We start from the raw sequence: 72,089 nt of genomic DNA, 5'->3' as shown, positions 1-72,089 counted from the left end.
AGACCTATATAGTCATTCCCCGTGACACCCCTCATTATTTTTCTCTAGAACTCCTGGAATAGGCCGACCCTACCCCCATTTTTTTTACATTTTTTTCGAAATTTGAGCTCTAGTTTCAGATTTTTGAACATAGCGCCCTTCGAAACCTAGTGCAAAAGAAGCGCCTGTTTCTCTTCTACAAGACCTATATAGTCATACCCCGTGACACCCCTCATTATTTTTCTCTAGAACTCCTGGAATAGGCCGACCCTACCCCCATTTTGTGGACATTTTTTTTCGAATTTTGAGCTTTAGTTTCAGATTTTTGAACATAGCGCTCTTCGGTACCTAGTGCAATAGAAGCGCCTGTTTCTCCTCTACAAGACCTATATAGTCATACCCCGTGACACCCCTCATTATTTTTCTCTAGAAGTCCTAGAATAGGCCCACCCTCCTAATTTTTTGACATTTTTTTCGAATTTTGAGCTCTAGTTTCAGATTTTTGAACATAGCGCCCTTCGGTACCTAGTGCATAGAAGCGCCTGTTTCTCCTCTACAAGACCTATATAGTCATACCCCGTGACACCCCTCATTATTTTTCTCTAGAACTCCTGGAATAGGCCGACCCTACCCCCATTTTGTGGACATTTTTTTCGAATTTTGAGCTTTAGTTTCAGATTTTTGAACATAGCGCCCTTCGGTACGTAGTGCAATAGAAGCGCCTGTTTCTCCTCTACAAGACCTATATAGTCATACCCCGTGACACCCCTCATTATTTTTCTCTAGAAGTCCTAGAATAGGCCCACCCTCCTAATTTTTTGACATTTTTTTCGAATTTTGAGCTCTAGTTTCTGATTTTTGAACATAGCGCCCTTCGGTACCTAGTGCAATAGAAGCGCCTGTTTCTCCTCTACAAGACCTATATAGTCATTCCCCGTGACACCACTCATTATTTTCCTCTAGAAGTCCTAAAATAGGCCCACCCTCCTAATTTTTTGACATTTTTTTCGAATTTTGAGCTCTAGTTTCAGATTTTTGAACATAGCGCCCTTCGATACCTAGCGCAAAAGAAGCGCCTGTTTCTCCTCTACAAGACCTATATAGTCATTCCCCGTGACACCCCTCATTATTTTTCTCTAGAAGCCCTGGAATAGGCCGACCCCCCTAATTTTTTGACATTTTTTTTCAAATTTTGAGCTCTAGATTACACAATGACATAAAAGGTGCTATATTTTACAGAGTAGGACTACTTTTACATACGTTCTAAATTGAAGAGGGTGCATAGGTGGCCCTACACCTACAAATAATCCGTTGATAGATGCATAGTTATTGTGGTACTGAATATTATCCTAAAAAGTTATGCGACTTGTTAAATCAATAGATTGGATAAAAAACATTTCAAAATTTAGTTAAAATTGCTATATTTTAACTGATTTTCTGCCTTTTTGAATATTTTTTTATTTAACGGCCGTTGTTGTCTTATTCTGTTTTTTGGTTTCTCGATATATCGCCTTATTGTTCGCTGGCTTATTGTTCGCTAGCTATTGTTCGCTAGCTTCTGCCTGGTGTTGATGTAACTCTTTTTTAATTGGGGTTTTAACATTTGTTAAATACTGTTGATAGTAGATTATTAATTTCGAGATATAAGCCACAGGCACCCTTTTCTTTGAAAAAAATATGAAAAAATAACAAGGATATTATAGCAATTTCAAATATAGCTTTTTAAACTATGTTATAAATCTTTAAAAAGAACAGTGAGGGTTAGTCAGAGGATTTTTTTAATGGTACTACATTGATAAAACCTGAGCATTCCGAATATCTGAAAATTCAAAAATATAAGAGGCGCGAACAACCTTAAAATACGGTAACTATCAGAAAGCGGTCGATCTAATTTTTGAATATGAAATGAATCTTAAAATCCTGATTTAAAATCAAGTTACTAAATTGCAAGGTTTCGATTTCGGTTATAACAGACGAACGTGCACGTACATGTTCAGCATACTTCAAGTATTTTGATTCGCCTATCTAAAATTGGTTTTGACTATTATGTTTTAAGAAATACGATTATTCAATAAAATTTCGAATATTTCATTTTCAACTGCTATAGAAAATAAGATTTAGCAAATGTTTCAATGAGAGCAGAGAGTCATAACTCAATTTAAAGTATTGTTAACTTCCTCGAAAGTCATTTTAAATTACAAAGTAATATTAAATACTCAACCGAGCCTTCACAAAAATTGCTTTGCCTTAAATCAAATTCTATCAAATCAGTTTATATAAAGAATATGAAATGATAATTATAAATCAACTTTTCTTTTCTGTTTCTAATGATTTATGTTCAGATGTCAGCTACAATGAATCATACTATTGATTTTTCGGGTAATCACTTTAAAGATACTTTTCCAGAACTTTGCTGTTTATGAAACTTCGTAAGCAGATGGAAACTAGCTTTAACGATACCATCAAGTCCTCATCTCTCCGTTTGATATTTCTGTAAATCTCGTTAAGTCTCGCATGAGGAATGAAAATACGTTTCATTGCAAGTGCAACTTTTCTCTGCTTATTTTGCATTGTCGTAAGCAAGCATATGTAAGAACTCAATTGCAGATGTCCCTGGTGTCGAAGAAGAGTGTGGCTTGTTTGCTTTGTCTCTTTTTCTAATTAACTTTGAGAAAAATTGGTTTATGCAAGAAAGATTTTTTCCATCAGTCTCGAGAAATATTATACATCTCTTTAGCAAAACCAAACATCTGAATAAACATCGTATTTCGAAGGATAAATGAGGAATGAAAAACAAAATAAACGAAAAGTAGACAGTCAGGCTGCAAATATTTAAATGCGGGTTATATTTTCGCTGTTATACTAAGTTTAAAATTAAAACCAATTTTGAATATAACTCAAAATATATATTTAGGTCCATTTTAGACCTACATATTTTATTTATATCTATATATATATATTATACCCGGTCTCAACCAAGTTACGTCTAAATATATGACAACTTTACTTATTTTATTCATATAATCTTCCTATTTATTCTCTAAAATATGCATAAAACTTTTTCATCTGTGCTTTAAGCATACAACAATCAATCAACCCCAAATGTCTTTTGCATTGACAAGTTCGATCTCATCTTATACAAACCATTTGTTGTCACGGGGCTAATAAGCTGCATTTACTTTCAAAATTGTACTTTTTATTGTATGTTATTTTTTACAAATAGTGTTATAATTTGATTGACAGATATATACAACATTCCTTTTTTATACTGAGAAGATGAAAGTACTTTTATATTGTCATGTAAATAGTAAAATAAAAAAGATACTGAATTCCGATCAAAATTAAAAACGGGAAATCCCTTATCAAATAGGTTGTAACGCGAATGAGCAGATACTTTGACCATCACTAGAAAAATGAGAAGATGTTGGTCAGACCCATTCTAGTCGTTTTGTCTTGGATTTTTTTTTATTATCTACTGTGTTACACTACAATTTCTACATCTCGATGTGTATACACGTGTCCATTAGACGGTTTTAATTTCCTTTCTTATATGATTTAGATTTGTCTTCCTTCTATATGCATTACAGTGCATTCAATTATTTTCGACATCTTTGTTATTTTCTATTATTATGCACAATATTGAATTGGAACAAATATTGTCCAAATTACTTTTGGAAAGCATTAATAAAGGTCCATTTTCTGAATTTGATTCGGCTTTCGAAACTCGTAGAGGTTTTGTGACACACTTGTATAGTATCTATACACATCGAATACTATGATGATGAGACGGCTGTATCATCCTCTAGTATCAACGTAGATCATCACGACGAGAGCCATATAATATTTTGCCAGTTATAGTATAAATTCAGTGCCAGTACGATTTACTTTTGGATTTTTTTTTGTGTTTTTTTTTGTTCGTTAATATTTAACAATGTGACAATGTTAAATTCAAAAGATTGGATGAAACCAAATAAGAGAACATACTTCGGGTGCAATGTTCGATTATCATAAAGCTCAAATGTTGACGTACACTGATAATTTATTTCAAATATTAAAAACAGAGCTGATATATATGGGGACAAAACATAAAATAAAAAAACACATGGCTTATACTTTCTAAATTACTCTTCATTCTAAAGATGATGATGCTCTTGAAATATACAAAAATATTAATCAGATTTGTATTAGGTTTATTAGGTCTTTAATGATGTTAAAGATATTTGAAATTGTATCCCCCCTATGTACCCCAATACTCGTCGTGCGTTATCTCCCCATAACATCACTGTGGGAGACAGAACTAAGAAGGAAGACTTCACTACCCTGGTTTCAAATAATGACATTTGATAAGTTATTGCTTATAAAATATTCGACATACTTACTTTTTTATTATCTTATTAAATACGTGTACTTATTGTTACTTTTTTGGTTTCTCGAAAAATATCGTTGAAGTTGTGTCCCTTTGATTAAAAATTACCATCAAATCCAAACGTTTACCTTTTTTTTATTTCAATGTATTTTTTTCTAAAAAAAAATGTTATGAAAGTGGGAACATATACTCGGCACAAAAAAAAATCGAGAATTAATCTTCAGCTGTATATTTGGGATAATTTTTTTTTTAGCCCATATGAATGAAATATGCAAATAATATTGCTCTGTCTTTTATTCAAACCGCACAACATCAAAAATGACTTAATGTTAATGTTTAAATGCACATACATAGCATGCAGACTATTTTTTGAAAGATAATCTTAATAAAAAGTTGACAGGCATTTCAGAGAACCATAGATAAATATAATAGCCATTATATCTATGAGTGAACTAAATCTATATCCATACTACATTTATAGTAGGTATCCAGCGATTTTCCCATGGTCTTCTTCACTACATTTCAGACCTTAGAAATGAAATTATGCGCAGAGCAAATAAATCAGTTTAAATGCATGTTCCTACGTTGTACAATGTATGCACCGTTTGGTACCACTGCTGTGTGAAATGACTAAACATTTTATACTGCAGATAAAACTAGATTTATACTCCCTCGGATTTCCTTTGAGGTGCGAAATCAGTTTAGATTTTTAGGTATGTAAAATAATTTAAGATCACAAGTGCTGTCAAAATCATAGCTATATATTGGAATAAAATCGTAGTATTGGTTTTATGTAAACAAATTGTGTCGGTTATTCACGGAGATAATAAAGTCTCTGTTGCCAAATTCCACACCTGTTTTACACCTGTGCTAAATTAATTACTAAACTTTTTTGTTTATTACTCTGGGAGCGTGCCAAATCTCCGGTTAGCAGATTACTTGACACATTCTAATGAAACATTTATGAATTCAAATACTTTAGATGTGTTAAAATATTTAATAACAACTGCGTTCTTCGGCAACAGACCCGAATAGTCTATACTTCCGCGAACGAAAGTGAACCAAAGGGTGTTTTAGTACTATGGGAGCAATCGTATCAATTTAAGCGAATAAATTTTCACTCTGGGACCAAAGTCAAATTATTTCAAAGGGGACTGGCGAATTTGTTGATACCTTGATATGCATTAAATCAAAAGAACAAATAATAGACAGGCAAAAGATACCAAAAGGGATATGTAATCTCATAAATCTAAACAAAAATTAGCTGACAATGCCATGGCAAAAATACGAAAAACTACGAAAAGATAACAGTACACAAAACACAACATGAATAAAACTGAAGAATTAGCAACACAAAACCCACAAAAAAAACTGATCTAGATGATATCAGGTGCACAGGAAGGGTTAGTAGATCCTGCTCCAAATGTGGCACCCGTGTCAAGGTTTGTTTGTTTTTACGTCGACCTGACACTTTTACCCCTGTAGTCCTCTTTTGGTTTGATTTTGGACGAAAGCCACTCCCTTTGTACCTTATTAAATATAACATTCATCCATTTGTAGAACGTCAAAAAATCAACCAACTTATTAAATTCGTTGCTTATCTACATAAATATAACAGTATTTAATATTGAAACTATTTCATTCAATATTCCCAAAGTTTACATTGGTATTGAACAGACTGAAATAAAATATCGTCCTGGTTATATGGTTTTGTTTTGGAAAACAAATATTTGAGAAAGGTATAAAGTGCCTATTGAAATAAAATACAACTTTTATTTTCTTTATGGCTTTATTTGAACTGCACACATCATAAATTGATCGGCATTTTTGTCTTTTATCTCAATTTTATTTGCGTTATATGGAACTTATTTTGTTAGTCTAAGTCAACAGTGAACTGAGAAAAATCGAACATATTGGCTGCGGATTGATAATAACTTTTCACACTTGTTATAATAAGCCTTTGTGAAAGAATTGGCACTTATTTGTCCGTGCTCAATAGCAATATATGGAATTATTAACCGTTGTATTATCTTCTCTTAAACACCTGTATAAATATTAACTAAACCTAGGGCAGGTACTTCAGAATAAGGTGTTATATTATTTAATTGGGGGCACTAATGGGTAGTAATTTTAAAATGTGTGGATAATGTCTGGAAAGGGTAATTAAATTAATTAATTGGTACTAAATAGTAATAACTAATAATTATTTGCAGAGCTCTAAATTGTTTGTGTCTGGATTGGGAATGAAGATAACGGTTGTTCGATATTCAGTGCCTTTTCAGTACGATCATATCTAAGGATGTATCTACATAAAAACTCGAAAATCACAGACAAGAATAATGAACGTTTCAAGATATTAGAACTATTTGAAAGCAATATCAGTTTGTAGAAGATGAAACAGGTACAAACGCCATCAGAAAGAAACAAGCAATAAAATTAAAAACTTTGTTTTTCTATTTTGTTTTTACAGTTAGCTTTCTTCATTTAACCTCATGTTCAGGTTCGTAATACGGAAAAGACAATATGGAGGTTTCGGATACCATATCATACTTTGTGATTATCACACAAATGAAGGACAGATCAAAAGTTGTGACAGGATAGTAGTCACAATTCAATTTTGAGAAAAATTTATGTTTAGTAAATGCAGGTAATGCAGTAACTGTAAAATGATTAATCTCGAAAATAAGAAAGGCATATTTTAGTATAAAATTGAGAAAGGAAATGGCGACAACCACCCGACCATAGAGCAGACAACAACCGAAGGCCATCAATGTAGCGAGAATTCCCGCACCCGTAGGTGTCCTTCAGCTGGCCCCTAAAAAATATGCATACTAGTACAGTTAAAGCTTCTTTAACTTTTTGTCATATCAATTTTGTGACCTTTTCTGTCCGTTTACCACACACACACACAACTGTATCCAGAAGCTGGAATACTTAAATACATAGATATGATTGGAGTTCGATATTTGCCATGATAAGTTTTTTTTATCAAGTTCTAATTGTATGATAATTTGGGGATGTAAAGACATGTTTGAAAAGTGACTTTCAGATTGTAGGTTGAGTACAGTAACAAATATATATACATATTTCATATACATAGTTTTATACAGATTTTCAGATGTGTAGCTTGAGTACAGTAACACATATATATATATATATATTTCATATACATAGTTTTATACCAATACATCTCTTGTATAACACGTTTGCAAAAGCTTGTCATTTACTTTCATTTTTTTTTATTATATAAAGAAATTGTATTGTTGCCATAAATTATTTTCTATTGCTCGTGTAGCACCCTTAAACTAGACATTGAGTGTTCTGTTGGCACTGGTTTGTCTGAAATAAAGGTCAAGATGACTATATATATATATATATATGTAAACTGCAGTGGATTTACGTAGAAGATCCTTATTTTATGGAAACAATGTATATTTGTACATAGTAAAACACCTGCACATATTTAGGATATTTAGAAGGGATTTGAATGTTTTCTATAGTGATTTTCTCCAATTATACGATTAAAATATTTTTTACGTAAGAAAATGGCAAAAAGAACACATGTTGCTTACTAAATTTCAATATTTTCTTTGGCAGATTTATTTTCCTTTTGTCACATTTAAAGATCCGATTATGGGATTTAGTAAAATTTAAACCCTCCTTTTGTTTTGGGCTTAAGGAGTGAATTACGAAGGTGTTAAAATATGCTAATTAAGCTCTATAAAATTTTCACCCATACACGCTTTTAAAATTGAATTACAACACATGTTTCCTTTGAAAAATATGAACATCTAAATGTAACAAAACATACATTAAATTGGTACAAAAAAGATTTTTTTTCTCTATTGTATACATTTTTAAGCACAGATGTTTGAACACTGGCCACCTGCGTAAGGGTGTGACGAGGTATATATTATATATCTATTATTCAGTAAACAAAAGACACGCAACCTTTAAGATTCTTATTTCTAAAGACACATGACAAATCATAAAATTAACACATTTTTGTGTCCATATTTTGCGTGTATATATACATATTTTTACACATTATTTCTTATGATACATCATTCTTCGTTCCAACGTGGTGTTGTAATACCGTACTCGCATTCACAGGTCAGACCCAACACTTAAGTCATGAACTTTTTATGCATGTCAGCAGAGTATTCACTGGGAATTAAGAGTAAGAGATAAGGCTGATTAGCTCGGAGTCAGAAATATGTTTTCAAGTAGGATGACATGTCGTTCTGTGGTCTGTTGGAAACAAGCAAGTTGAAAAAAACCGACTCAATGTCAATAAGGAGACATACTATATAAGTAACACTCGGCTATGAAAGCAAAATTTTTATTTTTTAAACATATTTATTAATAGTGGATTGGGAAACAGGTTTTTGCAACTTATATTAATCCCTTTCCACTTTGCGGGTTCGAGTGCTGCCTTGTAGCGGCATTAGCCTACTCTTTTTCGAAATCTACAAGGATGTCTTTAACGTGCAAGAGACATGGCTCTCTCTTAACACGGGTCAGCCATTTATCGTCCCCTTCCGACGGACTTTCATCGTTTCCTCAAGACCATACTCGCAAATGGTGTCAAGGGAGAGCCGAAAATTGAGCTCCTGAAATTTTCATCCCGAACGGGAATCGAACCAGGAGCCTTTGTGCTAGTAGTCCGATGCACTAACCACTATACCACGGCTCTCAATTTTGAATTTAAGTCTAGGAGGTTTGAGTGGTATAGAGCGCTAGACACAGTGCAGGCGATGTTGTCTCGAGGAAGAACAAAAAATTTGCTTTCGCAAATTAGCAGATTTAACGTGGGTTTGCTCAATGATCAAAACCAATACCTTAAAGGTATACCTTATACTGGTGAACAGAACAACAAAAATAGCGAGACTGGTGAACAAAACAACAAATCGAGCGAGACTTGTGAACAGCACAACAAAAATAGCGAGACTGGTGAACAGAACAACAAAAATAGCGAGACTGGGGAACAGAACAACTAAAATAGCGAGACTGGTGAACAAAACAACAAAAATAGCGAGACTGGTGAACAGAACAACAAAAAGAGCGAGAATTGTGAACAAAACAACAAAAAGAGCGAGACTAGTGAACGGAACAACAAAAATTGCGAGATTTATGAACAGGCAAAACAAAAACCAGTTAAACTGGGGAAGAGTAACACAATCAGTATAACTATTAAAATACAAACAAAATCAGCGAAACTGGCGAGCTGACCAACAAAAATGTGAAACTGGCAAAGCAAATAAGAATTAAAAACGTGCCAGACTGTTAAATAGACCAATAATAATGCGCAAGACTTGTGAATAGACCAGCATATTAGCAAGACAAGTTTAAAAAACAAAAAACAAACAGGGCGACTGATGTACAGAACAACTATATCAGTGCTATTGGTAAACTTACCGACAAAACAAGCGAACAAAGATTAAAACACTTCCCAGAAGTGCAGAAACTATTTCAGCGTAAAACCGTCTTTTAGTAGATTTTATTACCCATCAATTAAAAGTCTCAACAAAGTCAAAATTGTTTATAAAATTTAAGAAAATTTTAGCTTTTTGTCCCATTTATGACACTAATGGATGTACTCTAATTTATGTGATCATTTTATATTTATTTGTTGTAATTAACGTTTCATATTCATAAACGATATCAGTTGTATAATATTTTGAATAACATCATGACTGCGTTTTTCTAATGTATGTGTTTAACACGGGTATGTCAATAATTTTCATCGTAAAATTTGCATATTCACAAAATAACGCTGAAAATAACAACAAGAGTCTTTTTATTTATTAGACGATAAAATTGCTTTTTAATTCATATCAATGTTTTGGTCTAGTATTTCAAATTGTACACGCCTGGCCTGTATAATATAACAAAATTAGACACTTAACCTGATACTTAAGATGCCGTAGTATTATATAGCTGTCCTAACCAACTATGTCAAAAGGGGGCTAAGAAAACCGAAATTTCAACGAATACGAGAAATCAAATACTACTTGACAGACAAACATAAAAGAGAAAGATACTGACGAGTTAACCAACAAATACAGAGAGTCTGCTGAATGGACAAAAAAGAAGTGAGACTGCATTGTACTGAAACAAAAAAAGCAAGACTGGTGAACACACTCCTTAAATCAGTAAGACTAGCGAACTGAAAAACAAAAAAGCAAGACTGTTCAATACACCTAGCGAAATTCATGAACAGCGGAAAGAACCAAGAAAATGGTGAAAATGGTGAACAGCCAACAAAATCTGCGAAAATGGTAAACTGACAAAGAAAATAGTCAGATTTGTAAACAGACAAAAAAATGAGAGAGTGCAAACTTTTCAACAAAAAACAACGAGACCAGTGAACAGACTTATACACACACAGCATCGATGGTGAACTGTCCAACAGAAACTGCGAGACTGGTTAGCAAACTAACAAATGCAGAGAGAACAGACCTACAAAATTGCGAGATTTATGAACAGGCAAAACAAAAACCAGTTAAACTGGGGAAGAGTAACAAAATCAGTATAACTATTAAAATACAAACAAAATCAGCGAAACTGGCGAGAAAAAAAAGAAGAAGAAGTGCCAATGAGACGAATCTTCACAAGAGACAAAATGACACAGAAATTAACAGCTATAGGTCACCGTATATACGGCCTTCAACTAAGCATGTTTAACTTGGTAGTCATTTTTCTTATAATTATAGGTAAAACCGTTGAACATTCCTTTCACTTTTAATACGTATCGGTATATACCAGTTAGGTACTAGCTTCAAGTTATCACACACAACAACGTGGACAGTATGTTCAAAGAAGGCCATACCTTTGATTGATTCTAGTTCAAATAATGGGAAACTCACTGCATATTGGACGTCCAGTCTGGATCATCAGATCCATGGCAACATCGTTTTTGTAAAATAATACTTATAACGAATTTTACTTAAATTGCGATCGTTATAACTAATAACATCCTACTACTATTGTGAAAACTAGATATTCTTGGTTGCAGTTTATACTCGTGCATGTGTTTATAATGCGCAAGTATTTTCTTTTTGTTATTTTTTATGGATTAAGATTGAGGCTGTAGGATTTGTCCAGTCTTGCACTGTTTTATTGTTTTTATTTCTTTATAGCAGGTTTTTTTTCGGAAGTATTTCATCTGAGCTTATGATTTTGTTTCTGCACGTACACTTCAAGTAACGTTGTTTGATAAAAAATAAAATCTAGCGATTCATGTTGTTAAGATAACCAACAAATTCTAAGACATATATGCAGTCTGTGTTGTACAAGGTCGTTTTTAACAAGAAACTGATTCGAAGACTCGGAAAAGGAACATGAATACAAAAATTACATTGTGTACCAATTTGACCCCCGAATGACACATTAGTTCCATAACAGAACGGAACTTGGACGATAGAATAGAACTGTACGCAACATTGGAGAATTATGAAACATATGACGTGAGCTTTGAAATAAAAATAGCTAAATATGAGCCGTTTATGATAGTTACAATACATATACATAATAAATATTAATAATACAAGCCATGGTAATCCCGTAAAGATAATGGAATTACTATATTTCATTTTTGATTGATAAGCGATACAAAGTAAAGTAACATATTTGCTACATGAAATTGATTTTTTTAAATGTTGTATGACACATGTTATTGGGGAACAATTTATATGTGATAAAATAAATATTGCCCTTTGGAAGGCTTAATGTCCCATTGGTTTACAAAAAATCCTTTGTGATAATTGACCAAAAAGAGAAAATTAATCATTCTTAATAAGTTTGACAGTTAAGTAATAATGTACTAAACTATCAATATTACATTAGATTGTTGTGCAATGTTAGGATATTTTCTGTAACTGAACTTGAATGTGTGGAAAAATAAAGAGCGGGACTAATTCTTTACGTCAGAATAATCGAATTCACAGTAAATTTTATGGAATCAAACAAGATTAAGCAAGAGTTTTAATGACAAATGAACAATATTAATGGAAATTAAAATGATAGCTTGTTATTAAATTATCAATTCTTCAATTATTTTTTTCAAGCACTGAAATGGTAAAATATCAGGTTATTTAATTTGTGCTCACAGAATGCGTTAAGTTAATACAGGACAAGCATTTGTTATATCCTTACCATGGAAACGTATATTCGCCTGTATTACAAACCTTATATGTATTTGGCATAACTTTTTGGAATTTTGGGTGCTCAATGCTCTTCAACTTTGTACTTGTTTGGCTTTATTTAACTATTTTGATCTGAGCGTCACTGATGAGTCTTATGTAGACGAAACGCGCGTCTGGCGTATAAAAATATAATCCTGGTACCTTTGATAACTACTTATAGCTCATATGTTAGCTTAGAAGATACACGATTTTCTTAAGCATACAGTCGGTTGCTTTATAAGCTATCATGAAACCTAGATTTAAGCAAACTATCCAATAGAGTATCAGACAAAAAGTATCGCGTGTATCGTTCTGCTCAGTTGTGACAAGCGACAGGCAGAAAATACCTGTGCGGTCACCCTTCAAAATGGTGTCCAGCATCATTGTACGATTTACCCGTTTTACGCGCAACACAAGTCTGGTTCTTTTCTTAGATGCGTGCGAAAACATAAAATATTCCATTTAAAAGATTAACATGTCATTGTTTGCTTTTCATAGACACAAAATATGTCTTTTATATGATTTTAAAACAGTAGTCATGGTCAATGGAGATATGTATATGTGTACATAAGTGTTGTCAGGTTCAATAGTCTTTACCTTTTTTTTTAAACAACCTTAGATTTCGGTATTTGTGTTAACACGTTGTTTTTTTATATATCAAATTGAAAATCAATGGATTTCATCAAAATGATGTTTTTTGTCATATATATTTCTCCTTATGTATATATATATATATATATACATAAGGAGAAATATTTGAAAATAAAACTTCTAGGATTAACAAGCATTTGCTGTTACTGAAATTTAAAAAAGTAGGACAACCCCTTGTCAAGGAAAAATACAAAATAACAGGACGGGAAACTGTCCCGAGAGAGTGGAACTCAGTAAACAAGATCAGTATCGCCAGTGCTTTTAAAATTTGTGTATTTTTAATTTTCTTCTTTATAACTATACAATTAGTAATTGTACCCTTTTGACGCCCATCTTTGTTACAATTATGAAGAATTTCTCTTCAAATAAAGTTTTATTGGTTTTTGATTTACTCTTGTTTGAAAATGAAATGAAGATAAACATAGTGTTGGTACAGGGTATAATTAGGACTTGGTTTTCTATTCATTTCATCACGAAAGTGTCTACTACCACGATGGAAACCATAGAAAAGTTCATTGAGAGAGCACAACCGATTTAAATTGATGAAAACTTCAATAAAATTCACAGCTGGAGAAGGCTTTACCTGATTCAAATTCGTCTTTTTTAAACGAGTTAAAGAAATCACTTGTCGCACCGTATAGTCATAATCATGACAAAGGAGCATTTCCACGTAGAGATTAAACGCGTTCTCATATGATGAATTTTTCTAATGTAATTGTCGGAATGCTCAACAACGCGGGTAGACGGAGTGCGATGAAATGATTATTTAACTATTCAGCTTGTCACGTTGACAAACCCCTGCTGGAGTAATCCATTTTTGGGATTCTCTAAGTTAGGATGGAGAATGTAAGTCTGCGAATGTTTTCATTTTTTCAAACACAGATATTTATTAAACGTTGGATGTGCAAAACCTATCTTCATATATTCTTACGTTGGAATCATTCAACATTCTTTTGAGTACTCTTCGCTGTCACTGTTTATGTCATTTTTTAAGGTCTGTTCTAAACATATTTCATTTTTTCCTTCATCACAGATATTTATTAAATGTTGTATGCACACACAAATGTATAATTATTTTTTACTTTGGAATCATTCAACATTCATTTTAGTGCTCACCGCTGCCTCTTTTAAGTTTATATTCATTTTTTAGGGCCGTCCAAATACACCAACCATTATTAGAACGCCATGCTGTTTCTTGCATTCACATTTTTTCACTCGTCTTACTAGTCTGTTTGGTCTGTTTGGTCTGTTTGGTTTGCTATGATGTGCTGTACTGTGCTAGGCTATCTTATCCTATTATTTTAAGACCTGTATTACACCACCATATACTGTAATTCATATGGTCTACTTTGCGACTTTATAGTATATGTAATGCAAAAAAAAAACCAAAAAAAAAACCACAAAAATACTGAACTCCGAGGAAAATTCAATTGGAAAGTCCCTAATTACATGGCAAAATTAAATGCCAAAACACATCATTTTGATGAAATCCATTGATTTTCATTTTGATATATAAAAAAACAACGTGTTAACACAAATACCGAAATCTAAGGTTGTTTAAAAAAAGAGAAAGACTATTGAACCTGACAAAACCAAGTGCTCGACTATATTAACCAGTGAAACGAACGGTCGTCTCGTAAAATTCCAACTTGGTACAGCCATTTATAGAAGAGAAATTAAATGTTTGGTGAAACATGATTTAATAACTGCTAAACCTACCACTTGTATGACCGTTATTTATAGTTTTAGTGAGCAAAAAAAGTATAACACAAATACTGAATTCCAAGGCAAATTCAAAAAATGGAGGTCCTTTATAGAAGAGAGACGAAAGATATCAAAGGGACAGTCAAACTCATAAATCTAAAACAAACTGACAACGCCATGGCTAAAAATGACAAAGACAAAAAGACAAACAATAGTACACGTGACACAACATAGAAAACTAAAGAATAAACAACACGAACCCCACCAAAAACTAGGGGTGATCTCAGGTGGTCCGGAAGTGTAAGCAGATCCTGCACCACATGTGACACCCGTCGTGTTGCTTATGTGATAACAAATCCGGTAAATAGTCTAATTCGGTAGCTGATAAAATTAAACACAATAGCAATTAACGGAACAAGAGAAAAATTACTGTCATATTCCTCACTTGACATAACCATTTTTTTTAAAAGAAAATGATAGATTTAACCGGGTTTTTAAGCTAGCTTAACATCCCGCTTGTACGAATGTTGTTTATGGTTCTGTCATTTCACAAAACTGTACGAGCAACTTAATAAAGGCAATAGTAGTATACCACTGTTCGAAATTCATAAATCGATTAAGAAAAAAAACAAATCCGGGTTACAAATTAAAACTGAGGGAAACACAACTAATATCACAGGAGAACTACGACACAACAGAAACACGACACTAAAATGTAACACACACAGAAACGAAATATAACAATGGTCATTTTCCTGACTTTAAACCTAAAACAGGTATGATTGGATGACGTAACAAAAATTAGGATCCACAAGCCAAAAGTGTATAAACATACATTTTGTACGTTGTTGTATTGTTGTGAACTGTCATGAATTGATATTTTTCTGAATTGTAAAACGCATTATTCTATATATTTTTTTGGTATTTTTTTTTTTAAATAACTATAGTTAATCAAACGTTCGATAAAAGAATAAAAACACCAAACGAAAGGAAAACAACAAGTAAAAATAAATATGGAAAATATTAATTTTATATTATGAAAGGAAAAACATATAAATTCAAAACAACAGACCAATTGCACACCTCCAAAGAAAAGGTTGAATCTCCAGAAGTCTATTGAAGTTATGTATATTTTGATAACATATGAATAAAATGTTAAGGTAAAACAAACACACAATTTTATTCATCCTTGCTGTATATTACCCGTCGATGCACACACACAGCAATTTAACAGAAATGACTTTATTTTTTAATAAACAAAATGTTTAAAGATTGTTTTATAAAATATCGACGGAAGTTACCAAAGTGAAAATAAAAAATCATAAGACTAACAACAGTATACAAAACAATACACAGAAAACTAGACTGAATAACACGACCCACCAAAAACCTGTGTTTTACCTTAGGTGCTTCTGAAGGGTTATCAGATCATGCTTTTCATGTGACACCCGTCGTGTTAAATCCTGTAAAATATGTTTAAATCAAGTGATAGGGAATTTCAAAATAGCGGATTTGTAATTGACTCTTATCTTGCTATACTTGGAAACACAATGGTTTGTTGTCTTAAAAGCTTGTGTTAGAAACATACAAATTATCAAAGATTATATATTATTAAGCAACGTCCTTAATTATTCCTTATTGAACGAATGTGTCATATAATGATAGGAAATGTCACAATAAAAAATTGACAATAGCTGAAATATTCAATGATGAGATAAAATCACACTTTCTATTCTTTATGCGTAACCTTCGCTTAAGTGCAATTCTCGTGTCCTTTGATAGCAAAAACAATGCAATTTTCGTAAATAAAACAAAGTTTCCCCTATTCTTCATTGGATTTTCCATTCTTTAAAATCAGTTGCATCAGATTACCTTCAGTAGTTCGTACTTTTGTTTCAATAGTTATCTCCAAAATGCATGCTGTAATTTATTATTTTTGACACCTTCTAGGTTACTTTTAGGTCGAACAAACTGGAATCTTTTCTATTGATATGAGTCATATCGATATGGACCCCTATTGTACGATACAACATCCCGAAACCGATCCCCTTAGGAACCCTCTATTACACAACAGATCGTCCTTTCAAGAACCTCTCAAATAAAACAAGTCTCTAAACATTAGGAAAAATCAATTTGACGCATTAGGCTTTAGTTTTACACCCCTGTTAACCATCTAGACTCAACATGGTAAACAAAACTTATACTTTGTTCGGCGACTAAGTAATCTATTCTGTCATTCAGTCAATGATAAATTAGATAATATTTACAAAAATATGTAAAATTAAGCTGTTAAACCTGTATTATGTGTAATACTATTTCATTTAATGAATCCCTTCATATGGTGATAGAGGAATGTCACGAACGAGTTCATCATGAAAAATCCATCCGATCACTAAAATATTGATCTGTCTGAAAACCATCCAATTGTCTTTCATCACCAAAATTTACGACAATGTTTTCCTTATTGATGTGTAGTTACTAATGTACCAAGGACTTATTGGTTCGACCCTTTCAAGAATATCTTAGATACTTTCAATTCTTATCCTGTATTCTTAAATGTGTCTATCCAAAATTAAATATTTATATTTTCAAGTTGATATTGGATATTTTCCCTTTTGAGTATCAGTGTTTATGTTACTTGCAAAATCTGATCGGAAAAGCAGCACATATGTCACAAATTTTGTTATCAAGGAGACGAAATTTCGAAACACAAAGAGGTATCTCTAAAGAAAATGTGTTCCAAAATTTGTACTCACAAACCTGATATTTACCTATGATATCCTTATTATTCATTGGATACCAATTTTCGTGTGTTTCGTGGGAACAGTTGAACCACGAATTCAAATGTTAAACGAATGACAAATTTACTATAGGCTTTGCATGCAGAGATTGTCAAAACCACGAAATCAAATATCTACGAAAATGAAAGTTTTTCTCAATCCACGAAAATTGATACCCACGAAAAAAAATCCACAATATGTAATATAGGACTAAAAATGCTTGCCATCTCATTTTGAAGTCTCATTTTGAAGTCTCATTTTGATATCTCGTATCAACAATCTTGTTTTAAAACTAAGTTTTTGCTTGAATGCCTTTATTTGAGTTATATAATGGTTCGTCTTATAATAACACGTAGAAGCCCTTATTGTGTTTCGTACTTTATTAGAATGTACACAAACAATGGTAATGTCTACAGGATTGTGTAAACTGAAACTCTATAGACCAAGTCAGGAAAATGACAGTTGTTGTTCATTCGCTTGATACGTTTTATCATTTGATTTTGACATTTGATTAGGAACATTCTGTTTTAATTTTTCCTCGAAGTTCAGTATTTTTGTGATTTTACTTTTTATATTGAGTTTATGTGAAGAACTTTTTATCTTTAACATGCATTGTATCTTTTTCCTTGATTAATACTTTCACTGCCACACCAATTTAATACTTTGCCAAAGTAGATTTGGGGTGCTAAAGAATCAAATAATCTGCATATGACGTCACTGTACAATGAAAGAACGTCACGGAGAGAAGATTTTCACATCGGTAAACTACTCTTGACCTAAAAATATGCCGCTACTTTTGAATGTCCAATGAGGAGATGAACTACATGTTAACAAGTATTTAGTTTTTATAAGATATGGTATGTATTTATTTCTATGCATGCACCCTCGTTATCCGAATTAACTTGATCAATAATTCACAATCGGAAATATGGCATAATCTGTAAATCAACAGATGACCTCATAAAATGTTAAGAAAAATCGCGTTTTGTTTACATGAGATCAATGGAACTCGAAATAAAATAGCCGAAAGGCAAAATAATTATGAAGTTGCAAAACCTTTAAAACAGAAAAATGCGAAAACTCCGAAAATTTGGCCAATCTTTATCTGGCATAGAAAAAAAAATTGTGTTACGAAAAATTGAATATGTTATATACTGTTAATAAACAAACAAAAAATGAACATAACACGTTGCAATTGTTGTACCTGTTCTAAGTCATGAAGCTGATGTTCAGTAGGTGGTCCAAGTTCACAGTTATTTCGTAATGCATTTCTTTAAGAGAATAAATGGAAATAAAAAAAAATCTCACCTGCGCTTTTTCAATTATATTTTTAAAGTGTGTAGTACTACTTTTTGGACAAATAATATTAAAATTATAGAAAACTTCATCGGCTTTAGCTCAAAATACGGACAATTTCATGTTTAGGGGTCTTGGAATCCTTTGACATCTTCCAAAGTGCTAGTTTTTAACCTTTTTCAGCTTGACCAAATCAACACTTTACTATATAATTCATGACACACATTTTTTACAGTGTCATTTCATCCCCTACTTGATATTTGAGGCATACAACATGTAGAAATACATTTGGAAGAGATATCAAAAAATATTGACAAGTAGCACACTATCCACACTAGGGACAACGAAAATCAAAGGACGATAACTGTGAACTCGGACCAGTTGTCGTTTGTTGATGTGGTTCATAAGTTTTACTCGTATTTCATATAAATAAGACAATTAGTTTTCTCGTTTGAATGTTTTTTGGAAGGCCAAACCATGTAAGAGTTACAAAATCCAAAACATTATGCCAAATATCACTAAGGCACTCTTTACTATAGTAGAAGTACAAAACTCTTAGCGTTTCGAATACCTAAACAGTTTAACCACAGTTAATATTATCACCGAATTTGTACGAACATACTAAAAAGTAAGCAACACAACAGGTGCCACATGTGGAGCAGAATCTGTTTACCCTTCATGTGCACCTGAGATCACCTCCGTTCTATAACGAATATAATAATTATAGTTCATGTCAACACGAAAGTTCTTAGCTTCGATACATTCATGGAAGACTATTTGGCATGAAACCTTAAAATCTGAGACACGACAACATGTCGCTATCGGTCATCCAATTCGTGATAGTGACCGTAAAACTTATGGTATGTCGAATTTAGTCGTTTTTCCTCATAACTCTGTCGACGCAACTTTTGTGCATGTACAACATGTTGATCGGAGTTCGTATAGTGTGACACTACGATTTCAATATTCTCATTTCAAAACAAATTGTTTTCCACTTTGAATCACAATCCTTTTTGATATATTTTTTATAATTTCATTTGAAATCATGCATTTGATTAAATACATATTATTTCAAAATTTCGTAAACAATTTTATCTATTGGTTTTGTCTTTTATAAATGTTTTATCAATCAATCAACTATTAAGAATTTCGAACATAGGATATGTTTAGGACGTCCTAACATAAGATGTGTCTGAGATAGCTTCGAGACACAACTTAAGAGTGTCCTAAGTCGATCGTAAGTCCATCCTAAAATTGTTCTTATCTATGACTTAGGAGGAATCTTACGATACTTTCAAAACACCACCCCAGGCCTCACAACTTTTTGGAACTTTTGATCCACGGCGATCTTCAACTTGGTAGTTGTTATGGTATGCAACAAAACCAGGTTCAACCCACCATTTCTTCATAAAATGACCTGTAACAAGTCTGAAAAATGGCCATTGTTACATTATAGTTCGTTTCTGTGTGTGTTACGTTTCGGTGTTGTGTTTCTGTTGTGTCGCAGTTCTGTTATATTTGATACGTTTCCCTCAGTTTTAGCTTGTAACCCGGATTTGGTTTTTTTTTCTATCTATTTATGAATTTTGAACAGCGTTATACTACTGTTGTCTTTATAGTGAACATATACGAGCAAAACGTTTCGAGATATATAAACGATATACGATGGAATAGGGGTTAAGATACTGATCATAAGATGATATTATCATTTGCCCAATGTTCAAATGAGCTTACTATTATGTTTGAAGTATATATGTTCATTGATTACCTTAAGTATATCTACTGGCTAGTTTACTAGTGTTTTCACTTTGAACACCGGTATAATACTCTTGCCTTTATTTATTGTTTATCCTTAAATGTTATCTACCAGACTTATCATACGAATTACTACAAGGTAAAGAGAATGTGAAGGAATCAAAAGCATGTTACAAATCTAAATTACAAAGATAAAACAAATGTTAAGAATTCAGAAGAGCAACAAAGCACATGTTCACAAATGGACGGACCAATACGATGATAAGAAAGCCCTGATATTCACAGACTTTGAAAATATTAGTAAATCATAAATTCATAGACATATGAGAACAACTAACAACACTGAACAATAAAGAGAACAAACTATAAAACTATAGTGAAGCAAGTAAATAAACAACAATATCTAAGGACAACGAGATATATCAACATACGGACTACAATGAAGAGGAACTGAAATAGTGATGAAAATATTAACTACACATCCTATTGAAAAGACAAGGTGAGGAAGGGTATATATACCCAGCAATGATGAATACTAGTAGATAGTAAAGAAAATCATCGCGGAAAAATTGACACAAACACACTGAAAAGAATACTCGCCAGAAAGGTATATGAACAGCAGACTTAAATGAAAGCAGATAGGGCAAACTAGCAAGAAATACAAACAATTGCAATTTAAGGGAAAACAAAAAACGAATCATCTATTATCAACAAAACGTTCACAGCGAACTAAAACGAAAGATGTCTTGTTTAGAACACGACCTTTTTCTCACTTTTATAGTTCTAATCAGTAAATCACCAAGATTGTATGACAAAAAGAGCAATTCTGGCATGTCAACTTGTAAAATAATACATAACAGTGTTTGATAACTTTCCAATGCAATAGTTCCTTTTTGTATCTATCTTGGAATGTAAATAAACAACTCATCTGCGATGCATCACATAGAGATTGTCTGAATTTCAAGTATACAGGGTTACATGTTATGGAATGATTTAAAGTGCAATGCTATGCTTCTATTATGCATAATGAGTCTCTTTCTTTATAAAAGTTTGATTATCGAATATTTAGGAGCTGTTCATTCAATGCCACACACTAATAAAGCATAAAAATAAAATGCCGTTTACTTTGGTACAAAGAACAAGGTAAACATTTAATGCCTTTACATGCATAAAACAATCTTCGTGCTTACACACTGTGACAATTTAATACATAGGTCATGGGGCACGGATCAGTGGAAACATTCGTCTTAAGGTAACACACCAGGTGGTTAATTAGTTTGAATTCCTTTGAAGTATACCTGTAGAAATACGTTAAGCTCGATGATATAGTTGATCAATGTTTGGGTAGCATGCAATCAAAGATGATCTTTAGTTTTATAAATGTAGATAAGCCATACAAAGTTTATCATAATGTAGAATTATTTGAAAAAAGTACAAAGGTGACAAAAACAACGCATAATGAAAATGAACAAATTATTAATTTTTTTCGAAGGTACTTATGCATTAACCAAAGAAATCGTTTTTCATTTACAGTTTTAAAAACTGACATTCGCCAATAAATTCCCTCAGACCATTGTTTCGATTTTTGAAATTCACGTATTACAATTGTTCAACTGAGAAATGAGCATTAGAGTTGTTAACAACATAGTGTAAGGAGTGTAAGAAACATAATAAAGAAAAAGGAAAATGGGAATGAAAATTTTAAGAAAAAATCACTAAGTTAAATTACTAGAAAACAAATATTTTCTGTCAAAGAATTCGATCCAGCGCTGGATTGAATGTTTAACTCCCTGACAGCATAAACTAGCAGTTGATTTTCGCTGAACATGAACAGGGTGATATAAAATGAACAAATTTTTACTACAATCAAATTAATAGGATCAGTAAACTAAGCATCGATCCCCTAACAATAACTAATGGAGAATGTGAAACATTTCAAAGAAACCGTTGACGCCATTTTCTGGTTTGTAGAATGGAGTCCGGTAACCCTGAAATCAAAAAGGTTTCCAATTTCGGATTGGATCCTCCTAGTTGCAGGCATTATAAATCAAATCGTACAATATCTGCTTCATTTTAAACTAGGTAATTAGATGCAACTAGAAATATATGAATATCCCTGTTAGATACCGCGTACTTAAAATGATAGCAATAAAGAATTTTCTGGAAGATAACAAGGGATTTGTGAATATCATATAAAAAGAATTTGTGTTATACAAATCATGATGAATTGTTTTAGATTACCTTCGCCGTATTTGGCCCAACATTTTGGAATTTTGGATCCTCAATGTTCTTCAACTTTGTTCTTGTTTGGATTTATAAATATTTTGATATGAGCGTCACTGATGAGTCTTATGTAGACGAAACGCGCGTCTGGCGTACTAAGTTAATATCCTGGTACCTTTGATAACTATTATGTTTATCAAGGACCCTTAATTGGTATAAAAAATATTATTTTTCTTATTCTTATTCTTATGGAATATAATTACATAATAATAATTGTATTTGCAAAATACACCCATATGGGTCAATCAAACACAAATAACAAAAAATACAACTAAAATACCAAACTCCAAGAGCAATTCAACACGGAATGTCATTTATCCAATGGCAAAAAAAGAAGTTCAAACACATCAAACGAATGGCAAACAACTGTAATATTCCTGACTTGGTATGAGTGTGTACTGAATAAATAGGAATTATAAGTGGCAATCAACCGTATTTTCCCACGAAAATAAGAAACAGTGCAATGAAAATAAATGAAACTGTCTAATTCAACAATATATAAAAGGTATAATTATATAAAAACAACGTAAAACTTAAATTTATTTGAAACTCAATGTTTATTTAATATTTTGTGCCTAAATTTCAATTGAAACGAATATTATTTTCACTTTTTTTCAGAATGATGTTCTTTCATGAAATTTTGGATAGAGAAAATTAAGTTTTTAAAAATCATTATCCCCATAAAAGATGAATGGTGGGTGCCAAATTATTATTATGTTAATATTTTTACTAGCTAGTTCACTAAATTAGTCTCCGAATGATGATATGTTCGATCTTATAAGGATCAGCTTTCCCCGTACAGCATTAAGAGCAGTTTACTTTCCGTGTTCAAACTTTTGTAGCATTATTTGCAATTTATAACTCGCATATCCATCATTCAAGCCTGTCTTTGCTACAAGCTATCATATTATACAAAGAAGAATTCTTCATTTTTTCTTTAATTATTTCTGCAAACAACATAAGATCATGCACCTGTGTTTGGCACGAAGAGAAATAGACTATAACAGCTGTTAGGAGTTATATCATGGATAAATTTTGAACATTTCATCCCAAAAAACACATGATTGTCAGTACTTTCGATATAAGATCGCTAGAACGAATGTCGAAGATCACACATTTAAAGTAAAGCCATATGTCCCGACTCCATATTCTATATAATATGAAACAATATGAAACCATAAAACTGATTAGTTCTTGGTGATTTTGAAATGTATACTGTTATGAAATATACGACAGATGTTTCAGTTGGAAACTATGCGTCGGCAAAGCATAGAAAACTTATGTAAACGGTTTAGTACTTCACGATTCGGTGAAAAAGCCATAAAAACTTCTGATTAGATGCATGATAATGTGCATCATAGTCTGATGCATTGCATCTTATCGGCCAAATTATGAGCGAAATTTTTTAGAAGGTTGCACAGATGTGTGTACTCTGATGATTTATTTTATTTATTTAAGAGGGAACATTTAATTGTTTCAATTACTATTCTATCATAACAAATTGTGAAAACATTGGTTTAATATGAAAATATGTTTCATAAGATCATGACGAATCATCCTTATAATGTTCTAGAAATTTTATATTATTTTTTCTTAAGAGAGACCTTAACTAAGTACAGTATTGATTCCAATATGTATTTAAGATTTCAGTGCAAATCTCGAACAAGAAAAACTTAATTTCCATAACCTTTTTTATTTAAGAGTTTCTCAGAGCCAGACATGACCTTTGCTATTCTGCTTATGTGGGAGTTTGTCAACACAAATTATTCGACAGTTTCCATTGAATTGGTTGGAACGAATAACTTCGTAGCATTATTTGTTTTTGGTCCCTTTCCTTTTTTTCTTCGGTTGTCCTTTGTAACTATATGACGAGTTAGTGTCAGAAACAAATAGTTATTAAAGGTACCAGGATTATAATTTAGTACGCCAGACGCGCGTTTCGTCTACATAAGACTTATCAGTGACGTTCATATCAAAATATTTATAAGGAAAAAGTTGAAGAGCATTGAGGATCCAAAAGTCCAAATACAAACAATGTTTATGTATGTCACTTGATTCTTACTGATATGCTTGTGCTGTTTCGTTTTTCAAGTTTCAAACTCTTTTCTCTATTACATTTTTTTCTAATAGGACTGCAGTTTTAAATATATTAAGCGTTGTTACATCATATCTGCATTATATAGAAAAAGACCATTTATTTGATTTCCGGACGCTCAACACGTGTATCAGGATAAGCCGACACCTCTTTCCTGATTTGCGATTTTTCAGAACCCTATACCATTTTGATTTACTGTTAATTTGTTCCAGGCCGAATTTGCATGAAATATTTACCACTGGACGTTGATCATATACTATCATAAATCATTATCATAATCAAATATCACTGTTTTGTTCCTTTGAGATATGTTAAACATATTGTCGATATGTTATGGATAACAAATGTACAAAATTTTAAGGTTTATTTCCAAAAAATTATATAGTATCTAATTGTTGTAAAATTAATTTTTATTGTTGAGTGATTAACTGTCATATAACGGCGGGGTCAGGTATACTAATTACTTTACAAATGGAAGTAGTATGCTGAACTAGATATTACGACGCCAAAACTCCGACAAGTGTTAGTCCAGGGCAGATCCTATGTTTTCTAATAGTTACTGTTATACAATAAAAGAGAACAGCATAATACAATAGTAGATTCACTCGTTCAGTAAGAGTATCGTTAGCGCTGTTTTTCGGGACAAACAACGATAAACTATTTCTAAAGAAATGTTCACTTCGAGGTTCATGTAGCTATAAAACCAGGACTAATTCGCCATTTTCTACATAAGAAAATGACCGTACCAAGTCTGGAATATGACAGTCTTGTGTAAATGAAACGCGCGTCTGACGTATTAAATTATAAGCCTTGATCCTTTGATAACTATTAGCATGTCAAAATGTATTGATGGATTGTTTATATGTGTATTTCTCTGTCCTGAATGTTCTTGCATTTATGTGTACTGTAGTCCTGTCATGTAGTGTTGTCCTTTTAGTGTTATATTGTCATAAAATCGTGAGGTTTGGCTAGCAACATAACTAGGTTCAATCCAACATTTTTTTCTTAAAATGTCCTGTACCAAGTCAGGAAATATGAGTTGTCTTCTTAGTTCGTTTTTGTGTGTGGTACATTGTCGTTTGGTTGTTTGTTGTTTCGTTGTTTTTCCTCTTACAGTTGATGTGTTCCCCGTGGTTTTAGTGTGTAACCGGATTTGTTTTCTCTCAATAGATTTATGACTTTCGAACAGCGGTATACTATTGTTGCCTTTAGTTATGTATCGTTTGACTTTGGATTTTGTCATTTGATCAGGGACTGTCCGTTTTGAATTTTTTTGGTATTTTTGTTATTCTACTTTGAATGAAACAATGTATTAAAAAAACACCCATGCCAACCATTATGCCCCCGAAACACACACGTACACAAAAGAAATGGCGGATGCTTAAGTCCGTGCACTAGCTGTACCAATAGATAGATTTTGCATGTTTACAGAACTGATATGTTTATACTTCAAGTACAACTGCATTACAGTTTGATGGCGTTGTAATCTTTTTACCTTGTTCCATGAAAGGTATGTTACTTATAGGCTTTTGATATTTTTTGTTTGTGGTTACTCATGATAATAAACATTTTAGGTTTATCAAAATAACTCACGCCTCCTTATCTATGTATTTGCTGGTGTGTATCTCAGTTAAGAATATGGCATGCAGTTGTTATGAAATAGTCCGTTTCTATATTCATATATGTTGGCGTTTGTTTTTGTTGCACTTAAGTGTTTCTGTTGTTCCGTTGTTTTCATTTTATAGCTGATGTGTTTCTCTCGGTTTATGTTTGCAACCCATATTGTTTTCTCTAAACCGATTTATTACTTTTGAACAGCGGTACACTTCTGTTGCTTTTATATTTCAGGACGTCACAACTTTAAAACAAGTATCAAATGCACTCCTTCATTTGTTATAAGTTAGTAACTATAGCTTTATCTAGTAACTCCTCCATTAACAATAACTTGACTACAGTTGAATTCTTTGACAAAAAATTGTATCCACTTATTATGAAACAGCTATAAGGATCTAAATGAAACAATACATTTGTTAATTTGTCCGAAATCTCGAGTTTTCACGACTCGGTGTGATTTCGTGAAACTTGAATATACAGGTTGTGAATGCGAAACACATTTTAGTTCAGTTACTTGTTTTTATCTTGCTGTTAAACTGCTGCCATTATTCTTGGATATCATGTGCACTCGTTTTGATGAACTTCTATCACCTGTTTTAATCTGGCTGTAGTACCGCTACCATTATCTTTAATACCATTGGTACTCGTTCTGTTACTTGGTTTTATTTTGGTAAAGTACCTCTCCCATTATTCTTCGATATCATGTGCACTCGTTTTGTTGAACTTCTATTATTGTTTTTATCTTGTGGCGTTTGACTGTGTAGGGTAAATATATACAGGACATAAAATTACGTTAGAACAAAAAATCATTAATAAGTGAGATTTTTCAAATATGTCCTTTTTATGAAATATATTAGAAAACTGATCATATTCCTTGGTAAATGAATACCATGAAGCCATTTTTAAGTATCAAAACACTTTGACTAACTGTTTTCTTGATTATTATTTAATCATTATTTGGTTTGTTTTTTAATAAACAGTGTTGCTTTCGATTCAAAAATTTAGAAGAAGAAAAAAATGTTTTTATAAACAAGTTATTTCTTATTCAAAGAAAAAAGTCTCAAAACTGAGTTGTGACTTGTTGTCCTGTGACTTTTGGTCCGTGACGTTTTGTCTGTGACTTTCTGTGATACATTGAGAGAAATACAAGCCAAGATATTTAAGTTCAATCCGATGCAAGTTGTCTTAAGAGTTGTTGCGTTAAAATAGCCTGTTCCCTGTATCCCGGTTTAATTTTACAGAATTTGTGTTTAGCTCTTTCATCATAAATGAACTATTTACTACTGAACACTAATATAAGCAAATCATTCCCTGTGGTTTAAAACATACAGATGCAGATTTATTAAATGCTATAGGAGTGTGAACCTTATTTGGAGAATTTCAGCCAGTATTTTTGACTACATTTGTGTAAAACTTAAGTAATTTTTACAAGATTGAAGTTGTTGTGCAGATGAAATAAGATATTTATAATACAGACTGACGTTGACGTATGACATACATCTTTAGGTGTAAAACATTTCACCTTGTGACATATTATAACTGATCGATGGTAAAGAAAAGTTGTTCCTCATTAAAAGTACAGGTACCCGGACAAAAACTCAAATCCTAATAAAGATGACGGAATCGTTGCTGGGTTTTTTTTCAGAGCTGGGACGGAACAAGCTGGTTCGTAGGCTAGCTCTTTATTTGTTTAATGCCTTTTTTACAAATATTAAAAAGCTGTCGTCCATGTGCTCGATACACACATTCAGCTATAAGAGGGCCCGAAATGTAAAACAATTCAAACAAGAAAACTAACGGCATAATTAATGTACAAAATAATGAACGAAAGACAAACGTGTAACGCAGCAACAAACGTCTTTCCAGTGAATTAATACAGGCTCCAAATCGGACCAATGTCGAATTAAGACAGTCGTAACACTAACGAATCAACATTATTAGTTTTACAAATATGAAAAATTAGGAAATGTGGATATTGCATATGAGACAACTCAGTTTCCACCAAAAGACCAAATGAAAGGGGTGTAAAGAACTATATATATATATATACAACTCGTCTAAACATCAACCCAACAATGTTAGATCTGTAAATTTGCTTTCGCAAATTTTTGGTTCTTCCCTCGCCGGGATTCGAACCCATGCTGCTGTGATATCGTGACACCAAATCGCCTGCACTGCAGCCGTCCCGCTAGACCACACGACCACCTGGGCTCTCAATAAAGAGCTTTTGGTGGGCATGTGTTACCTTTCCACGTCAGTTTTAATCTAGCGGCGTACTACAGTACATGATATATAAGGCATGAAGATGTTATTGTTACAGATCAGCTAAATTATCTATAGTAAAGGATCCTACAAATTCATGTAAGATACAGTCACAGAAAATAATTATATTCATAAGTACGTCTGAGTCAGTGACAACCCTACAACAGATGTATCCATCGGATCGCCATCAATGATGGTGATACATGGCTGTGTACATAATGTATATACAACTCGTCTAAACATCAACCCAACAATGTTAGATATATATATACAACTCGTCTAAACATCAACCCAACAATGTTAGATCTGTAAATTTGCTTTCGCAAATTTTTGGTTCTTCCCTCGCCGGGATTCGAACCCATGCTACTGTGATATCGTGACACCGAATCGCCTGCACTGCAGCCGTCCCGCTAGACCACACGACCACCTGGGCTCTCAATAAAAGAGCTTTCGGTGGCCATACGTTACCTTTCCACGTCAGTTTTAATCTAGCGGCGTACTACAGTACATGATATATAAGGCATGAAGATGTTATTGTTACAGATCAGCTAAATTATCTATAGTAAAGGATCCTACAAATTAATGTAAGATACAGTCACAGAAAATAATTATATTCATAAGTACGTCTGAGTATATATATGTAGTATTTTGAATATACAATAAATTTAACAATAAGCGAAACCCATGAACAAACGCTTACTAGGGCGGGTCTAGGGAAAGTGATCAGGTACTTGAGGCCGATGTCCCCCCCCCCCCCCCCCCCATAAGTATCAACTGTTACTACTGCTTACTTCCATGCATCTTATAATCAAAGTATGCAGAGACGTGAATTGCAGTCCAATCAATATATTGTATAGAAATAATTCTTTATTTGCAAAACATACAAAAACCAATTTTGGTTATGGCAAATATATATACATTGACAAAACAAACATAATCAAACATAATGAAAACTCGACAATATTATATATATATATGTATGTTTGTTTATCGGTTTCTGCTTGCTTATATTCATTTATGTACACAGTGACTATTCTCTTTTGCAGTGTTTTTTTATATATATAAAATTTCGCTGTGTAATATAAAGCTTTTATATTACGTTTTTTTTTTTTGCGTTCAGTGTATGTTACAAAGATAGGGTTATAATTCTGGTTTATTCCCTCAAACACAGTATAAATTAACTATAATGATAAAAATCGCCGGATTGATTTTTAATGATACGTTGTTTTATCTCAAATTTGAAGCTTTTTAAATTGGACGGCGTTTGATATCATTATGTGGTTCAGATTGCAACGAACAATGGATCAACGTTTGAAATGTACCCTTTCCACTTATAAAATCTTGCGTGTGTTAAGTCGTGCTGAAAACTATAAAGTTTTATGTTCTAGCTTCTCGGGTCGCTGGTTTTCAACCTAAGCACCTAAGAGTCAGCTTTTTAAATGGTTTTTGTCAAATCCACGATGGGGATACTATTTTAAAAAGCCCAAAGAACTTCATTGTTCAAAATCATTTCTCAAATGTTTATTTTGAAATAAAGTATTAAAAGAACAGAGGGGTGTACGGCTTGTGAACATGATGAAATTGTATATTTTAATTGTTCTGATATAAGTTAATTTAAATGGAACATTTTATGTTTTACAATAACCTTATGTGCACAAAATGCATTAATCTGGGAAAATGAGAAGTTTACACTCTGTTGCGAAAACTATTATTTTCGTCTTGTACCACTTGTTTACAAATAAAAGCCTTTTCGTTAAACAACTTGAGGTGTGAGGAAGACGACGTCATGAAACTATAGAATGTTAAAAGCCTTTTTAAATTCTAGTTTAAATCGAGAAATTGTTAGAATTGAATATCAAATTCGCACAGTAAATATATCAAGATTGTCATATGTCCTTTAAAGCGCCACAGTGTCGGATAGGAGGTACTAACGTTTGTAGAAAGTTGAAGTAAATAAATATGGAATCGTACCCTTATAAAACTGTGTAGACTTTGTAGTTTTAATGAGCATTAAGTACCACTTAGAATTTACTTTTACCAAACTTTGATTTCGTTTGATTTAAAGATAAATTGCTTCTGAATAAATCTTCAGTTTGCAATTAATTTTTTGTATTTTCAATAGACGAAAATGGCGCCAAAACATCTGAAAGAGACTACTCGAAAATCATGAATTATGCGTTTTCTATATAGCTATCTATATAAATATATTCCAGTTTTAAGTCCAATTTTTTGCTTGATATGTCATTTTTAAATACATACATCATATTATAGTAATTGCAACTTTATTGAGACACTATAATATACAATTTAATGCAATATTCTTGCTTAATAAAGATTTAAAGTTAAACTGTCGAATAATTACGACTGGTTAATTTCTTCGGATTACTTAGTACCAAAATTGTTTTATTTGTCCCCAAACATGCAAACCGCTACTAACTTTACAGCAACTTTCAGATGCATATTTCGACAGCCTATGTCTTGTTATTTGTGATGGGACAACGCTAGTCATTAGCCTGTAATTTGGCGAATTGTTTTGGTTGCAATCTGCCTTGCACGGTTAAGTTTGACTCAATCGAATTTTAGACAACAAGAGTTAACTCTTTATTGTTTTGAGCATTAATAAGGACGTTGATTCTCTCTTTGTTTCACATTTTGCCATGCCAAGGTCTTTTATAGCTTACATACGGTATTGGTTTTGCTTTTTACTGAAGGTCGAATGCTGACCTATAAAATTGTTAACATTCTCGCCATTCGGACTTTGTAGGATATATAGTTGTCTCATTGGCAATCTTACCAATCGACTATACTTTTATACTGATAACCCTTCCGATGCAAATCGAAAGTTTTCAGTATCAAAATTCAGGCTCCCTTTATTAAAGAGTTTTCACGTTGCTCATTGCGTTAATGAAATGGGTCAAACAACACCAATGTTCGGTTGTTTTTAGCTGTATATCGAAATAGTTATCAGATGTGAAGACGATTTTGTTATGCACGTTTTTTACATCGTCTTTGTTTGTTTGTGTTCTGCCATACCCATGAGGGTGGTATAAACGTACATAAGTACTAAGTAAATAAATATTTCTGTAGATCACATTTACTTGCGAAGCTACAAAATAACTGGACCATCTTGTTATTGAACTCTCAGACATCTGCAATATTCGGACCATTATTTTCTAATGAATAACATTCTGTATAATTTTGATTGCTTTCTAGAGATATCTTTTATTCACAAAGATCTTAAAACGTTGATCACGACATGATCTTATGTAGAAATATTATACATTTTATCATCGTTCTGTCTTCGATGTACATATAGAAATCCAATAATAATTATTTTTCCTGTTTTCACTCTCTTTGTATAACTAGTTACCTCATGAGAAGCTTATGTTTACGACTCACTGTAGTCGTTAAAAAGATTGACCATCTACAATTACTGTATATATATAATTTTTTTCTACGGCTCTACGATAGTAGTATATATTGTTAAAGATTTGTTTATCAAGTATAACAAGTCTTAAACTTTCAGTCATAGAACTTTACACTTGCACTTTGTGAAAATTTGTCTCTGTTGATTCGGTGCACTCTCCAACCCCACTAATCCATTTGATATTACCAAAAGTCAGCAAAACGATGTAGTCCAAGCATGCATTGTTACAGAAGATTTAAGCTTAACACTTCTGGAGAGACCCGGATTTTATTTAATTTTTTGATTTTTGGTGTTTTGACGACACTTTTATGCTATTTTGTGGCGGCTAGCTTTCATTGATGGAGGAAGTAGAGGAACTCGGAGTACCCAGTGAAAACAACCGACCTTCGATAGGAAAGACCCAGATTTGATCATGTTTATACTGTATACTTACCGACAGATTGTTGACCTTTCACTTATAACATTAACATTAATATTAGTATTCTGATGTACAAGTATATTATGTATAATGTCTTCTATCAAGACACAGAACATATTATTTGTTATCATTTGTTTAATGTCCAGTGGCAAATGTTTCATGGTATTGAGATTGAGGAAATATCGATGTCAATGCTTTCTCCAATGTATAATTTCCTCTTAAGATATACTATCTCTAATTTCTTATGTGCGTTTCATCTAAGGCCAGCTCAGATCCTTAGTAGTTTAAATAGATTCTCTCATGTTTATCTACCCTTTCTCTTGTTTCTCAAAAATTTCTTTCTCATTTTGATATTTATCCATATATCTTTCATAATATCAAAATTCTAGCTCGAAAACGGCAAATGGAGTTAGTCGGGAAACCTTGTACCTTGCATGTCTTGCATTTATTACCACAAGTTACCACAAAGTTCAACAAACCCTCATTTGTTGACAATATAAAAAAAAACTGCTTACACAAGAGATATGCCGTCTGGCCTATTTGTAATTTTGATAATGCAAATGTTGAAATTGAAATAACAATTCTTTAACGTGCAAGTTATGCAAATATTCAATTAACACTGATTGAAGGTACAGGTCTATACAAACTCTCCATGTAAACGCCAATACATTTGCATACCAAATATCAATGACATAACATTAGTGGTCTTAAACTGACCATTGACTAGACCGTTGGTTTTTAGAGTGGTTTTACATTAGTTATTTTAGGGCCCTATCACTAACAGTTAGCCCTAAACTGACCTAATCACAAACTATTACATATAAATATAAAGCAAAAGTTTCAATGTAAATAGTCCATGACTGAGGGGGCATGGCCTATTAATCTCTATTATAATGAGATGTGCCAATGCTAATACAACTACAAAACAAATATTTTTGATCTACCACTAGATGTTCAACTTTAACTAGACCTAATCGCAAACTTCTACAAATCCCCTCACATTTTCTCTTAGGGCATAACAATAACTGTGAACCTAAAAATCAAATATACATCATGTTTATTTGATTATTGTTTGTTGCTGTATATCATATTTGTTTTTCCTTCAAGTAGGCTTTTTGTTTTCTGGTTTGAATACTTTTACATTTGTTATTTCTGGGCCTTTCATAGCAGACTATGCTGTGTGGGTTTTGTTCATTGTTGAAGGCTATACAGTGATCTATAGTTTTTAATGTCTGTGTCATTTTGTTTCTTGTGGAGAGTTGATTCATTGGCAATTGTACTACTTCTATTTTTATAGGCTCATAACAGAGTAGATTGAACAGATTGCTATCAAAATGAAACAGAATTCTTAGTTTTTAAATATTTTTTATTTCAATAATAATATTTCACTGGATGCTTTAAAACCGTTCTCACAAAATCTCTGTCAAAATCAGTTTGTATTAAAGCCTTTATAACATAAAATGCTACCACACAAATACTGTATACAGATGAGGTAGATAACTCTGTGATCATGTGACCTTATGGACAAAATTTATCATGTGACCATATGGACAACATTAATCATGTGACCGTATGGACAAAATTTATCATGTGACTGTATGGACAACATTAATCATGTGACCTTATTGACAAAATTTATCATGTGACCTTATGGACAGCATTAATCGAGTGACCTTATTGACAAAATTAGTTTTGTAACTTGTTGTATTAACATGTACATGTAGCATAGGGTATTTTTCCCAGATAAACAAAATAAACCAAAAAAGTTGTCAGAAATTTGAAGTACACTATAGATAAAACTAAAAACCAAAAAACATAAACAAAAGAAGTCTTTGTCCTTTAGGTATTTCAGTGCAATTTAAAGATACGTTTTACAAGACCTTTAAAGGGTTTAAATACCCATTTACAAACAAAAAAATCTTCACTGCTTTGATGAACACAATATTTACAAAATGCTTATAATGAATGTTTTAACTTTAAATTTATATTTGAGAGTTAAATTCTGATACAATTTTGTTAAAAATACAATGCTACACTCAATATTACATGTATTAGGAAATTAAACAAAAAAGTTGATCACCCTCTGTGTTATAATATTATATTGCACAGTCACTTAAAAAAAATAATGGAGAAAAACAATGAATGTGGCCACTTACACAAAGTCCAAAAGTCATGTGAATGTGATGTTTATTTCCTGATTAAGGGATCTACCGTAAGGATGAATATTAAATTGAAAGATTACATTCAAATGACAGAATGTATATTACAGTATATTAATTATGTACTGAGGCATGTATCATCTTATGTTTACGTTCATGTAAAACAAAGATCAACATCATTAACTTTTTTATGTAGTCTTTTGTAAAGATCTGGATTAAGTGCCCTAACTCCCTTTTTTTATCTGGTCTGTTTTCCCTAATCAGAAACCCATGTATCAAGTTTTCCTCACATGACAATCTCCTGTCAGAGAGTTCAATTTTAAATTGCTTTTAGTGAGGATCAAGAAGGTTTTAAATTTCTATAACCAAAGGCTTCAAATCTCTAGCTTCAAGTTGATATCTGCACATTTAACATGATAACAAGGCTAACCTTTCTCCACATTTTGTTTATTGCCAAGATTTTTACCTGGGGTCCCAACAAAGGGAAGTTTCACTGTTCAAACAATTTTATCAATGAATAAGTCCCAAATTCATTTGTTAATCTTCTTTTATAACAATTTCTTTTAAATGTACGTCCTTAAAAGCATCTTTATGACAAAAAATCAACAAATATAAAAATATTTTATCTTTCTCTTTTTATCCATCAATATGCAAATAATTATAATAGCCTGTGTGTGAACAATTTCTCACTTTATAGTGTCTGACTTGTAAATTACTGTAAAATTTGCCAAATCTAATGAAATCTAGATGTATCATATGTTATGGTTTAAAGATGCACTCTATCAAAATATTTTAAACAAATTGGTTTATGACTAAATATACTCTGCTCAGATAGCTTGGCTCAGATAATGACTCCAGAATGATTGTATACATGATATGAAAGCAATAAAAATGAAGGCAATTCTCAAAAAAGAGGAGGTCACTTTCCATTTAACAAAAACTGTTTATGATATTTCAAAAGAAAGTTATCTCTTTAACCATATGTTTCATAAGCATAAAATGTTCAAACTTTTTGAAACTGATCAAATGTTAGTGAGTGCATTAGTTTGTTGATAACAGGAGAAATCTCTTTGCAAGTTCTTTGTAAATATTCTCTCCAGATGTTTTTATGTTTTCATAATAAACCAACAGAAGGAAAGTACTTTTTTTCTTTATGATTCACGGTTAGGTAGGGATTCAGTCACCCTCGGCCGATTACAGTCAACCACTGAACAAAAAAATAAAAACTACCAAAATGTTCTCTCCTTTCATTGAGAGTTCCGTTTCATTTAATTTAACAGTTGGTTATTATTAAATATGGAAATTATTCTCAGTATTTTTACATATTTTGTTACCCTTAAAAGCCATTTCATAATTTGATAAAATATTCGCAAGCATAAAAAACATAGCTGCAGTTTGCCATGAAATGAAAGCCCAGGAGTTGCTCTTTAAAAGTCATTACATCTGATATCGATACTTTATATTAAAGCTTCCAACCTTAGCAAAAAGGAAAAAAGAACTCTTCAGATAACATTTATGATATATTTCATTTTAAGCAATAGCACATGTATAATCATTTAATGGCCATTTTCTTGTATATGAAAAATTGATTTATAGTCATAATGTTGTGTGTATATTAACATGAAAAAGGGGTAATATTTCAGGAGAAATATGTGAGGTTCTCAAAGGGGAACATGAAAGCATTTATAAAGTACATAAAAGTTTTTAGGGCATTAAAATACAAAACTAAGAAAAGTACCACAATTAAAAGGGGAAGCATCAGATATGATTCTTCATTGCATTTTTTTTGACAGATGTGAAAACTTTGTTGTAAAAAATTATTTTTAATTTAACTTTCAATCAATTTTTCACACATTATGTTGTTAAACAGTAACAATTAAAATTTCATAAAGAACTTCCTATTTCTTTTAGAATGTTTAAATAAATTGATTTTTATGAAATTCATAAAGCCTTCTCCTTTGTAGTTTTCAAGTTTTACAATGCTCCCAAGTGCTCTGTCAGAAATCATTAATGGGCACATGTTTACATAATAAAATCTGTTCTATTCTATTCCATATTTTATGGGGTAATGTAAATATTTGGCCATTTCCATCAACTTCAACATGTACATGTATATATAGCATTTGACTTGTGTAAACAAATGTTTTAACAATTACATTTTAAAAGAATTCATGTTTAGGCCTTCTCAATTTGTTAAAGTGTATATTTTTAACTATGAAAATTGAAGAGCGTATAATTTAACATTGTTTTGAACCTATTGAACTTTTTGTAAGACCAGTAAATAGTAATAAAATATGTTTCCCCTTCACAGAGCCCCATATGAAAGCCTGTATGCAGGTGTGCACATAAGAAAGATTATGTAGAGATAAGGCTAGTAAAACATTCTGAGAGGCCCAAATAACTTATCTTTCAGCTTTTAACCATAAACCTATTTCAGAAGTGAAATCTACACCTAGGTGAACATGTGTGTTTCATTCAAACAAAGAATCCTCACTTTTTTCCGACTTAATTGTTCATTAAGCTATGAAATTGCTCCCCATTATTTTCGTAAATTGCAACATTAATACTAACCAGTTTAAGATGAGTTTAATAAATGGATACTAAAAAAGAAATTTATCTTAAAACTTGTTTTTTCTTAATCTGCAAGATGTTGGAATTCAGAATTTTGAAAATGAAAAGAGTTTTAGTCCTTATTCTTAATTATCAAGTAGCGATACAAACTCTTTCCCATCAATGATCACCAAACCTAATTTTAACAAAATTGTACTAAGCCGACTTTTAACACTTTCTACAAGTTGTAAACTTCAACTTTCCAACTTAACTTGTATGAATAGGGATTAGGCCCTAAGCTGGATGCATCTATTCAATCAAAAATTTCAGTTTTTAAATCACAACAGACAAAATTTTGCAAATTGAACTTTTCGAAAGCGGTCAACCTTAAAAAAGTAATTCAAAAGAAATACTTTTAAAACTCCTAATGAAGAAATAAGTGAAATTAAACACATTTTGACGAACATGTCAACAAAAGAGAGTCTGACTGGTCGAAATAACCATGTAATTTCCGCTGGACTAGGCACACTAATTGTGTCGTGGAAACAGTGGACAATTCATGGTCTGAAAAAAGTGGATGAATTTCACAGGTCATCATATTGTACTGACAAAAGGCTCAGGTATAACCTAAGAAAGAAATTGGTCGATTCATACCCCGATTTGAATGTTAACTGTGTTAGTAATATCCACCCCTTTCCCTCGGTATTGTGTGAACAAGACAAAAGACTTCTTTTCTCAGTGGCCACATTCATTGCCTTTGAGCAGCTAACAGACTACCATTAAGGATTTGAGTTTCAATTTATGATCACTTAGGTCAAGAATTTTAAACTTGAATGACAAAAGATTTGGGAAGGGTTATTTATCCAGAATTTACACTTGTAATTTTATTACAAGTTAAATGTTCATAATGTGTCATTAAATGAATCCAGGGACCTGAAATTACACACTTCCAATGTTTTATGGCTTTATTTTTGTTTTTATACCTAGTAACTCTGTTTTTTATCCACCCCCCTTTTTATCCTACAAAAACCAAAACTAAAAGTAGATAATGCATAATCATTATTTAATTAAATCAACAAAACATATAAAAGTTTTATCACATAAACAATTACATTATTGATCGAAATAAATTTTGCAGTTATGGAGAATATTTTTAGAATAATTGACTAAATTGGTGAAATAAACGTTTAGCCATATTCAGATGTACCATAAGAAAATGTTCTGATTGACAACAACTGGATTTTATTGGTCCAAAGTTCACATAATGACACAAAATCAACCTTAATTTCATCTCATTCATATACATAGTAAACATAATGCATAAAAAAAATCAAGCACACATACATTCACAGACGGAGACACACAACTGCACACAAAACATACATGATCTGCATTCATCAGACTCAACTACACTCACCAACTTATGCAAATTTTTACAAATAAATCAAAACTTGTAGAGCACTGCAACACAGTCATTCAAAGTCAAAGTGACACATTTATAGCCAACTGAAACTTAGGAGGATTACACTGCATATAAAAACAGCATTGAAAATTTACTATCTGGCATGAAATTTTTAACTCTTTGCCTCTGTCCTTACAGGCACAATGATTGGATGAATTGATATTGCTCAAAGTTTATTGATGGATATCATGTAAAATATGGCCTTTATATTTATAAATATCCCAACAGATTCAAGGGCCACCAAATATATGAAAAATATGAATTCAGATTCAAAGTTAGTTTTTGAAATTCCAAACTAACAATGATAATTTATAGTGAAGACTGCATGTTCTTAAATAATGGATAAAATAGTGTCACTAAGACTTTTGCACCTTAAATAAACTGATCTAATAACGTAACAACAACATAACAACAAATCCCATCATATCATCATGACGGAATCGATAGCAACACACATAATAGCACTGATAATAGAAGTATCCTTGAGGAATACCAAAATTTAGTTTTCTCACTAGAAGCACTACTTGGTACTATGGGTAATTCAGTCCGATTATCCTGAGTTAGGCGAAGTTCTGGGTTCAATTCAATCAAGTCTTGCCATGCTTGATAAGCTGCTGCTGTAAAGTTCTCGTCACCCGTTGTTAAGAGATCAAAAACACATGAATCAAAGTAGAAATCGACAACACTAGCATCACGGCACATCTTTAAAGCTTTGCTTAGTGCCATTTTACTGTGTTTGTTCGTCCGCTGAACTTCTGAAAAGTATTGTTTATAATTAATTCTCTCGTTATTTGGACATCCTTGAACACATAATTCTAATTTATCACTTATTTCACTGGAATTCAAGACTTCTTCTGGCATTTTTATGGCGAATGTGAAATATCGTCCAATTTGTTGCACTTTTATTGTTGTGTCAATGTAACGCAAATAAATCACTACACTTTTTCCTGGTTCTTTTTCAATTATTTCCACACTTCTTTCGGGACCATAGTGTGTTTGTCCTAAGGAAAAGGAACCAGGCAGATGACCTGTCTGAGCAGTATATGTTATGAACTGACTTGATGCACAATCTTCATTCTTCTTTATAATCACTGTCAACTGCAAAAGAAAACATAAGAATGTCAATACAGGATTATAACATACTGGCCTCTTAAGTGTCAACTGAAATATGAGTATAAATTAACCCTGTATTCATCAGTGGCAGATCCAGAGGGGGGTATGTGGGTTGGAAACCCCCTTTTTTTTGACGATCAATGCATTTAAACAGGGATTTAATATTGGAATCCCCCCCTTTTTTTTAAATGGCTGGATCCACTCCTGTTCATTCATATCATTGAAATACTCTAGCAATCTGCAACTAAACAATATCATCATCATGCAATAGCACCAGTAACCAGTATGAATGTAACTTTATAACTTTAAAGCTTGCTCAAGTTGCTGTTCAGTCTGAGCCAAGGCTCTGTGTTGATGGCCATATGTTTTTAAAAAAAAATTACCATTCAATACACCAGATCTCACAATATACAAAACAGATGCTAATGTCTGTAGATCCACAAAAATGTTAAACTTTAAGGTCATCGGAGAGCCCTATCTTGAGTTCAGGTAAACAATGATTTCTACATTTTTCCATGTCCCCTCTATCTCTGGTCAAGAAAAGTTATCATTTTCAACATACCAAAGTTCTTAATACTGTTTTGTTACACCTAAATTTTAATCATACAATTATCTTACTATTTACTATCAGGTTTTTTCAGCAGCTGGGTGACTCCATTAAAGTTTGAGAGAGATAAAGGTACTTTTAAGGTAAATACGAACTTGCAAATTAAAGATTATATCAGAAAAAAGGATTAATTGATTAGTTTGTGTTTAATGCCACTTTCAACACTCTTGTGCTAGTTTGAGGTGGTCAATTTTTATGGGTGGAGGAAGCTAGAGAGCCTGGAGAAAACAAACCACATCCGGGAAAACTGATGATCCAGAAAAAAGAAAAATTCAGACCAACAAAGCTAGAAATTTCTAAAACTTTTTTTTTAAAATAATAATATTTAACAACACCTGAATGCAGCCCCAAATAAACTACCAGGGGTACATGATGTAGATATAATCATGAAATTAAAAAACATGTCTCCTTATATTAAGAAATAAGATGTGGTGCGAGTCCCAATGAGAAACTATCCATCCAAGTCACAATGTGTAAAAATTATCAATGCTAGGTCCTCTTTCATCAAGGAGCTTTGGCTCACACCAAACAGCAAGCTTTTTAGGACCCCAAAATGACCAGGGTAATAAAATTCAAACAGGAAATCCAACAAAACAAGAAACACTTATGTATATGAACCACATCAACAAACCACACATTTGAAATTTATAACTAATAGTTTTCAGTGCATAGTTCATTGTGTGATACAAATTTTCATTTCAGAATTGGAAGAGAAAATTAAAACTGATGGAAATAAACATAACAACATGATAATCAGCTGCTTTTGACAAGTGCTGGACATTCTGGAGACAATGTGACCTACACATCCCTATAAATAATACAAGGCATTCCCCTTACTAGCCTTGTAAAAATAAATCTGTACCAGTGGACATGTGAATGTTGTAAATACCTGTTTAAATCATTTATGGTAATTAATTCTACTCCTCAGGTGTCAGTTTTGTCATGTATATTACACACCTTTGTAGTACTAAGTAGCTATATCCACACAAAAAATCCTGTTGGTAACTTAGATTTGGTATTCCTCTAGCTCTCTAAGTCAACCACATTTAAAATGTACCTTGTACCCCTTGCAGGATTAAAGTAGTTTTTCATTTATATTCTGAGTAATTTCAGAAACATCTTAAACCATTTGCAAATCTCTGTTTACTTATACGTCATATATATTCTCTTTACATAGATTTAGTCAAAGCATTCATCTAGTCATATAGTAAATATACATATGGCTTATAGATTGACTGATGTTAGTTTTGCACCTCATCAGTTTTTATACAGACATAAAGAATATATGTATATATATATGTTAGCTACCCAGCAACATAGCTTACAAAAAAGTAACAATCAATCTTAACTACACAGGTACCAAAACCATGAAATAGAAAGTTTTCAATCCCACAACCCTCCCCCAATAGTATAAAAATAAAGCAATTCTGGATCCAACATGATTGCAAGTGAAGACAACAACCCATCAAAGACTACAAATGAAAGAACAGGAAAAAAATCCTAATGTATACCTCTAAACATGCTAAAGGTCACCATAAATCTCTTGACAAATAGCTTATAGGCCATCCCATCTTTAAAACCCTCATAAATCTAGTTTTTTTTTTCAAATGTAAAATTAAGACCAGAAGGATAGTCTACATGCAAAGAATGTCAATAACATCCTGAACATCAGTACAGTAAAACCAGCTTTAAGGGGCACCTCTACAGTAGTAAATAAAAACATATCTGATAACTCACAGTTTTCTAAAAACTATTTTGTACCTCAATTTGAAGGTCATTTTCTTATATGGTCAGATTCCTTCATAGCCAGCCACAAGGGAAAAAGTGCAAATACTCAGTTGCACTATATATTTGAAAAACACAAATTATGCTGGAAGCCAATTCAGCTTAGAACTGCTTACTGTTCTGAAGCACCTGCTTCCCCTACATCATGGTTTTTAGTGGGATTGGTTTTGATCAGATGTTTAGTTTTTTATGTAGTGTTTTGTGGACTAAGTGTTTCATTTTTGGTCTTTTCATCATTTTTTTTTTTGCCATGTAGCATTGTAAGTTTTTCTTCAGATGACTTCATGACACAAGGCTGACGAAGAAAATGAGGAACTAGTCCTTGAAAATTATTTCACTTTTAAACTGCTGACAAAGAAAATGAGGGACTGGTGCCTCAAAATCATTTCACTTTTAAACTGTTGACAAAGAAAATGAGGGACTGGTGCCAAAAAATCATTTCACTTTAAACTGCTTACGAAGAAAATGAGGAACTAGTCCTTGAAAATCATTTCAATTTTAAACTGCTGACGGAGAAAATGAGGGACTGGTGTTTAAAAATCATAACACTTTAAAACTAACAGGTATTTTGAAGGAAAAGTCTTTACATACTTTCTCGGCTATAAGTCTATATTAGCATGGTAAATGCACCATTCTTTAAAATACAGTTGATTAAATTTAATTCAAAAGTGGAACTTTTAACATGAAGTAAGATATCTTCATAACAGTAATTACCAAATTCAAGAAAGGAATTTACTGAATAGAGTTTAATAACTGAAATTACACTACAAACAAACTGTATATAAACATTTTGAAATATTGCAATTGTAGCTGTGTCAAACATTCAATTAACCTTCCAATCAGGCAACGTTTTGAATGAAATATTTATATTACACAAAAAAGATCTCACACCTACTGTGAAGGTCTGACGTGTATATATATGTGTGTATTGAAATCTCAAGAAAACACATTTATAATGCAGAGATAAATTCCATTTCACACTAAGGTGAAGATATAAATGTTTTATTACCTTTTTAAATACATTTTAAAACTTGGCAGAAATAAAGTGAACATTTTAATCTAATTTCAAATTTTCAACATATAAACCTGCTAGGTTGAACAAAGACTTGAAAATCCATTCATAATGTGCTTGACCTAGAAAAATACAAGTTGTTTATCATATCAACACAAATGTGACCTATCTGGATGTTTAAACAGTATTTTATTTAAAATGACTGAGATTTAACTTTGTTTTACTTACTCACTGTTATTGGAAGGTGTATAGGTGTAGGGAGGTGGCTGAAATCACTTTAATTTTTCAATTTATTCTCAACAAGTTTTAAAAAATCTGAAGTATGGGAAATGAAAAGGGAGTAAGATGATGGCAACTTTCCTATTCCTACACTTTTTGAAGTCGCTTTTTCAAATTTGATAATTTCTACAATTTTATTATTAAAAAGAAAAAGGTTTGAAAATCTAAAGGGATTTGAGGAGGTACAGCATTGAATTTGTTATCCAAAATTTGTAATCACTTCAATCTGAGACTCAATGTTAATGTTTTTGCACTTGGCAAATCTTAAAATACATCTTATTGAAAACTTCATATGGAAATTAAATGAGAAAGTCTCATGCCTATTGGTTATAAAATACATGAACACATTAACTTCAAGAGAAAATTAAAATAAAACCATTTCACTTCAATTCATTTAAATTTTTTTATGAACTTGATTAGCCAGCAGTTAAAAGACTGTGTACGAAAAGGAGAAGTATAATATTGTATAGGAGACAGCAATCAACCAACACAACTTAATCATTAGGGACATCTAGAGGTCACTGTATGGCTTTTAACAACAGGTCAACCTATACATTGCTATAGTCTTAAGATTAGTGTTAAAAGTAAGAATAAAGATGTGAGACATCATGAAACACCAAACCCTCAAATATAAAAAAAAATGTACCATGATGACAGCAATTGCAATGTTAACAACTATAAATAGTAATATCCCTAGAATCTCTGTTATAAAACTTTACTTCGTACTCAGGGCTTAAATTTTGTGCTTTAAACACCAACTCTATTAGTTTTCAACAGTAAGATACAAAATATAGACTCAGAAATCAACGTTAATCAATCAGGTAAATGAATTTGGTGTTTCAACCATAAATTTTTAACTCTAAGTACTGAGTAAAGTTGTAATTTTTTTGAGAATTGTTTATGACCCGAACACCAGACATGAAATGGACACATACACTGTAAATATGATGCTGAGGGAATAGTTATGTGGGGAGGATACAATCCTCTATGTTTATCCAGATCTGAAGATTGTAATTAAAGCTACATTAAAACACCCATGTAATAAAAATCAATCCTTATAAAACATATAATTCAATTATATTGGAATGACAGAATACCAAAACAAACAAAGCATAGCCAATAATGTCCAGTACTTAATATTACCAAATAACAAAACAAATATCAAAGAATGTTCACAATGAAAACAAGCATTCCGTTGATTAAAAAATCATGAATTCTTTGACATAAAGCAAACAGCGATCAATCTTTTCTTCTTGAATATCATCAACTCCACTTCTAACTTTCATTCGGTAATGTCATAAATAAAGAAATACATGATGTTGTTCAAAATTATAAAACATTAATGCAAAAACTTCTTTCAACATTGAAACGAAAAATGTAAGGCATATTTTCAAATTGGAATTTCAGGTAAATTAAAATTAGTCCTTCAAAGACCAGTACTAGTGAAGATGTTAATTGGTAATAATAAACTACTATATGTAAATGATGTTTAAACTCATTCATCAGCCACATCTTAAATAATCCCTGCAGATAAACTTTCAACAAAAATAACCCATTCAACTTTTCCGCAAATTCTTAAAAGAAACAATGGCCCTCCGCCCAAAAAAATCCATTTTAATCATTGTTTCTATTAAAAAATGTTAGAGGGGTTATTTTTTGAAAACTGTACAACATACATTAAATTTCATGTTCTCTTAGTTGACATGTCATGTGGGAACTCAGTGGCAGATCCAGATATTTACATAAGCAGGGGGGAAAGGCAGACTGTGCAAAGGCTGTATTGCCAGTCAAGGTTGTAATAAATAGGAGGGGGCCCAAAAGCGGCCCAAAGCCCCCTCCCCCCTAAATCTACTTCTGGTACTTAATGTTTATAAATTACCTTGCTAGTTGCGGTTGCATCTCCACTGTTAATCACTGGATCATTTGTGACCTGAACAGTCAAATGTTTATTATCCACTAATGCCCAAGCTCCCTCAACTTTACAAGTCTGAAATTCCTCATTAAACATTCGCAAGTGGGGATCACCAAATAATCCACATTGTTTATATATTGGTTGTCCACTGTATGAACACATACGATCGACACTTGGTGGGCGGGGACCAGTCACCTGCATAGTTTCTTGATCAAATATGGATGCTTCTGGATCAGCAGAACATTTATGTCTATTCATTTTTGCTTTTAAACCTGCTAAATTTCCATTAAAAGTTATATCTGAATGACAGAATCGTTTCTGCTTTACTAAACAGTCTATGTATGTCCTTAGAGAAATACAGCGAGGCGATTCTCTCTGTAAGGCAGCTAATTTCTTTATTTCTGTGGATTTCTCTGCATCTTTTGCTGAACTGAATAAACTTTGACAATGTACAATATTACATGCTGAACCTGAAAGTACAAATACATTTTTTTGTACATAAAATAATAAAACTGTTCAATAAAAACTTACAAAAGACTACTGTCTGGCTTAAGCTTGCCAACAGCAATTCTTACATTTTTATGTACATACATGTATATAAATGTGTGTGCATATTAGTATTTGCTCAGCAATCTTAATTTCTATTTTCAGATGTTTGCATAGTGTAAAATAAGGTAATTCAGTTCACATGAAGCATGCTGAATTTTCTGCAGTGAATGCTGGCCATGAATGGTGGCCATTGGTGCACATTGATTCAGTTGATGAACAGAATAATATACAGTAAATTGAAATACAGGGCGTGATTCAGACTACTCTCTTGATGGTGCTGAAAGATTCACTGTCATGACTGTAAAACTGAGTGATTGCTGATGATTGAGGATAATAACACTGGTTTGTAGACCTGTCATATATATAACCTACATAGGAAATTGAATTACATGTATAAATGATCAATTAGACAACAATCCAACAACAAACCAAGACATATAGAGAGAACTTGTTGTTTTGGGATTCATAGTTGTATTGTTTTGTGTATATATATATAAAAAAAAAGATGTGGTCTGATTGCAAATGAGACAACACTCCACAAGAGACCAAATGACACAGAAATTAAAAACTATGGGTCACTGTACAGCCTTCAACAACATGAACAATGCACTTGTGTTTGTTTTTTAAGGACATTTTTGGTTTAATATGAATCATTTAAAATGCTAAACCTATATATGTCAATGTTCTTTTTCAAAAATAAACAAACACATTTGACCTTCCAAGCTTTTTTTCCAGGAAACAGGAAACAAACATTCTTTTTGTCTTTGCATTTGAAATTTTTCCATAATTAATTAAACGGATGATACCAAACAGTTTTGACAAATGGATACTCAAACACACAAGCTAAAGAAAAACAGACAAAGACATGGCATGAAAAAAAGATAAGGCAAGAGGACAAACAACTGTCTACAAAATACAACCTATAAGATGTATCTGATGGTTATTTCTCTGTTTCCCAATCCCTGTCAGGCTGTGTACATGTGAATATGTTCATGTCAGATGTAAGGGTTTACTGTGTTGTGTTTGTTGAAGCATTCTGATATATATTGAAAATTAACAAAATTATTCCTGCTAAAGTGAAAATGTAATTGCTTAACGGCTGTTGGTTGTATATATGTTGTATGTAAAAATGTAGTATAGAAAGAAATGAAATAGTTAATACATTAATATACAATGTATACATGTAATAAAATGACGAATTATATGAAAATAAATAACATAAATCGTCACAGCTGTTTGCATTTTCTGCTCTTTCAGCACTAAGGCCAGAACAATAGTATGTTGGATAAATCTTTGAGAAAAAACAGAATGAGAACCAAGCTTATAATTTAGTATAACAGAAGCACATTTGGTCAAGTGAATTATTATATTGCGTGGATTGGCAGAATCAAGTCCTAGTACCACATGTCTTCATAGCTAACCCTTTGCCAGTCAGCCGGTATATTACACCCATCTACCCTTTTTACATGAAACACCGGTGATTAACTAGACCTTTGAAGTCCTACATGTAACTAGCTATCAATGATCCTTTGAATTTGATGTGAGCTTCAGGGGCAAATCCAGCCCTTTGTATTGGGGGGGAGGGGGGGGGGGGGGGGGGGGATCTAACCATTTAAACATATTTTCCCATTCAAAAGCATTGATTGTTGAAAAAGAGGGAGATTCTATACCGAAGACCCCACCCCATGGATCCTAAGTATTCAATGTTCAAAAAAAAGGTTTCAATTATTTCTGGTCATATTTTTCGGAAAAATTACTGATTTTTGGTAAATTAAGAAGCACTTTAATATATTAGGATGTGTGGTCCTCTTCATATTGCACATCTTAATGTACTTCCTGATTGCCAAATGCGTTTAATTACTTAAAACTGTAAAGCATACCCAGTATATATGCTTATAGTACATGACTACTCAGCACAACAATGTTAAAACTTCAAATTTGGGGAAGCAAACTTTTGTTCTTCCCTAGTCCAATTTGAACTAATGCTATTGGGATATGAACAACACCATATGCATGCACTGTATCCAGCACTCAAGACCCCTTGGCTACCTAGACTGAACTGCTTATGGTACATGAGGGTAGTAATTGGGGTACCGTTATGATGTATAACAGTAATTCTTGTCAATTGACGGTAACAGTAATTTTTGGTGCAGGAGGATAAAATGTACACTTTCTTTTAGACAATAAAAAAATCGACTGATTTTGACACACTATTTTTTTTCTTCCCAAAAATGATGCTTTTGATAATTAGACGAATCACAATAAGAATATTTTGACAAGACGAATTAAGGTAAAATTTTCACCAGCTTGACGATAATGGTAGATTGTAAAGGGCGATTCAACCCTCGTACATGTATGTTAATACTTGGAAAAAATCTCTAAAAGTTGTGAAACTTGTAGGTTTTGACCACCAAAATTTGCAAAAGATAGACATGATAGACACAATTTTGGTAGGTTGGAAATAAAATAATAATAAAAGCAAGGACCAGCAAATTTTCTTCTAGTACCACCAGGGAAAAAAGATTTTAGGAACTGTGATGAATTTAAGTAGTAAATTAGTACTACAGAGAGAAGAAACATTAAAATTATAAAACAATAATTAAGTATTTGTCAATTAAAACTTTTTGGAGTCTTAAATAGTGAAATAAATAGAACATATAAAAAATAATTGCCTTAAAAATATGGTATTTAACCAAAACATCAACACAAAAATACACAGTGCACCTTAAACAAATCAGAAAGAAAAAAACAACTTTATTTACTTAAACTTCAAATTGGCTCAAATTGTCAAGAATGGTCCCCTTTGTACCATAATCAGTTATCTTGAATTAGCCATCACTATAATATAGTAATTAAATTGTCTGAATCAATCATTGTTGCTTATCTGACTTAGTGGACTGAGAAATTTCTTAGTTGCTAGCTTTTCCACAACTAGTGATGTGTATATCAATTGAGTAAATCCTAGAATTAGTTAGGAGAGAGATTGTAACATTGACCCATAAAGTGGCAACATCATTTTGCATTGATTGGCTATAGTCATACATGTACTTAGTTGTAATTTTCATTGGGTTTACATGTGACTATGTTAGGTGCATATTTAAATGTATCACGTGCAATGGAACAGATATACAACAGCAATTTTATGCAATGATATTAATAAATCTGATTAAGATCTTCATTGTGACAGAAAGAACTTTTTTCTTTCCTCTTTGAGATTAAAAAATTATAAATATTAAACAAGTACCCGGTAAACAGGCATCCTATATCATTATTATTTTTTCCATAAATATACTAGTTGGGATTTTTATTATCTTGTTTACACCGATTCTTTTCTCTTTTCATTTTATATGTATACACCGTTTTTAAGGATATTAAAAAACAAAATTTTCTTTCTATTCACACCAAAGAATATTTTGAATTCATCAGGTTGATGGTCTTCAATTTATGCTCAAGCTTTAATGCAGCTTATCCAACAAATATGACCAATTTGGGGGTGTCCTTGATGGCAGAAATCGCCACTGGAGTATGTTGTACATTTTATTTCCTATTTTGAACAGTCCTGAATTATTTAGAAAATGTAGTAGGCATATTAATTTAATTGCAAAAATATCTCTTATAAAACAACATTGTTTTTTTTCAAAAATAAGTAAATTTAAACGTTTATGTAAATATTTTGTCGAACATGTCCAATGGTTTTTTTGAGAGACTTGATGAAGAAAACTCAATGCGACATGGGTACTATTTTTGTTTTGCTTTTAATTGTGGCTGAATTAAAAATCAAAAGGAAGACAGTTAAATCTTTAGTAATAAAAATTCCTGCTAAATTATTTTGATGATGATAATAAAATGTTCCTTTAATTAATCCATTTTGTTTATTTCCTGACAGTTTCATGTTCTTATTTATCATGTAATTGTACAAATGTATGCATTTAATTTTCAAACTTTGCAATTTTATCTGCATATCCATTTTGTAAATTTATACATTGTACTACCCATCAAAATTGTGTATATGAGTTAAACACATCCAACTTTTGTATATTAGTATATTCAGTTACATATAGTACAATAAACACAATTTCTAGTGGATTAATTAGGGGGCACCTGTTGTGACTTCAGCAGCGAAATTACAGGTATACAGTTTATTCTTTTAAGATTAATTCGAAATTTTAATCACAGTTTATTTACTCTTTGAATACACAGACACCTGAACTTCAAAGATAACTTCGTTTATTGTTTTATTACACATGTGTATAGTAACCGTGTTATTTTTTACACGTTTATCGCCCTTGATTTGACCAAAGTTATTGTGGAAAATGGAGTCCGATAATAAAAAAACTTACCTAATGAAATACAAATTAGTAAAATTAATGCTGCAAACCAACTGCAAATCGGGGGCTTGGGTGGGTAGCAGAACCGCTCGATACCCATACCCTTCCATTCGTGAACTACAGAGTGAAATATACTCCTATTCTTCCCAGCACCCAAATGGCTGGTCACAACACTGAAATTGAGCAAAAGAATGTCACTTATAAATCCAACGTTTTCATTCACAAGTCGCTTCAAAACAACACAACTTATACAGAATTACATCTTGTATTTATCATTCATTTGTCTTATTATGTAAATTCCATGAAATTAATTGATTAATTAGCACATTTTGCTATCTGTTCAACAAACACATAATCCACAAACTGATCTACGATCTAACAGTTCAACAACGAAATGGGTCAGTGGGCGTGCCTATCCATGTCATTCTAACACTATCAGAGCGTTTCTGAAATTTCATTGGTTCGAGATAGCAATATTCATATCAAGATAATTCAGCTGTCAAATTTTGATAGCAGACAAAAATAAATGCTTTGAAAAAGATTGGATAATATGAGAGGGTTTTGCACTTGGGAAATTGAACCTTAACTTCTAGATAATGCAAAAATAAACTTTAACACTAGTTTGTGTCAATCAAACTATTAATAATCGTCGAAGGTGTGAAATTAGCTACTATTTGCCCAATTGTATGCATGGAAATAGTTTACATAAAATAAGAATTAATACAAAAAATAGATTAAAAAACATAAAGAATGCTGTTAAGGCTTCTTCAAATGTTTAGCACAGAAATACTTTTGTCTCGAATTTGGGATCCAGAAGCCTTTCAGACACAAGAAAATGACATGATAGTCACTTATTAAGTTAATAAAATCTAGAATAAAATAAGATACCTTGTTTATATCTCCGAATTTATTTTGACGGTATTTTGTTGGACGTAACTAATCTATAATACATACTACACTTTAAAATTAAGTCTTTCTTATATAATTATTTACTGTGACAAGTTGAGACATTGATTTAATTTAATAACGGGTCATATGTCACTCACCGTCGATTGACACAGTTCGTTCATCTTATAGTTCATCGCATTTGACACCCATAGGTTACGTGTAAAATATGATTTAAAATTTTTGCTATTATCGTGGAAATTTTAATTAAAAATTACGAAAAATAATTTTGATACAATGGAACTGTATGTTCAGGTTTTGTTGAAATGTATGTATACTATTCAGCAGAGATAGATGCAAGCTAGTATGCGATGGAATTCCAGAAATACACTGATAACGATATTTAAAATGGATATCCCATGCAAGCTATCGGATGCAAATACAAAAAAAAACCACACACAACAAAAACCGTCCACCTGTCTTTTTTGCGTAAAAAAGAGAAGTTAAACAAAATATAAATTACACATGTAAATAGTTGTTAAACTATAAAATAAAATAACAGACTTAACTACCAGAATAAATATTCAAATATTCACTATAAGAGATGTCTTTGTTTTAATAATAGTTATACACTAAACAACCCTGTTTTTTTTTATTTGCAATGTTCATAAAAAGTTTATAATTACTTTACCAATGGTCCATTTATGTTCTTTGCTTCAATATCAAAAAATAAAATATAAATAAAGTAACAGTCACAGAATGATTTATAGTTTAAATTGAAACCATACAGTTTTGATTGCATTTGAGTCAATTTGATTATCCACAATGATTTCTCGTCGATTTGAAACAGAAAATCAAAATATTTCCAAGGCTTGGTGTGAGTGGATATCAAAAATTCTTGCCAAGCGCTAACTACAAAACATTTTGAAGAACTTTTTTACTAACAAATTTCAAATATTACCAAGTGTACAGGCTTTCAATACCTGTGAATAAACGGTTGACTGCTTTGTTGTTTGTTTAAATATAAAAAAAGAAGATGTGGTATCATTGACAATGAGACAACTCTCCACAAGAGACAAAAATGCCCAGACATTAACAACTATACAGGTCACCGTACGGTCTTTAACAATGACTTAAACCAACACCGCACAGTCCGCTATTAAAGGCCCCAAAATTACAGTGTAAAACAATGCAAATGAGAAAACTAACGGCTTTATTCATGTACAAAAATGAACGAAAAACAAAAATGCAACACATTATCATACACAAACGACAACCAATGAATTGCAGCCTCCTGACTAGGAACAGGCACATACATACAGAATGTGGCGGGTTTAACCATCACGGTAAGCGCCCCTAACCTGGGACAGTCCAGTGACAAATAGTTCATGCATCTCCACGAAGCGATCGTTGGTCGACCGGTCTGAATGCCTGTAGGAAATTTACACAACAATCGCAAAAAGAGGGTTATACCTGACTATTTGTTAATTTTTTCTCGTCCCCAACGCGCATGAAATATTTGCCACTTCATATAAGCGAGCAACGATCAATCCATCTCTGTCGGAGGTATCAGACGTTTTATTTCAGTTACGAAGTTGTGAATTCACTTGAAAACGTTTTTCTATAATAAAAGAAAACGGTTCAATATCCCCTTGAATTATCATATTGGCCTTGAAATAACAAAACTTTTCATGTTAGAATGAGACAACTTTAAACACTTCTACTGTACAACTTTATATACACTCGATATATATATTTAAGAAACAAATCTTTACATAGAAATTTTGTATAACCGAATGATCGAGTTCTGGGTCCATATCACAGTCAGCAATAAAAGCAATCGTAATTCCTGTACATGTTCAGAAACAAACTGTTTCCATCCCTACTTCATTCAAACGAGAAAGATTTCGCCAACTGGAGCTTCCGGGTGAACTCAGGAAGAATGAAAAGAAATATCCTTATCATTTTAATTCATGTTCCGCATCTCTCCAAACGAACTTAAACTTTGCAATACAAATGTGTGTATATATATATATATATATGTGATAAAAATTAAACGAATCCCTTATTCTTAAAAATATTCAAAAAATAATATGATATTCCAGAACCTGCGTTTTCTATCATGATTTTCTCGAAAGAGAAGGATTGCTGCTTACAAGGAGTATATGTATTGAACCCACGGTTACTAATTGTAATCTCTTCTAAAGTTTTACAGATGCTATCATGATTTGTTTGACCGGTATGGTAATCTCTTCTAAAGTTTTACAGATGCCATCATGATTTGTTTGACCGGTATGGTAATCTCTTCTAAAGTTTTACAGATGCCATCATGATTTGTTTAACCGGTATGGTAATCTCTTCTAAAGTTTTACAGATGCCATCATGATTTGTTTAACCGGTATGGTAATCTCTTCTAAAGTTTTACAGATGCCATCATGATTTGTTTAACCGGTATGGTAATCTCTTCTAAAGTTTTACAGATGCCATTATGATTTGTTTAACCGGTATGGTAATCTCTTCTAAAGTTTTACAGATGCCATCATGATTTGTTTAACCGGTATGGTAATCTCTTCTAAAGTTTTACAGATGCCATCATGATTTGTTTAACCGGTATGGTAATCTCTTCTAAAGTTTTACAGATGCCATCATGATTTGTTTAACCGGTATGGTAATCTCTTCTAAAGTTTTACAGATGCCATCATGATTTGTTTAACCGGTATGGTAATCTCTTCTAAAGTTTTACAGATGCCATCATGATTTGTTTAACCGGTATGGTAATCTCTTCTAAAGTTTTACAGATGCCATCATGATTTGTTTAACCGGTATGGTAATCTCTTCTAAAGTTTTACAGATGCCATCATGATTTGTTTAACCGGTATGGTAATCTCTTCTAAAGTTTTACAGATGCCACCATGATTTGTTTGACCGGTATGGTAATCTGTGTCATAGACAACATATATATGTTGCAAATGTAACAGTCCCATTACTGCTCCCTTTTCCTCCTTGCATTGTGACGTGTCGTCAGGTACCAAATGCGACTTGTCACCAAATTTTACTTGCTTTCTAATTGATGTATACCCCACATCTCTTGACTGAGGTAATAAAATGTGGTCCCTTGGAGATCTCTCGTTCATCCGACAGTAGAAACGATGCTACAATAGAAGGGCGTCCGTTTTGGCTTTTCGGGATGTATAAATACGCTGCAACGTCTGAAAGGAATGGAAATGTTTAAACCATTAACAAAACTTCGTGTAAAATATATACATATAGGGAGAGTGCAATGTTATCGGTATCAGCACGTTATACCAACCATTGCAACCATTCTTTGTTGAGCCCGAAGGTAGTCTTTCGGTAGGCAAATATTTCCGCCTCCATATTTCTAGCATACCCTAATTTTTCAGTGGTAGTTAATATTTTCTACTTTCCTTTTTATCCAGTAGGAACTATAGTCTTGTTTGAATCATTGTTGATGTGTTCTTGCTCTGAACATGCATGACATATTTGCAACGGGACCTGAAGCAAACAATGATCAGTAAAACACAAACGAAATTACTTGAAATCACTGTCTAAATTACTAGTAGAATGTTTCTCCAATGTTTCAGACTAAATTAGTTCTTTAAGTATATAGTTACAGTCCTGTTGTTGTTCAGATTACTAAAGATGACAAAAATGCCGAAACAGTTCTAAATTGGACAAACATTCCTTATCCTTTGATTAATTAGCTAATAGACTTTTCCAAAAGCAGGATTATATTGTACAGAGCCTTCGGAATCTGGGGTTGACAGAAGTGATAGAAAACTGAGTCACGAGAGAATCGAAGGGTTGTCAACCACCATTGATTACAACCCCGATAGATGATCAGTTTTGTAGTAATTAAAGAAGCAATTTCTTTGTACTCCTCTCTCATTCCATTTATTTTGTGGAAATATTGCCGATAAAGTAATCTCGAATTGAATACATAATTTTTAGTTCGTTGATATGAAATGGCTATTTGGCTTTTTTTACGATCTGCAAAACTGTAATCGAACAAGCTTCTAAGAAAGTCAGTTCCCCCAAGACCGATTCAAATTACTAAGCTTTCATTATGTAATCAGTTTATCGCGAAAATTTTCCATAAAGAAGTGACTTTATTTAAATTCATGATATTTAGAATTGCTTCTAAAGATGAAGAAATGGTGCGGAAAATTAACCATCAACGGAAATAATGAATTTAAAATTATTCCGATTTCCAATTGATGGATGTCTTAGACAAATCGCCAAACGACAACTCTGAAGAATTGCTTTTCTGTAACTCTTGATCTGTATCATTCAAAGAATTCTTAAGATTTTCTGGAGTTGTCACACTTATATATATATATATCCTTTTTTTTAAAACTGCAGGTGAATGTACGAAATCAAATTTATGCTTTTGCATACTTTGATCTTCATATTACATTTAAAACTGCTATTTTTTTCTATAATGAATATAAGATTCTGCCGCTAAGGCCAGTGCCGTAAGTTATGTAAGGCATATCGTAAGATGGAACTGGCATCAATGTCCACTAGCTCATACTGGATCTTGTAAAGCATGACAAGTCGATGGTTACTTCGTCTGTTAGCTAGTGGTTCCCATCCTAGTGTATTGACCATAGTTGTAACACATCCAGGTGTTTTGTCAGTGTAGTTCAGAGTTCTAAACGGTTTATGTCATCAATGGGATGCAGGTATTATGCAGCACTTGTATATTATAGAGGTGGTCTGACTAGAGATATATAGGCTGCATTTCGTTCATTCTTGCTGCATTCTCTAAGGTTACGTCTAAGGAATCCGATGGATTTGTAAGCTTTTTTGGGAGTGACGTCAACATAATGTTTCCACTGAAATTTACTCCCAGAGTTGTGTTGGTTGGTACAGTTTCGAGAGTGTTGCCATGAAATATATGGGTAATAGTTGTGTTGGTTGGTACAGTTTCGAGAGTGTTGCCATGAAATATATGGGTAAAATGTCTCTTTTGTGGATTTACTGTTGGTTCTAATGCGGATGACGGTGCATTTTAATTTCTGGATGGAATTTCATCTGCCATCTTCTAGTGCTGAAAGGTCCTGTTGTAATTTGGCTTTTTCCTGGGAATTCTTGATGTGGTGGAAAAGAAGGCAGTCGTCAACTAATAGTTTGACAGCTGAGAATGTTGAACTGTTTCTGGTAAGTCGTTAATAAATACTAAGAAGAGTAAGGGATCTAACACAGTCCCTTGTGGGATCCCTGTAGTATCTCCCATGCAGTGATAAACAGCTCTCAACTACCACTTGTTGAGTTCTGTTTTCTAAGAAAGATTTTATCCAATTCAGGTTTTCGTCTCTAATTCCATAGTGGTTTAGTGTGTTGAGTAATCTGCAGTGTTGGACTTTGTCAAAAGCCTTTGCAAAGTCGAGTAAGATTTAAACGTCCACTTGATTTCCCCCTGATTTCAGTTGTTTGGCAATTCTTATATTGCTGAAATCATGCAGTTGTGTTTCACAGGATCTACAAGCTCTGAATCCTGGCTAACTGTCAAGATGTTATGTTGTTTCAAAAATGTGATGAATAAACTGTGTATTTCTCGTTTTTTATATAGATTAGACCGTTGGTTTTTCCCGATTGAATGTTTTTTTAGTAATTTTGGGGTCCTTTATAGCTTGTTGTTCGGTGTGAGCCAAGTCTCCGTGTTGAAGACCGTACATTGACCTATAATGCATGGTTTACTTTTATAAATTGTTATTTGGATGGAGAGTTGTCTCATTGGCACACACACCACATCTTCCTATATCTATGATGTGTTCGAGAACTATGCATGAAATAGAAGTATAAGTGAGTCTGGCCAATAATTTGCTGCTATATGTTTTTCTCCATTATTGAAAAGTAGGACTATATTGTCGCTTCTTTCCAGTCGTTTTGTATTTCACCGTTGTCAATGGAGGTTTGATAAAGATGGGAAAAGAGGGAAGCCATCTCATTTGCTGCTTATTTAAGTACAAATAGCTATAGAATGATGTCGTTTTTCAAAGTGATACCGTTGTGAGAACACAAGAAATAAGAATCATTAGAACACACGGTAATTTCTACTCTTTGGATGCTGTTTGAAGAAGAAAGAAACCCATGTCATTCTCATTCATTGCGTTTGACTCACTGAGACCTATTCATTAAAAGTACATTGTATACGTATACATTTGTATTTTCAGTGGTAATTTTAAACGTGTTGTATCAATGCATTTGTGCCCAAAACATATTAAGTATATTGTGTACAATTCAGGCCATGTAACGCACATATCAGCATATGAAGTTAACATAGACAAGAGAGTAAGAACACATTGTCAATCAGTGCAATTTAACACTATTAATTTTGTTAGAACAGTGACAAAAACTTTATGATTTAAGTAAGTGATTTTAGAATACAAGAGCTTCAATAACAATACACGAACAACTTTACCAATGTCTGAAGCAGCTAAAGCACAACAGGACTCACTCATGTAATAAGTTAGAGTTCAACAAAAAATACCAGCCATTTGTCTCAAAAAGCATATGCGATAAAATTAAATTAAACAACTATTTTAACTACAATTATACAGAAGTCGTTTCTGTAATATTGCGTGGGTTGAGTGAAAAGCACATAGGTTTATTTTAAGTTGTCTTAAACTAAAATAACTATATTTGCTTTGATTCAGTTTTAACTCATAACATTATTACATTCCTACAGAAAAAAGTCTTGAAAAATAAACGCGGCCTTCTGCTGTTGTCTGCTCTATGGTCGAGTTGTTGTCTCTTTGACACATTCCCCATTTTCATTCTCAATTTTACGTTATCTACTAGTATATAATGACAACAGTGGCGGATCCAGTCATTATTAAGAGGGGATCCAGCTATATGTCCCCATTCAAATGTATTGATCGAAAAAAGGGGGTTCCAACCCCCTGAACCGCCACTAGACAATATAGGCTCCTTTATAGAGAAATCAGAACTGATGACAGGGACCATTTGATAGTTGTTTCATAATAACAATTATAAAAGGGGAACTTAGCATTTTTTCACCCTGCAGTTTTTTAATGTGTACTATACTTGTTAGCTTTGTCATGTCAAATTAGATTAATTTACACCTTCTTTCATTTAGACAGATTTTTTTTAAAAACTTAGCACCTTTGTATAAAGAATGAGTTTTTGAACTACTAACTCATTTTTATGTTGCTTTAACGTTACAATACGTCAAAGTAAATAGTACACGTTGGTCAAAGGACACACTCATTTGGCATGGTTTGTATGCTATTTCCCTTAACGAGAAAATGTCAGATGTCGAAAGTCGATCTTTTAGTTTAATATAGAGATAAGAAGATACTCCAGTTCCGAGATTTATGTCCATCTTGGTAGATATATGCATAAATATGCACGGTCTATTCTCCTAATAAACAGATCAAGACATGTTTTAATAGGTCTCCTGAAAGAAAATAGGCCATGAAATTTATTTATTTCCTTAATTGAATGTATATGATATATATCTGCAGGTGTGCTGTACACCTGGGCACACCTGAGGCTTTATACAACACGGATTTACTGTGTTGACACTTTCTTGTTTAAAATAAATATTTTCTAAACAATTGTGTTTACCTTCAATTAGTAGATTTAATACTAAACTAAATCTTACAGTATTTCAAGTAATTGTTGTGGTAGTCAAGCTTAGTAAAGAAAGTGATGTGCAACTTTCAGAACTCGATAAAAAAAGGGGGGGGGGGCTTTTTAGTCTTATTATCGTTATATTAGAAGTATACTAACGTAGATTAAAAGAAAACAAAACGGAAACCAACATGACTATATACGGAGGGATTGAATTAACAGTATTTGATACAAAACAAAGAGCGATGATTGTCTTTGGGACTCTGTTAATACAACAGCCAGAGTCATATGTGCAGTTGCAGCTTCGTATTTATTTGTGTAAGGCATAGGCGGATCCAGGGGGTCTGGTGCCCGGCCCTCCCATTTTGTGGGAAATATTTGGTTGATTATATAGGGATCACTGAAGCATAACTGGAGCGGGCCCCCTTTAGGAAAAGTTCTGGATCCGCCACTGCATGGGGAGCTTTTTAATCTACCGCGCGCGCATACCGATGCATGCAAAATGACCAAAGCAATATGATAAAATACTTTTGGTCTTTGTTCATTTTTGAAGTCCGTATGATGATCTATACTTATTAATGTTTGTAGCATTAGGCCTGTTGAGAGTTGTATGATTGGTCTCCTATGTTCTACGCATGTACTCAGTAGCGGATCCAGAAATTTTCAAAGTGGGGACCCACTCACTGCCTAAGAGAGGGACAGCTCAGGTCATGCTCGGTGATTACTAATAAATAATCTACCAAATTTTACCAACCAAAGCCCCTAAATCCGCCGCCTCTGTTTGTAAAATAGCAAAACCGCGCCAAATGTATAGGAATTAAAATGAAGTAATGAAATACATTTGAAAAACGTACTATATGTTGCATAGGGAAAAAGCCGGAAAACAAGGGTACTACAGTAGTATCACTCCAAACTGAGCTAGGTCTACTGGATGCAATGTACTGGAATAAGAATGTATCCATTTTTAAAATTGTTTTTAAAACTATGTAGCTTAGTTTTATTCATATAACAAAGGGGATGGGTTGGGTTCACGTCAATTAGACACCCTGTTGGTTTATGGTCATACAAAAAGGGGAGGGGTCGAAATATAGACGTTTCGGAATTTTATCGAATGCAAACGGTTACCTTCTGTATCCATGCTAATTTGTGTATGATAATATAGTTCAAATGTCGGTATAAGTTTGTATTTTGAACCCCAACTACTTAGTATATTTTTCTAAACAAAAAGTCGGTTGCTTTATTGGAGTGGGGCTGTATTGCAAATACCGTTTGTCCTTTCGTCCGTTTGTTCGTTCGTCCAACCTTTTTTTCATTCTTTCCTCAGAAACCGGTAAACAAAATGATTACAAATTTCATCATCGGCTCGACAATGATGGATTGTAACGTTTGGGCAAAGTTCCAGTAACAGCGAATGTCACTCTTGGTTTGATATTAAAATCAAAATGCACCCGGTGCATGGAGAGGACATGTTTAGTTTATGAAACACTGAATTATGTTTTACTTTTATAAATGTAAAATAGTTATGAAAGTCCAAGATTGTTCCGATGTTTTGACGACCAATAGACTTACAGCATGCGGTTGATCGCTAAAACAAAATCAGTCCTGCCTTCAACAATGAGAAATGGTCATTCATAATGCGATATTTCATTTTTGGGAATATAGTTGCAATAGACTTATTGATTGATTGATTTATTTATTGTACGATTGATTAATGAAAAGATTGATTGATTGATTGATTGATTGATTGATTGATTGATTGATTGATTGATTGATTGAACGATAGATTGATTTATTGAACGATTGATTGGTGAAAAGATTGATTGATTGATTGATTGATTGATTGATTGATTGATTGAACGATAGATTGATTGTTGATTCATTGATTGATTGTTCGATTGATTAAATGGTTGGTTGGTTTATTGATTGATTGATTGATTTATTGAACGATTGATTGGTGAAAAGATTGATTGATTGATTGATTGGTTGATTGATTGATTGGTTGATTGATTGATTGATTGATTGATTGATTGAACGATAGATTGATTTATTGAACGATTGATTGGTGAAAAGATTGATTGATTGATTGATTGATTGAACGATAGATTGATTGTTGATTCATTGATTGATTGGTCGATTGATTAAATGGTTGGTTGGTTTATTGATTGATTTACTGAGCAGCAAAATGAGAGTATATTCCGTAGCATGAACAAGAAATAAATTATTAAATATATCTCGAAATGAAAGACTTCGCGTTCATTGGTCTGATTTTACATGTTTATTGATTGAGTGATGCTTGGTGTTAAAAAAAACACTTTCACCATCCATAGCTATATATGCTGGTGACCAGTTTTATAGAGGAAGTTGAAGTGCCCGGTGAGAACCACCGACCTTCTTTCTGCTGGAAACAGTTTTTTCTCCTAATTATTTATCTGTTCTTTTCCATTGTTCTTGTTTATTTTTTTGGAATTCTTTTGTTGATTTACTCTTCTCTCTTTCGGTGGGGCCAGGAAACTTAAGAAGAGAGCTGTTCAATTAGTCAATAAATCCTTGTCTGTTTTATATATAATTCGCATGCATCCTTGAAGTACAGTAGTAATCTATAAAAAGCCAGATAAAAACTAAGAAAAAATACACAAAAAAAACTTACTAAACAAACAAAAAGACGAAAGATTGATTGAAGCTAAGGAGCTTAGATTTGCACATGTATCTGAAATCTACATCTCTGTCAAAATTTGATATCCGCCATAGACCGATTACTCCGGCATTCTTGCAATCATATGGAACAAATTTGTCCCTAATGACGGAAGAAAGTTTGCTAATGAGCCTACCACGTGGCTGATGACTCCGTTTTCGCTTCTTAAATATATTTTCCATCGGTTTGAGAATCATTACATCAAAAGCTGTTTTTTGTAACATATGAGAAAACATTGCACGTGTATTTGATAAAAATTATGAGAGAAAAAAATCAATCTATATGCCATTTATTCTTCTTTGCAATATTGATAGTTCCAAAGAACGTAATAAATCAAAATATTTTTAGAGAGTATTGGCATCAAAAATGTTATCAATACTTCAGTTTATACTTTTTTTAAGCGAGAATTTGATAATGATGCCGCCTGTATCAAAGATTTTACATTGTACTTTTTTGGTTTTGGTTTGGCTTAATCTGTGCTTTAAATATGAATTAACTTCAGTTTCTATCCCTCCTTTACATTCAATGAGTTATTTCCCTTTTCAGGACCGTGAAATCGACCGTGTGAAACTAAAGATTTGTTTATAACCATGAAAGTGTATACGTATATAAGAAATATGACATGTCTGTCTGTGGACTGTTCCTTTGTAAAAAAAAAGAGGCACTAAACCTATCCAGCTTGTTGGTCTTGTACTCGGCAGGGTTCATATTCATATTCATGTGACATCAAAATGTTATCGTACTTTAAGTTTGTGCAGATGATAATTTCACTAAGACGTTTAATATCAATCCAGTGGCGGATCCAGAGGGGCGGGTTCCGGGGGTTGGAACCCGATTTTTTTTTACGATCAATGCATTTGAATGGGAACATGTAGTTGGAACCACCCAACCCCCTTTTGTCCTGGGTAAGGAACTCCCCTTTTTTTAGAATGGCTGGATCCTCTCCTGCAATCCACCCGGTGTCCCCCTTTTTGAGGACCACGTTGTTCCTGTTTTGTTATATATCATATGTTTAAGAACTTATAACTTTTATAGAATATAAGTAGATTCTATTTAAAAGTAAGGTAGGCTTGTCAAGTTATGCAACTATAACTTTACAGGAATAAAGAATCGGTTATATATACAGTGTATTTCAACACTTTTATAGTACTAATTAGGTCGGTGTAAGCATTAAATATTTACTGAAGACAAATAGAATTCGATTTAATTCCTTTTCCTAAATCATAAGTGTTTCCATTAACAAGACTTGTCGTGAAAAGCAAACATCCCCGGGTTCTCATTTACAACTTCAAATTGTTTACTTTTTGAGTCACAAGGTTTCATTTTTGTTACGATGTTGACAATTCATTTCAGGATATTAAATTTCATTGTTACTTTTTCTATGCAATAAGAAATTGAAGAAAAATTCAAAGCAGGTAAACAACAATAAGAGATGTTAAATTTAATTAAATATAACTTTTGTCCCATTCGAATTCGATTCAAATAAAACTTTTTCTAAATCGAACATTGAGTAAATTCTCCTTATTGGGTTTTGAGTGATTTTTAATGAGACGGCAGAGATTCAGAGGCCCATTTCACACATTGTTATGCGTCGTGTCATCAATCCCCAATTCAGATCTAATTGAAAAGAGAAAATACTCAAGCAGATCGTTAAAATATTTGAACTTTCAATATTTGCAAATTTCAATAAATAGAAATTGTAAAGATTTGAAATTTCTTATAGGAAATAGGTGGTCTTATAACGATAGGTTGAATCTAAGTATTGATGTCATAATCTTTGATGTAAAAAAAAGAAATTTTCCCATGGAGAAAAAGAAAGAGAGGACATATTTTATGATAAGAAAGGGAACGACTAAAGTTTTCATATGCATTTTTGAAATTGTCATTTCACTGTATCTCATCAATTTTACCATATTTTTTTTTAAGATTTCGCGAAATTTCCACCATTTGGGTTTAAAGTGTCTCTTAAATATCAGCTGTAATGTTGACTTTAAATAATCAAAATAATTAACAGTGGCGTAGGAGTCAGGGACTGATCCAGCCATTTTAAAAAGGGGGTTCCTAACCCAGGACAAAAAGGGGGGTGTTCCAACTACATGTCCCCATTCAAATGCATTGATCGACCAAAAAAAGCAGGGGTTCCAACCCCCGGACTCCCACCCCTGGATCCACCACTTGGAGTAGACTTGCAATTAGGGGAGAGAGAAACTTCTGAAACCTACAAATAACTTCTACAGTCTATTGGTTAATCCATGTCCTCGTTTATCTCTACCCACCCTACGACCCCGGTTAAAGTATAAATTCAAAAATAAAATACATAATTCTTCGATATTTTGGTTTGGTTGGCAGACCAGTTTCGGGCAGAAGTATCCGAATTTCTAAATTAAGATTAGAACTGGATGATTTGATACCCCAATTGGCAAAGAAGGATTCTCTATATCCTAACATAAATCACTTGAATAAAATGAGTTTGTCCAGATATTAAAGATATCAATATTGGGGCTATTTACTATAATCGAAGCAGTTAGGAGTAGTCCTCTTGATCAGGAAAACCAATCCAAAGGTCACACAGATTTTGTCCCAAACATGCCTTATCTATGTTTTTCTCTTATAAATCATGATAACACCAGACAAAAATATATTTAATCCTTAAAATCAGCCACAATCAAGTAGAAATAAATCTTCTAGGGTCATTTATGACGGTATAACATCGGAGTGAATTGTGGTTGTAAGCACTGTGCGTGTTTGTTCGAAACAAGTTCTGTCGTCTACTTAAACAGGAATTCGTGTTAAGAGTGTTATTAATCAAGTCCTTCAAAAAATAAGAATTGACCCTTTTATGTATTGATAAGATATACGGAATGAGGCGAAAAATTCGTAGTGTCACAACGGGAAGTTTGGTGAATCGTTGGGTTAGGTTTTCAATGAGAGTGGTAAAAGGTTATTTTCGTGTAACGTATTTTGCCATTTTTATTTCATATGCAGTCGTGAAAAAGGTGCGTTATTCTCCATGTTACGTGAAATCGGTAAAAAGATCAACGTTCAAGAAATATTTTAATTTTTCGTTCATTGTGAAATGTAGATTTCCTCTTCGATCAAATAGAAAAAGTTTTCTATCAAAAAGAGAAAGTAGATTTAAAAAAAAACAATAGATAACCTAGTTACTCATTGTTGGTATGAATGAAAAGAAGGGTTATATATGCATTAATTTTTCATATGGGCAAAGACTGTCTTAGTAAAACATTTTATTTTTAAAGATTTGAAACCGACTGATCAATAACTAACTCTCGCATTAAAAGGACTGTGAAGAATCGTCTCATTGGCAATCATACCACTCTTCTTTTTTATATTTATTACGCCGACGAAGACAACCAAATACACAATTAAGCAAAGCATAATCCCTCAGAGCTAAATTTCTGAAAAAAACGTATATATACGTTGTAACAAATCATATCATCTCGTGTTGCTTTCTTTGGCAAAATAAGACATCATACAATATTATAAATTCCCGATGAATGATAAAATATTTAAGGCAATATAATATTCGACGTTATTAATTTAGGTTTCAATAAGTCAAGATCGCGTGCTGGCTGCTTTGATATCCAGTTGATCTTATCAGATCAATTATTGTCTTTTATAAAGAATAAAAAGGGTCATATCAAAATTCATATTAAACGCCAAGATGTGACAATGTTAAAATATTACCTTTTACACATTGCATGAAATATTTCCATGTTTCAATATCAATTCTAAACAAATGATGGACTCCATTTCCTAATAGTTGCAAAGCTTCGGTGTGAATAATTGAATGAAAATAAATTAAGTGAAATAGACTTTGAATGTGGTTTTATTTCTTAATATCATCCGGATGGCACAGGTGTACGTTGTACCTGCCCTAGTAAAAATCTGTATCATGTTTGTGTAAGAATTTCTCAATTTCTTGTGTTTTGTAAGCAACATCTGTAATTATGTAAAATGATTGAAATAAAATATGGAGCCTGCATGAGATATTAGGTTGAAACACGCAACAAAATGTAAATGATACGATGAGAATTTGTGTATAAAGTATTAAATTTTATTAATATGTTATCTATGCAACTATTAAACCGGCTGATTTCACAACAATAAATTAATACTGTGTTAAATTTGTTTTAAATAATGTTTCATAGTTTTCTTTAGTAATAGGCATTTAGAAAGTAACAACCAAAGATTTTTTTTTATAAAAGTTGAGAGTTCTAGGTTGTATATATAGAGAAGATAACTATGCCTAACTATATTAATTCCATATTTATTATCACAATTATCCTTTCCGGACCAGGGATACCCAAAGGGCTACCATAGCTCTTCTTGTGTCTCGTTGCATCAATAAAGTATGATTTAGAACTGATTTTGTTTACAAAAAATAGCGATCTGGGAAGAATAAAAATCAATGAAATAAAACTATGTTCTGTGTGCTGAAAGGGAAACAACTCGACATCAAAACAATATCAAATACCAATTTTATGTAGGCCTTTGTCTTTCCAGTTTCTTTTTCATGTTTAAAAGAAAGAAGATTATTGTTTTTCAGGTTGTTATTAATTTAAATCTGACAAGATCAAAGGTGTTGAAAAAGAACAAGGGAAGTAATTAATCAATTTATTGTTTCTGGTATTGTCAAATAATTGTACCTGTTTAGGAAGTACCCAGAGGGGGGATAGATGTCTTGTAAAAATCAATTTATTGTTCCTAAATTTTGTATTATCAAGTAACATATCTTGATTACATGCGATTGAAAAATGATGAATTGGAACATTTTTATTAAAATTACATACACGGATCAAAGTGATCAAGGAACAGATCGATTAAAATCATTTTATTAGGTTTACAAACTCAAATGCAGTATTGCATGTCACAAAGACATAAACTAGTCAATAACAAAGCAAGAATGTGTCCATAGTACACGGATCCCCCACTTGCACTATCATTTTCTATGTTTTGTGGACCGTGAAATTGGGTTAAACTCTGTTTTTGGCATAAAAAATAGAAAGATCATATCATAAGGAACATGTATACTAAGTTTCAAATTGATTGGACTTAAACTTCATCAAAAACTACCTCGACCAAAAACTTTATCCTGAAGCGGGACAGACGAACGAACGAGCGGACGAACAAACGAGTGCACATAATTTTTATATGATTTCTTTATTCAAAAAAGCAAATGAATATCATAGCACTATTCAGATGAAATAGTGGTCGTTTATAAAATGGTTTTTACATGTAAGCTATCGTTCAATGATCTCATTGATCTGACAAAGGAGTAGGTCCGGTAAGGACCGATTTTGGCCTCAAATTTCAGTTTCATCTGACGAAAGTTTTGACCACTTTTTAAACACTTAAGTGTCTATTTCATATGATTCAATTAATTTATGTGAAAGATTTTCACTGATTCAATCATAAAAAACGATCCAATTCAAGCTCAAATATGAAAAATCTACCAAATATGCGAAAAAATTACACTTTTCAGATGTTTTTTGTCAAAAACGAAAGTGGCCGCATCCGTGTTCATCCTCAATCTTTATATATGTTATGTATTATCATCAAATACAACTTCCATTTCAATATTTTGGATGAACACGAATGCGGCCACTTTCGTTTTACACGGAAACCGGCTAAAATTTAAGTAAAATGCTGGAATTGTTAAGATTTCAGTAATTTAGCATGACTTAATGATGCTAGTTCCCAATATATGTGCATTGTATTGTCAAAAACAGCCCATGTTTATCTTGCAGAACCATTCTACTATCCAATAAATAACTAAAAGTTTACATATAAACAATTTTGTAAAACTGCTATATTTTGGGGCCAAAAAGGGGTCTTACTGGACCTACTCCTTTAAAGAAAACAACATTTTTTAAAGAGATCACAAGAATCATGAAAAATCAAGAAGAATATATGATAGAAGAGGAAGGAACGATACCAAAGGGACAGTCAAACTCATAAATCGAAAATAAACTGACAACGCCATAGCTAAAAATGAAAAAGACAAACAGACAAATAATAGTAAACATGACACAATATAGAAAACTAAAGAATAAGCAACACGAACCCCACCAAAAACTAGGGGTGATCTTAGGTGCTCCGGAAGGGTAAGCAGGTCTAATTCGGTAGATCACATTCATGAAAGGGAAGGATTGTAGTTACGACGTAAGGAACATATATGATATCATCTGCGAAACGGTTATTCCATAACGGTCAACCAATAGGGTATGATACTGTTGTATAAATATATGACAAGGATGAATACCACATGGCTCACCGACTGATCTTCCCTTCCATAAAAGAATTAACGCCTACTCCCCTATACCCACATACACTCACAGAAACTGACTCACTCACTCTCTCACAGAATAAATTAAAATAATTCAGTGGCGTATCTTCCCTTGAGGTAATGAGACAACTGCCTCGCCAAAACTTTGACAAAGAAAAAAGCTATAAAAGGACTGGTAAAGTAAGATAGAATATATGTGTACTCCATAGACTTCGTATTTTTGTGGTATAGATGTATTCTATGTAAGATTGAGTAAATGTGCAAATTATACTTTGTAAGAAAAACATTGATTCATACAAGATAGAACTGTAAAATACATGGCGTGATGCTTACAGCTGATTGCAATTGTGTATGTAAAGGTAATATATTTGGTTAGCTTGCTTGCTAGCTGAACCGTGAAGTCATTATAAGGTAAGGTATACTACCTAACCCGAATAATTCAGTCGTTATATTCCGCTGATCTACGATATCTACATTAACCTCGCAAGTATAGGAGAGATCGATAACGGGGAGGGACTGAATTATTCGGGTTATATAATACCCTCCTTTCGAAGTAGTATAGTCCTATACGAACATATATAGATTGGTTATCTGTCGGACTGGTCTACTCTTAAGGAGGATAGTATCTTCACGGTTCAGCTTGCAAGCAAGCTAACCAAAGATATAACCTTTACCTACGCACTCAATACAATCGGCTGTAATTCGTTTTATTGACTACATGTGTGTTGCTTCGTTGGATCTGGTTTTTTTTTTAAAGAAACAAAATTGAGAATGGAACTGAGGAATGTGTCAAAGAGAAAAAACCCGAACATAGAAGAACAGACAACAGCAGAAGGTCACCAACAGGACTTCAATGCAGCGAAAAATTCCCGCACCCGGAGGCGTCCTTCAGCTGACCCCTAAACACACATATATAATACTTCAATGTTATTCCTTTTATTGTCACTGACTTTTATCTATTGTATGTTTTAGTTTTATTCAATTTAATGCAACTTGCATACAAGTGAATTATGCATCTAGCTGTAAAAAAAAGGTTTATCCATTTTTACAAAATTTCCTTTCTTCAAGATTATCATTTCTTATTTACTGCAAATCTTTAAAGTTCGAGCATCGAATGCAACAGGCCACTAAATTCTAATCGAATCGTAATTATGTCATTGGACCTAAAAAATAAGTGATTTTTTTTAGATTTATAGAAATGAATGTCTTTTGAATATCATCGTTTTTGGCTCAACCTTTGATAATAATTGCCATGTGATTTTTTATACAATATAACGATTTGCGTCCAAATAACCAAGAGAAAAGAGAATCAGAACATATACAGTAGCTAACGTTTGGGTGCTCAAATCACCAGACGTAGCAGCGTGTCGCAATATCGTGTGCAACTTCCAAGTGTGCCCAGATTGCCAACCCCCCTTTATTTTACTGTCAATGCTGATGGGATTTTTTTTGTGGGGATGAGAGAAAAGTTTTGTGGCTTTAAAAGACGAAAAGAAGTTTGTACACTGAAGTCTCGTATAGTCTATTCACTGCCTGGGCAATTTGGGTTCCAAAATCCTGGATTCACACTACCCTTGTCGTTGCTGGCAGAAAATCAGTAAGTGTATACACGCCACATGTATGTGTAATGATGTTTCAACAGTTTATCTGCAATGGTCGGAAACCACACTCCGAATTAGGCGATTTGGGTACCCCGACGTTATACAAAATCAAACCGGAGTTTTACGCGTTATTTTTTTTCCATATCATTCCCAATTTTATTTTCTATTATCGATAGAATGAATTATATTATGCTAGAAATATACTTCATTTCTGATTATGTACTCGATGCAATCTCTATCTTAAGTTAAAGCATTACATCCACGTTACTGTCATATGTCGATTCTATGAAAGTTAGGGACGACATCAAAAGTTCAATGTAGGATAAAAAACTTAATTCAGATAGTTTTTTTACTGACCCCCTACCCTCCTCCCTAACTTAATTTGGGAAAAATTGATTGACCCATATGGATATATGTAAAATTGATGTAAGATAAACAAAACTTGCAGCAAGTTAAACCCCCCACCCCAAACTATGTGAATTAAGGTTTTTATCCTTCATTGATCTTTTGATGTCGTCCCTTATCAGAACAAACAAAGTGTTTTCAACCGTATTTATACCCCAACACTGACGAAATCATGTTTTGTTACATCTATTTCAACTTTGCCAAAAAAATATTCAGGATATTTTAGTGACTTTTTGTCTCTTTTACCATACTACATCTTTAAGAAACGACTTCGGATTTTTAGCGCATTTCAAGTTTGCGATTGCGCTGGTACACTAAAAAATTATATTTTTAACCAGTGTACATGTTATACCTATTAATTTGATACTATTCTTCAAAATCTCAATGCACAATTAATGAAAAAAGTCATTAAAAAAGCACAGTTTTCTGCGCCCTTCTTTTTGAAAATATTCTTCAAAATTCCAAGAAAAATAAATGGTTTTAACAGAAAAAATACATGTCATTAGAGTCGACTTGACTCTAAACCGATAATGATAGAAGTTTGATGCACAGTAAATCACATTGCTGGTTATCTGAGGATTAATTTGAGCCCTTAATCACATCTGTACGTCAGCAAATGGCGATGAAACAAGTCTCTGAAATGCCCCCAAAAATATCTTAAAATTTGCTTCATTGGTTATTTTCTGTAGAACTGTGTACTATAGTTCAGTGATAATGGATGTCTCCGAAAGAAAAGTTACATTTATTATAGGAGATGATTTTTGCAACCCCGGCAGCGAGATTCGAACACGCAACCTTTTTTCCTTGGGATAGTTCAGCATACCCCTATACCACTGGCACCGACTCAAACATTTCGAAATTTAAGTACTTAAGTCTACAACTCAAAATCGAAAAAAAAATAATTAAGAAGTTTGATTACTTTAAGAAATTATGTGTTCAGATGATATATTTTTGTTGCTAAATGCATGATTTTTTACGCAAATATAGGAAGAATCAACTTAGTCTGTCATTTTCCAATTCCGAGTGAAATATATATGGTCATTATATTTCACTCGGAATTGGAAAATGACAGACTAAGTTGATTCTTCCTTTTGATGTCGTCCCTAAAGGAACATGTATGTCATACATGTTCCTTTAGGGACGACATCAAAAGTTCAATGTAGGATAAAAAAAACTTAATTCAGATAGTTTTTTTTACTGACCCCCTACCCTCCTCCTAACTTTAAAATAATTTGGGAAAAATTGATTGACCCATATGGATATATGTAAAATCGATGTGGGATAAACAAAACTTGCAGCAAGTTAAACCCCCCTACCCAAACTATGTGAATTAAGTTTTTTATCCTTCATTGATCTTTTGATGTCGTCCCTTACGGGCATCCGGATTATTCCCTATTGGTATAATGCAAAAAGTTACGGACAATATAACAAAAGAAGATATGGTATGATTGTCAAGTTGTTTTGCAGTTACGGACAGCCTTAGTGTTGTTTTTTTTCAAATCGTGCTTTGGTCGTTTATTTTGTACAATCTAATCACCTGTTAAAACTAAGGGTTTATACGGAAGCCGATATTAAAAAAAAAAGAATTATGTCGTAATTACATCATAGCATGTTGTTTTAAATAACGAGATCACTATGTCGTATTTTCGACATAATATATCATTATTACGATATCGCTATGTCGTAATTTTGACATAACATGTTGTGTAATCACTTTTTGGAAATAATAACATCGCCATATATTTTTATATATATAAAAGAATATGCATTACGATTGCCAAGAAACTAAATGACACAGAAATTAAAACAGCTATGATCATCATAATGCGGCATGAAATTAGAACCAACCAATAGTGTTATACCATTTAGTAGTGGTTTGTTAAAAAGATTGTTTTCATCACACTTCTGAGGTCTTAACAGGGTCAGCATACAATCCTAAAGATCTAAACACTTGAGAAATCTTAACATTTGACATCAAAACACTTGAGAAATCTAAACATCTGACAT

The 72,089-nt window shown here is 32.6% G+C and overlaps 1 protein-coding gene and 1 long non-coding RNA gene across 3 annotated transcripts; one reads left to right on the top strand and one right to left on the bottom strand.

Moving 5' to 3' along the window:
- The first annotated feature begins 4,938 nt into the window (after positions 1-4,938).
- Positions 4,939-6,793, top strand: LOC134714003 (uncharacterized). The gene is made up of 2 exons (XR_010106459.1): positions 4,939-5,058; positions 6,559-6,793. It is a non-coding gene; the product is annotated as an uncharacterized LOC134714003 (long non-coding RNA).
- Positions 6,794-35,220: 28,427 nt separating this feature from the next.
- LOC134715536 (repulsive guidance molecule A-like) lies at positions 35,221-65,518 on the bottom strand. 2 transcript variants are annotated; one of them, XM_063577775.1, is made up of 4 exons: positions 65,475-65,518; positions 50,585-50,745; positions 45,663-46,165; positions 35,221-40,085 (listed from the first exon to the last, which is right to left on the bottom strand). In XM_063577775.1, exons 1-4 carry the CDS (start codon positions 65,501-65,503, stop codon positions 39,417-39,419), a joined length of 1,362 nt encoding a protein of 453 aa, XP_063433845.1. In that variant the 5' UTR covers positions 65,504-65,518; the 3' UTR covers positions 35,221-39,416. The 2 variants fall into 2 exon arrangements, with proteins under 2 accessions (XP_063433845.1, XP_063433846.1); XM_063577776.1 differs by lacking the exon at positions 65,475-65,518 and adding an exon at positions 51,461-51,511.
- Positions 65,519-72,089: the final 6,571 nt, after the last annotated feature.

The sequence above is a fragment of the Mytilus trossulus genome, chromosome 4 (assembly GCF_036588685.1).
Source record: "Mytilus trossulus isolate FHL-02 chromosome 4, PNRI_Mtr1.1.1.hap1, whole genome shotgun sequence".
NCBI classification, from domain to species: domain Eukaryota; kingdom Metazoa; phylum Mollusca; class Bivalvia; order Mytilida; family Mytilidae; genus Mytilus; species Mytilus trossulus.
This window is presented reverse-complemented; position numbering and strand designations above follow the sequence as displayed.

Coding starts and splice junctions, on each gene's coding strand:
- LOC134715536 (XM_063577775.1), bottom strand. CDS start 65,503: ATGGAAATATTTCATGCAATGTGTAAAAG. Junction 50,746..65,474: donor TTTCATGCAATGTGTAAAAG/GTAATATTTTAA, acceptor GCTCAATTTCAG/TGTTGTGACCAGCCATTTGG. Junction 46,166..50,584: donor ACTAATTTGTATTTCATTAG/GTAAGTTTTTTT, acceptor TTGTACTTTCAG/GTTCAGCATGTAATATTGTA.